General features: G+C 45.8%; 1 long non-coding RNA gene across 3 annotated transcripts; it reads left to right on the forward strand.

The window, feature by feature from the left end:
- The first annotated feature begins 8,190 nt into the window (after positions 1-8,190).
- LOC101936326 (uncharacterized) lies at positions 8,191-52,516 on the forward strand. Of its 3 annotated transcripts, none has more exons than XR_010593428.1 (10): positions 8,191-8,362; positions 21,142-21,251; positions 22,652-22,672; positions 25,203-25,223; positions 25,875-25,988; positions 28,799-28,825; positions 30,827-30,850; positions 42,380-42,442; positions 49,693-49,721; positions 51,869-52,516. It is a non-coding gene; the product is annotated as an uncharacterized LOC101936326 (long non-coding RNA). The 3 variants fall into 3 exon arrangements; XR_010593427.1 differs by having other exon boundaries at positions 42,380-42,434; XR_010593426.1 differs by lacking the exons at positions 49,693-49,721; positions 51,869-52,516 and having other exon boundaries at positions 42,380-42,506.
- The last annotated feature ends 19,573 nt before the right edge of the window (positions 52,517-72,089 follow it).

Here is a 72,089-nt window from a genome sequence, read left to right on the forward strand (position 1 = left end):
CTAGGTCCTGTATATACACAGATCTGTAAAGCTTCTAGTTCCTTGCTATTTATGGATGAACATATTTTAAGGCCCAAAGGCCATTATCATCTAATCTGAGCTCCTGCATTATACAAAGGCCCCTGGATTTCACCCACTGACCCTGCACTGAGCCCAGGAACGTGTAGATGAACTACAGAACTCCAATCCTGCTTTAAAGACTCCAGATGATCGGGAATTTACCATATCCTCAGGGAAGTTGTTCCAATGGTTAATTACTCTTTTTTTTTTTTTTAAATTAGGCACTTTATTTTCAGTTTGAGTTTTCTAACTTGAATTTCTAGGCACCGGATCTCATTCTGCCTTTATCTACTAGGTGAAAGGTCCCCCAATACAAATGTCTTCTCCATGTGTAGGTATTTACAGACAATGATGAAGATGAAACTATTTTTTTTTCTTGTTTGCTTTGAGCAGCAGTGAAATATTTAACAATGCTCATATCTAAATGATTGTCACTAAGTTTCAGAGATAACAAAACATTGAGGTGAATAGGGACAGTTTGCCCACATCAAATCTCATTTCAGGCTGTCCACATACATCACTAGCATTCCTGCATCTGTTACACTCAGTTAACAATTTGAATCATGTTGTCAGTTGGCATGTGTGTGTATTCTCTCCATATGCTGTCCCAACCCTGTGCAGACCTTGACTGTTGGTTCAGCAAATCCAAAAAGACCGGCTCGGTTTGGTGGCAAAAAAGCTCAGCCAGCTTTATTATCTACAAAACACTTTATCAACATTTTACACGCTGCACAGGCACAATACATGTATGCTTAGGACTATGTACCAACACATTCAATGTAAAGATGAACTTAACTAAACTAGTACAAAGAATCCAGTGTTGGTACCTCAATATTTATGGGATGAAATAAACAACTTACATCTGTCTGCTACCTCCCCTTCTACCTTGTTCCAGATGCCTTGGACAAAACATCCCTTTTCATTATTCTCTCAAGCCATCTTGTCTTGTGCTAGGTGGGGGTGTACCTGTGCTAGCCTCCTGAAATGTATTTAAGTCAATATCTACTGCCTAATACTTCTTAGGAAAGCCTGTGTTTTAGCAATGCTAGCAGTATCTTTTCCAAGTTCATATACTGGATTGTGAACTTGTAGGCCTGACTTTTGTTCCTAGCATGGCTTGGTGTTGCTGATTGTGGATCAAGCCTCAGTTCTTAGAATATCAGAATTAGAAGGGACCACAGGAGGCCATCTAGTCCAACCCCCTGCTCAAAGCAGGACCAATCCCCAACTAAACCCCCAAATAGCCCCCTTAAAGATTGAACTCACAACCCTGGGTTTAGTCGGCCAATGCTCAAACCACTGAGCTATCCCTCCCCACCCTTGCACCAGGCTCTCTCTCACTCTCATTCCCCTGCTCTTTGTCTTTTTATGGGGCGGATGCTTTACCCACCGTCCCAGAATGGAGTGAAAATGGTCCAATGGGCTAAAAATTGTTATATGGCCACCTTATGTTACCATCCACACATTTGTGGCCCATCACTCCTTTGGTCTGCACATTCCCACGTATGACCTGTGGACAATTTCCTTGTGTCAGTTGTTTTAGTCCCATATAGTGGACCTAGAAATGTTAGGTCTGGGACTTTAACTAAGAGGTGTAGTCTTAGAGTTGTTCTGAAGTACTGGGATAGGCACTATTACATTGTATCCCATAGTGCTGTGTATATGAGGAGTAAAACAAGAAATTTAGTGTAGTGACATCACAAATGAGGCCTTCATATATAAATTTCTTGTAATTAGTTACCACTAGATTACATAACTGCACTCAAAAACAAAACTATGTCAAATTTCAGAACTTACAAGTCCACTCAGTCCTACTTTTTGTTCAGCCAATCACTCAAACAAGTTTGTGTACATTTACGGGAGATAATGCTGCCTGCTTTTTATTTACAATGCCAGCTGAAAGTGAGAACAGGTGTTCGCATGGCACTTTTGTAGGTGATGTTGCAAGCTTTTTATGTGCCGGATATGCTAAATATTCGTATGCCCCCTCATGCTTCGGCCATCATACCAGAGGACATGCTTCCATGCGGATGATGCAAATTAAAACAAATAATGTGTTAATTAAATTTGTGACTGAACTCCGGCTTTGTGTTTTACCCGCATTCTGACATATATATCATGTTATAGCAGTCTTGGATGATGACTCAGCACATATTGTTTGTTTTAAGAACACTTTCACTGCAGATTTGACAAAACACAAAGAAGGTACCAATGTGAGATTTCTAAAGCTAGCCACAGTACTCAACCCAAGATTTAAGAATCTGAATCATAGAATCATAGAATATTAGGGTTGGAAGAGACCTCAGGAGGTCATCTAGTCCAATCCCTTGCTCAAAGCAGGATCAACACCAACTAAACAATCCCAGCCACGGCTTTGTCAAGCTGGGCCTTAAAAACCTCTAAGGATGGAGATTCCACCACCTCCCTAGGTAACCCATTCCAGTGCTTCACCACCCTCCTAGTGAAATAGTGTTTCCTAATATCCAACCTAGACCTCCCCCACTGAAACCTGAGACCATTGCTTCTTGTTCTGTCTGAAGTGTTTTTCAAAATCTGAGAGGGATGAGGTGTGAAGCATGCTTTCAGAACTCTTAAAAAAGCAACACTCCGATGTGGAAACTACAGAAACTGAGCCACCAAAAAAGAAAATGTTGGTTGCACCTGGTGGCAATCTTACTCAGATGATGAAAATGAACATGTTTCAGTGACTGCTTTGGATTGTTATCGACCAGAACCTGTCATCAGCATGGAAGCATGTCTTTTGGAATGTTTGTCGAAGCAGGGACATATGAATCTTTAGCGCATCTAGCACATAAATATCTCGTGACGCCGGCTACAACGGTGCCATGCAAATGCCTGCTCTCACTTTCAGTGATGTTGTAAACAAGAAGCAGGCAGCAGTATCTCCAGTAAATGTAAACAAATTTGTTTGTCTGAGCGATTGGCTGAACAAGAAATACGACTGAGTGGACTTGTTGGCTCTAAAGTTTTACATTGTTATATTTTTGAGAGTGGGTTTTTTTCATATATAATTCTACATTGATTAGTTCAACTTTCATGATAAAGAGATTTCACTACAGCACTTGTATTAGGTGAATTGAAAAATACTATTTCTTTTGTTTTTACAGTTCAAATATTTGTAATAAAAATAAATATAAAGTGAGCACTGCACACTTTGTATTCTAAGGTGCCACAAGTACTCCTGTTCTTCTTTTTGTGTTGTAATTGAAATCAATATATTTGAAAATGTAGAAAACATCCAAAATATTTAAGTAAATAGTATTCTGTTATTGTTTAACAGTGCAATTAATTGAGCGATTAATCACAATTAATTTTTGTAATCACTTGACATTATTAGGGCTGTCAAGTGATTACAAAAATTAATTGTGATTAATCCAACACTCATGGGGAATGGGAGTTGCCGGTTAATCAAATGTGCTGGTTACTCAAGTGCAGCCCTGCGTCTAGTGGCGGGACAAGGAGTGCAGCCCTGTGGCTGGCAGTGGAGCCCCAGGGCTAGTCCCAGCCACCAGCTCCGGGGCTCCGCTGCCAGCCAAGGGGCTGCCCTCCTCATCCTGCCGCTAGCTTCAGGGCTGTGCTCCCAGCCCCCGCAGCTCCACAGCAGCCCTGCCTCTTTCCCAGTCACCAGCCCTGGGACTCCACTGCCAGCCACAGGGCTGCACTCCTCATCCCGCCACTAGCTGCAGGGCTGTGCTCCTGGGCGTGGAGTTCCACAGCCGCACTGCCTCTTCTCCCAAGCTCCCCTGCCCCAGCTCCTCCCCTGCCATCCCTGAGCTTCAATGCCGCAAATGAGTTATCTGCAGAGCTCCAGAAGCTCCGGGAGGGCGGTTGAGGAGTTACGAGTGTGGGGCCCCCGGCTTTTCCCGAGGGTGCTCTAGCCACAGATGCTGGTTAACAGAGTTTTCTGGTTATTAAAGTACCAGATAACATAGCCTTTACTGAGAGAGAGAGAGAGAGAGAGAGAGAGATTTCTTCTCTTGATTCCTCCAGGGGTTTCTTCATTGCACATTGATATTGTCTGGTGTCTTCAGTCTGTGGGATGCACACCCTATGCAGCTTAAGATGGTTAATATAATAAAATGGTTTGTTTGTTTTATGTTTCTCTTGGTTTCAAGTAACCTAAATTGAATACACAGGTTAAAATCTTCTATAACACAAACTATGCTTTTGTTCTGATTTTCCCAGTCCTTTAGCACATATAGACCTGCTTCAGACGCTTTTGCAGTTTCTGCATAGACATTCATTTTTACTCCCTTAATGTGTGCATTACTTATGTTTTTTTATACTAAATTTAGTGCTAAACTGCTAAAATCCACACAAGGAAATAAGGAAACAAATCAACAGAGCCAGACATGTACCCAGAAGCCTCCTGCTACAAGACAAGCCTAAGAAAGAAACCAACAGAACTCCACTGGCCATCACCTACAGTCCTCAGCTTAAACCTCTCCAATGCATGATCAATGATCTACAACCCATCCTGGACAATGATCCCTCGCTTTCACAGACCTTGGGAGCCAGGCCAGTCCTCACCCACAGACAACCCACCAACCTTAAGCATATTCTCACCAGCAACCACACATCGCACCATAACAACTCTATCTCAGGAACCAATCCATGCAACACACCTCAATGCCAACTCTGCCCACATATCTAAACCAGCAACACCATCACAGGATCTAACCAGAACAGCTACAACATCACTGGTTCATTCACCTGCACGTCCACCAATGTTATATATGCCATCATGTGCCAGCAATGCCCTTCTGCTATGTACATTGGCCAAACTAGACAGTCACTATGTAAAAGGATAAATGGACACAAGTCAGATATCAGGAAGGGCAATATACAAAAATCTGTAGGAGAACACTTCAACCTCCCTGGCCACACAATAGCAGATGTAAAAGTAGCCATCTTACAGCAAAAAAAAACTTCAGGACCAGACTCCAAAGAGATACTGCTGAGCTTCAGTTCATTTGCAAATTTGACACCATCAGATCAGGATTAAACAAAGACTGTGAATGGCTAGCCAATTACAAAAGCAGTCTATCCTCCCTTGGTGTTCACACCTCAACTGCCAGCAGAGGACCTCACCCTCCTTGATTGAACTAAATTCGTTATCTCCAGACTGATTCTTGCCTGCATATTTATACCTGCCTCTGGAAATTTCCATTACATGTGTCTGACGAAGTGGGTATTCACCTATGAAAGCTTATACTCCAATACATCTATTAGTCTTAAAGGTGCCACAGGACTCTCTGTTGCTTTTTACAGATCCAGACTAACACGGCTACCCCTCTGATGCTAAAATCTTCTGTGACAAGGTGTATTGCTTTCCTTTGCTGAGCACTCAGTTTTAGCATTAATTATTTTGTGATAGCAATTCCATTTTTGTTAACAGTTTGGAAGGACAAACTTTAACAATACTACTTCCCTTTAACCTAACATAATGGAAAATAGTACAAAAATTAAACCATGATGAATTTTAAATACAGGTCTATGCAAACACTTTGAGGGCATTAAAATTTCATGACACTTGATTGTGTTTGGGAGACAAAGGTGGAAACCTGTTGAAATTGTTTGATTAGCATTAATATTTTGCAATATATCCAGACAAAGTATATATTTTTATATTTTTGACATTTTTGCTATAACATACTTATTACTATATTTTATAAAGGTTCAAACAAGTGTATAAAAACCCAAACAATAAATTGACATTTTGTTAATATTGCTTTTTCATTAATGTGTAGGATCCCCTTATGTTTTTCCTTTGAATAAAAAACCTCTGATTAATGAAAGAGAATTATTTTTTATTTTCAATTGCATTATTTGTCGAGGCAAAAATATATGTACATATATTTATAACTGAGGCCTTTCTGAGCTTTGCAAAATACATTGGTTATTAATATTATGATATTATACACCAACCATAATGTTAAAATAGTGCGGTACCACTTATATTTTAAAAAAGGATAAAATTGACTTTTGTTGCCACAAAATTAAAGCAAAATACTAGTCACATCACACACAACAAAACATACATGACATACAGGACAAACTTACAATTAAACACAAATTGAACCAGAATTGTGTTTATAACTACACAATATAAGGCATTAAGAACTTAGTTATTAAAGTAATGAATTTTATAAAACAGACAGGTAAACAAAATAGTTAAACATTTAAATAAGCAAGTTATTACCTTTTTATTTAAAACTTTTAATAAAAATTGATAAAAAATCATATTATCTGTCCACTTTGTTGTATTAATGTATTTAACTTAAGGCAGTTTCCATTACTTTATATTACTTTTATTTAAAAAATACTACTATATGGAAATAAGAAAACCTGTGTTTCATATATTAATTAATGGCTAGGATTAGAAGAAGAGTTAACATCTGTGTTGCTGGGCAACCATATGGTCAAAAAGTTAGGAGTATTTCTAGCTGTTGCATTCCTGAAGGGTTAACATAATTAATTTACTGGTCTTATTTAAAGTAAAGTTTTTACCTTGTTTTCTGTTTATTATTGCTTTGGCTTTTTCTGTGATGAAGATTTGTGTAAATAAACTTGTAACTTTTAAAGCAAAGCGAGGGCAGAAATGAAGAGAGTTGTGTGTGAGGGAGAGCAACTTAGAAAGGGAAGTAAACCTGAGTCAAGAGATTAATTAATTCAGTTAGGTCATCTTCAGGTATAGGCAGCAGCAGCCAGTTTAGCATACTGAGAGAGGATATAAAGGAAAACTTAAGCAGTATGTAAAAATATTTGGAAAAGTTATATTGTTAGCTCTGAGTGAAGAGTGGGGATTGGTGCGTTAAAGCAGTGGATTTGGAACCTGCACCCTTGGTGTTTATCCTGGCTCTGAGAGGAGAGTGGGGGTTGTTACCTGCTCTTACAAAACCTGGATTTGTTCCCTCAGTGTGTGTTGCTTTTGTCTCCATGGCAAATAGATTATGGGAGTGCCCTTCCCTGCTGCAGTTAACCATTTCTGAGCAACTCCATGAGTTAATGCATCAATTCTGGGTGTTAACCTGCTCACTCATGGATTTTCACATTGAAATTCTTTTTTATCCACTCCCTGCAGTCAAGTCACAGCTCTTGTCTCCTAATACGCTCTGTTAACTGCTCCATTTTCTCCTTCATCTGATTTACCAATCTAGTGAAAGTATTGTTTGCTATTTCTCACTCCTGTGCACTTACTTCTCCCATTCTGACAGGCACCAGCCTAGGTCTCAGTTTAGGTTTTACCAGAACCTGGCTCCCATCATACAGTGATGGTTGCAGTATGGCGCCCCCTGCCCATTGATTGCTTGGTGGCTCTTGGTCTGGGTCATTCCCAATGTCCCCATTCCAACAACCATTTCAATCATTTCATGTTCCACCTTTGCTCAGGCCACCTTTTTTCCATTTCGGTCCCATTCTTCAGGCACTGCACAATTACCCGAAGTCTGCTGTTGCCAAACAAGATTTATAATGGGGGATGGCACTTCTCTTTTATGCAGATTGTCTACAGCAGTTCCTCATTTTCTATTCTGTTCCTGTGCTTTGCAGTGCTCTGTTATTTCTTCTAATTGTTTTCAGTCTATGATTTTCTCTGCCAATTTCAAGGCATATTGTCTAAGCCAACTCACTGCCATATCCATTAATTTCAATATTCTACCCTTATTATTACTTTTTAAAATCTCAGCCTCTGCCATCGCTTTACATATTCCAGTCCATGTTTCCCCACTATCCTTTTTGAACTCATATGGACCTCATTTGCTGGTTATCCAGAGTGTCCATACCTCATCAAACACTGTTGAGATATTTAGAGAGGAGAGGAAAGGATTACCTCCCTCTAATTTATTAATCTGTTTTTGATAGAGATGGGGTGAATTTCAATTCCCTTCAATATTGCTCAGCCTGGCATTCCCATGTCTGTATATAACCTCCAATATCGAGGTTGTTTTAACATGGTTTGTTAAATGTGTTTGTTACAGACATAAAATGCCTTCCCATCTAAGCACTGAAATAGCGTTAGGGTTCTGGGCGACCTTTCCTGGAAAAGTCACATAGACTCCAGAACAACAGAAGGTTTAAAATTTAATATACACCTTTTGCTTTCACTTTCCTTGGTCAGAGTTCAGTCCCTTTGTATTCGAAGTGTGCAATCCATTCCCCACAGGCACACTCTCAAATCCCATTTTAATCCCTTGGTTTTATTAACACTGGAGCCCCCGCATCTGGCACTGAGGGATGGAGAACCTTCCGGACTGGGGTCCAGTTTAATTCTCTGAAAAAGGTAAGAAGAGCCTCTGTTTTAATTCCAAAACCTCTGCTTGTGTTGGGGTGTGGCTGCATTCACTTCAGGGTAGTTCTAACTAGTTACACTCATTGGCTCGGGGGACACAGTAAGGAAAACGGTGCCTGGAATCTATAGCTGAGTTCATAGTGGGAAGAATGCTTGACAGAGGACTGGACTTGATGACCTCTCAAGATTCCTTCCAGTCCTATGATTCTATGATTGTGATTCTTTGAACAAATGTGTCACCTCTTCTTGATATTTTCCTCTTTTATTTGGTTGGTTGATCTGTCTGAGGGTTAACTAGCAGGTAGAACAGAATGCAGAATCAGTTGTAGATTATCACATGGGCCCATGCCCAGGGGCCCTGGACAATTTTGGGGCCCCGCAGGAGTGCTGGAACCCTGACCCCACCCCCTGTTCCTCCTCTCCTGCCCCCCATCCCTATGTCCTGTTCCTTGTCTCCCCCTGAGGGCCTGTCCCCTGGCTCGGTCAGAAGATGGAGCCTGTGGTAGGGTGTGCCTTTTTCCCCTGTCCCCACGCAGAGCTGGCTTTCCCATCCCCGCACGATGCAGAGCTGGCTCAAGCCTCCCCCCACCCATCCCGGGCACTGTGCAGAGCTGGTCTGAGGGCCCCCTGCTCCATGTGGTGTGGAGCTGGCTAGGGTTTTCAATTTTGGTTGGATGTATTCCTGGAGATTTTATCACATGACCTAATCTTTAATTAAACATTAATCTTTAATTCCTGGAGACTCCCGGCCAATCCTGGAAAGTTGGCCACCCTAGAGCTGGCCTGAGTCCCTCCTCCTGTCTGGAGCTGGCCTGAACTTCCCCTGCCCCATGCTGGCCCCAGCCGCACCTCCAAACCTTCCTCTGTCTCCCCATAGGGGGGCGTGCCCCACAGTTTGGGGACCATTGCCCTTGGCTGTGGTAAGAGCCACCCAGGGAGCCCTGGTATGTAGTGAGCCCCTGACCCTCCACCTGCCCTGGGCGGGGGGTTAGAGGCCCAAGAGAAGCTTCTGACCCATGTCCCTGCCCCCTGGGGCACACTGCCCAGAGCAGGTAGAGGGTCCAGGGCTCTCCACAGTGGCCCAGGCTCCTTGGGAAGCTCTTACCACAGCCTGGCTTCTAGTTCTGGCTAGGCCAGGGGGCGAGGCCTTGTGGGGGAAGGTGAGGAGCAGGGGGTGGGGCCCATGGCAGGGGCAGGATGTGGGGGTCCTAATGTTCTTTGTGCTCAGGGCCCCATATATCTTAATCTACCTCTGTGCAAAGGTTATAGTCCATCTCTTCTGATGATTCATCTTTTGATTTCAGGCAAGTCACGTGTTAACAACTTCAGCCTTTAGTGCCACCAGATTCAAAATAAGAATGACAAAATATATCCACCATTTTAAAGTTCTTGAAATCTTCAGCTGTTGGTGTTCTATGAAATCATTTTTTGTTATAAATAATAATATTAATACTACTAATAATAATATGGTCTCTGTCTGATTGGCTCTATAAAATTGTGTTATAATAACATGTACCGGTCAAATATATTTTTAAAAAACTTCCTAAATATTTCTGTGGATAAAAGCACTGTGCTCAGTTTGCTGTTACTCATGGGATTATGTTATTTGTTATGGCAGCTGCCAAATATTCCAGAGAATGTTCACAGATCTCAAAAGTTAGATACATTTGTTATTCTTCTGTTTAAAATCTTTCTGGCATCCAACCAGAAACCAGAAACAATTTCAACTGCTGACCAATCATGCACCATGAATAATGAGTAGTCACAGACAGGTCATAGGCTAAAACAGGTTCATCTTATTTATTTGGTAAATACTTAAAAAAATAATAATGTTTGTTTGTTTTATCTGCCTATGAAAGAAAGTGTATATTGTTACAGTGAAAGGTGCAAATGGCTAGCACATTACAGTCATTGATGGATAATCCCCCAGCAGAAAATGCCCCTTAGAAAAGGTTGAAGATACCACACAATAAGGTCCCCTAGAGTGCTATTATGGGCTCTGTGTGGTCAAATCAGTCTTATTTGGCTTTTACATACACCAACACTCACTGAAATTATTTTGAATTTAATAAAGGGGTGAATTTAAAGTCAATTAGTTAAACTGTATTAAACTCCTGTGTGGATGCTTCATTCAGAATGAAAGTAGACTAAATTAAACCAAAATAAAGTCAAGTTAAAGCCATTTGAATTCTAAATAAGAGCACCCACATCAGGAATTAATCCACTTTAAAAATTCAGTTAGATTATTTTTTCCCAAGTGTCCCTAAGTAGACAAGGCCTTGTGTCTCTGGCTTAGTCTACAGTTAAAATTTAGTTTGACATAGCAACTATGCTCAGGTATGGGAAAATCCAGAGAGAAAGATACAATCTTTTGATATTACACAGAAATCTTGTTCAGGTCTAAGAAATTTACTCAGTGTGTCACTGCTAAATGCACACCCCTAAGCAAGGGCACCAGAGCAAAGGAGGCCAAGAGGCAACGATGTGCTCACTTTTGAAAGTGGATGGGTGTGTTGTGTCCTCTTTTCACCAGAGGCCCGGCCCTCTGCCTCTCATCTTCCCCTTGAGACCAGGCCCTCCAGCCAGGCTGGAGGCTCGAGCCCAGCTTGATAAAAGCGACCCATGAAGCCTGGGCAGCTGGGGGGAGCCTCAGACCCTCCACCTGCCCAAGCTATGGGGGAGGACTGAGAGCATCTCCTGACCCATGTCCACCATCCCCCCATACCCACAGCAGGTGGAGAGACTGCAGCTCTCCATAGGTGCCCAGGCAGCTCTTACCATAGCCCGGTGGCTGTGGCTTTTCAGTTGTGGGGATCTGTGGACCCTCCACCTGCCCTGGTTGTAAGGTCCAGGGGTGGAGACATGGGCTGGGGCCACTCTCAGACCCCTGTCTGGCTTTTGGCTTGGCTAGGGGGCGGCACCTAGGGGGAAGAGGAGAGGCAGGGCTGGGGCTCTCATTCTTAGGAAGAATCTGCTGCCCCTGCCCCAGCCTAGCTGCCTGTTGTACACTCAGCAAGGTCAATGGAAGATTGCTTCTGTTGACCTGGGTACCATCACTCAGAGATATGGAGCTCCTACATCAACAGACGTACCCCTTCTGTCAATGTAGGCTGCCATAGCCACCGTGCCATAGCTATGCCACTTTAGTTCCTGTAGAGTAGACATGGCCTCAGGACAGTAGCACGAAAGGACGGTAGATGCTCAGACTCACTTTCCCAGGTGAGCAGTCCTGGACTAGGGCTTTCCCACAGCCCTGGGTGGCACGTGACCCACTGGCTTGGAGACGCTACCCCTCAATCCCACCAATTCTGCCCAAAGCCCCGCCCCTTCAGTGCCCCCTACCAGACCCCAGAGCCCTCCACCACAGTTGCTGGCCCCTGCCTCAGGCTAGTGACCCAGAGCTCCTGGAGGACAGACATCACGGCTCCAGCCCCAGCCCCTCTCCCGCAGCCCCAGCGCGACAGGAGGGCAGGCAGCATGCCCCCCATCCCCAGACGTGGAGTGTTGGGAGAGCGAGCAGCCTGACTCCAGGATCATAGGCACGGGAACTAGGGTTGCAGGGGATGCTGCAGCATCTCCAGGCTCCCAGCTGCCAGCACTGCACCCGGGGTCTCAGTTGCTGGCCCATTGCCTGGGGTCCCGGCTACTGACCTTACACACCCAGGGCTCTAGCTGCTGCCCTGCACACTCAACACTCTTCTACCGCCCCGCATGCCCGGGGTCCCGGCTGTCGGCCTCAGCTATGGAGGGGGGGTGGTAGAAAGGGGGAAGGGGGCTGGCTTTCAGCACCCCCACTATTAAAAATTTTGCAGTATCACTGCTCAGGACAAGCCTGCCAGCCCCAGCCTGAGCTGGGGCCACAGCACATGGTAAGAGCTGATTCATAGCAGAGTGAGAAGCAGGAGAGGGACTGGGGGTGCAGCAGGGGCAGGGCCACACCTGGCTGTTTGGGGAGGCACAGCCTTAGGGTGACAAGATGTCCTGAATTTATAGGGTCAGTTCTGATATTTGGGGCTTTTTCTTATATAGGCTCCTATTACCCCCCATCCCCTGTCCCGATTTTTCACACTTGCTGTCTGGTGACCCTATACAGCCTCCCCCACCTATGATACCTGCCGCCCATGTCCACAGCTAAAAACTCAGGGACTGGGTCACAAAGAGGAGTCTATGAAGCAGTGTGTCTGTAGACAGAGAAATAGAGGCCCAAGACAGCTGCTAGTCAGGACAGGTTGGCAGTGCCTGGCCAGAGATTTCTGCAGAAGGGAGTGGTTTATGTTTGTTTGTTATTCCCATTCCAGGGAACAGGACTCGTGTACATTTAATAAATAAACAGTATCACTGATTTGTCTTGTAAATGTGAAACTGTCCTGCTGGGCCCTGAATTCGGCAACTTTTTAGTTTAGTTTAGTTTACTTTACTTTACTTTTTTTTAATTTAGCTTTAAAAAAAAAATGAAATAAAATAAATAAAATAAAACATGTGCCTATCCAAGGATCTGGGTTTCCCTGCCATAAATTACAAATAAACAAATAAAATTAGAAAGCCAAGGTGTGTTAGGCAGCATCTTTTATTGGAGTAACTTCTGTTGGTGAGAGAAACAAGCTTTCAAACTTACTGAGAGCTCTTCTTCAGCTCTGGAAAACTTACTAACAGTGTCACAGATAAATACAAGATGGAACAGATTGTTTATCATAAATAATTAACACACATTTCAAGGGACCAAAATAAAATAAAACAAGTGCTTATCCAAGGATCTGGGCATCCCTGCCATAAATTACAACTAAACTAATATAACAATTACACAGCCAGCCGAACATAAAACTCCCATCCAAGAACTCTGATTCCCCTCAAAAGCCTTTCTCTGCAGCACCTGGCAGTGAAATGGACTGCAAGTTTCCACATATTATTTCAAATGAAAACTCCTTGACTTGCAGAACTGTCCAGTTCGCATCATATATACAGAGGAGTTAGATAAAAAAAAACATAAAAACTTTTGCTGGCAGGTTGCAACATAACACAACTTTATTGCTTAGGACAATACACATGAACCAAGGACAACACACATGAACCAAAAACAGAGAGAGACAAAGCAGGCTGCTCTCTAAAAACAGAGACGTACAACTCACCCAACCTTAGCCAAGGCTGACTGGTTGCACACTGACTCTGATCCCATGCTTCTTTATTGAGCCCTCTGCCTTCAAGCAGGACCAGGAAAACCCCTGAGAATGTAAAGCCAGTGATCATAATGTTGACACAGTTTTCAATACATACATCATAAGAACCTCATCATGTTTTGCTTTCCGCCTTTCTCCCCTGACTAGTGCAATGGTGTGGAGCAACATGTGCCTTTACAATGACTCCAATTCAGCAAACCATCACTTTTCAGTAAAACACATGCTGAACTTAAAAGGGATTTATGTGGACAGTTTGCTGAACTTGGGCTTATAACAGGCACTCTCTCGCCTTTTCAGTATCTCACTATTTTGACTCTAATAAATCAGTCTGCTTATGAGGAAGGGCAATGGGTACACTGATATCTCTGCTATGAGGGGCTAACTTCTCTCCCAGCTTTCTCCATTCAGATCTCCCCATGGTATGTTTCAAACCCTACCCTAAGGGCCAAATAAGCCTGTATCAAAACAATTTATTGTGAATAATATTGTGAATGTCTAGTGCTTTTCCAATGGATTTTTTTCATATGTGACACAGAATTACATGTTATTTTCAGTGAGATACAAGAGAAAGAAGTAGGTTGTGGCCACACCTGGCAATTCTGACAGCACAATCTTTAGCACCACTAGATACGCCTGAGGAGTTTCTTGGTTGTCTGCTCTAGGAGAACATTCACACACCTCAGCATCAGGTGACAGAGGAATGTGAGATGGTCTCAGTATGTACCACATCTTCTGCACTGTGTACTTAATGCAACAAATGGGCATGTCAGAGCTGATAGTAAAATAACTAAGACACATTGAGACTGGTGCTGAGGAGATTGCTGGAGGTGCACAAATAAACATGGTGTGGATATCAAAGTCCATGAACGGCTGAGAGAGAGAACAGACAGGAGGGGGATGAGGGTGGCCAATAATGTAATGAGTCAAAATCTTCCCTGGAGTAAAACCATTGAATATCTGTGTTGCATTTGGTCCAGTCGGTCTGTTATGTGCACTCCATTTGAGAAGAAACAGAAAGTCCTAAAAAATATTCAGAGCCTTAATGTCCACCCAAAGGGAACACACACGAATGGTGAGTTTAGAATGAAAGTTTTGTTGGTGAAAAATACCACCAGGAGTCTGCAGAGACAATCTGCAGGAACTAATTACACCTCACTCTGCTGCCCTCACTCCCATGGAATACACCTCACTCTGCCAGTGGTGGCCCTGGCCAAGGGCTTCAAAATGGACTGGGCATCTTGGGTGTGCAATTCGAGAGACCTTGAAGGGGCCTGAATTTCACAAACTGCTGAGGAGCCCCACTCTGAATGTCAGGTCTTAAGGTCTCTCAAGCTGGACAACCAAAATCAACAGTCAGTTTAGAAACACTTAGGGTATGTCTACACTACGAAATTAGGTCAAATTTATAGAAGTCGGTTGTTTAGAAATTGTTTTTATAAGGTCGATTGTGTGTGTCCCCACACAAAATGCTCTAAGTGCATTAATTCGGCGGACTGCGTCCACAGTACCGAGGCTAGCGTCGACTTCTGGAGTGTTGCACTGTGGGTAGCTGTGGGTAGCTATCCCACAATTCCCACAGTCTCCGCCACCCATTGGAATTCTGGGTTGAGATCCCAATGCCTGATGGGGCAAAAACAGTGTCGCGGGTGATTCTGGGTACATGTCGTCAGGCCCCCACTCCCGCACTCCCTGCCCTGAAAGCAACAGCAGACAATCGTTTCGCGCCTTATTTTCAGCCCAGACGCCATAGCACTGGGATCATGGAGCCTGCTCAGATCACCGCGGCAATTATGAGCACTTTAAACACTATGCACATAATCCTGGAGTATATGCAGAGCCAGAACCTGCCAAAGCAAAACCAGGCAAGGAGGCGACGGCAGGGCGGTGACAAGAGTGATGAAGAAATAGACATGGAGATAGACCTCTCACAAAGTATGGGCCCCAGCAATGTGCAAATCATGGTGTTAATGGGGCAGGTTCATGCCGTGGAATGCCGATTCTGGGCCCGGGAAACAAGCACAGACTGGTAGGACCACATAGTGTTGCAGGTGTGGGACGATTCCCAGTGGCTGCGAAACTTTCGCATGCGTAAGGGCACTTTCATGGAACTTTGTGACTTGCTTTCCCCTGCCCTGAAGCACCAGAATACCAAGATGAGAGCAGCCCTCACAGTTGAGAAGTGAGCGGCGATAGCCCTGTGGAAGCTTGCAACACCAGACAGCTACCGGTCAGTTGGGAATCAATTTGGAGTGGGCAAATCTACTGTGGGGGCTGCTGTGATCCAAGTAGCCAACGCAATCAAAGAGCTGCTGATATCAAGGGTAGTGACTCTGGGAAATGTGAAGGTCATAGTGGATGGCTTTGCTGTAATGGGATTCCCTAACTGTGGTTGGGCGATATACAGAACCCATATCCCTATCTTGGCACTGGAGCACCAAGCCAGCAAGTACATAAACCCCAAGGGGTACTTTTCAATGCTGCTTCAAGCACTGGTGGATCACAAGGGACGTTTCACTAAGAACAAAGTGGGATGGTTGGGAAAGGTACATGATGCTCACGTCTTCAGGAACTCTGGTCTGTTTCAAAAGCTGCAGGAAGAGACTTTCTTCCCAGACCAGAAAATAACCGTTGGGGATGTTGAAATGCCTATAGTTATCCTTGGGGACGCAGCCTAACCCTTAATGCCATGGCTCATGAATCCATTCACAGGCAGCCTGGACAGTAGTCAGGACCTTGCCAACTATAGGCTGAGCAAGTGCAGAATGATGGTAGAATGTGCATTTGGACGTTTAAAAGCACGCTGGTGCAGTTTACTGACTCGGATAGACCTCAGCAAAACCAATATTCCCGTTGTTATTACTGCTTGCTGTGCGCTCCACAATATCTGTGAGAGTAAGGGGGAGACATTTATGGCGGGGTGGGAGGTTGAGGCAAATCGCCTGGCCACTGATTACGTGCAGCCAGACACACCAGGGAGGTTAGAAAAGCACAGCAGGGCATGGTGCGCATCAGAGAAGCTTTGAAAACCAGTTTCATGACTGGCCAGGCTATGGTGTGAAAGTTCTGTGTTTTTCTCCTTGATGAACCCCGCCCACCTCGGTTCACTCTACTTCCCTGTAAACTAGCCACCCTCCCCTCCCCCCTTTGATCACTGCTTGCAGAGGCAATAATGTCATTCTTACTTCACATTCATGCATTCTTTATTAATTCATCACACAAATAGGGGGATAACTGCCAAGGTAACCCGGGAGGGGTGGGGGGAGGAGGGAAGTGCCGGGTGGGGTGGGGGAGGAGGCAAGGACAAGGACACACTGCACTTTAAAACTTATTGATGGCCAGCCTTCTGTTGCTTGGGCAATCCTCTGGGGTGGAGTGGCTGGGTGGCCGGAGGCCCCCCCACCGCACTCTTGGGCGTCTGGGTGAGGAAGCTATGGAACTTGGGGAGGAGGGGGCTGTTGGTTACACAGGGGCTGTAGTGGCGATCTGTGCTCCTGCTCCCTTTCCTGCAGTTCAACCATACGCTGGAGCATATCAGTTTGATGCTCCAGCAGTCGGAGCATCGACTCTTGCCTTCTGTCAGTAATCTGACGCCACCTATCCTTTTCAGCCCGCCACTTACTCTCTTCAGCCCGCAATTCAGCCCACCACCTCTCCTCGTGTTCATATTGTGCTTTCCTGCACTCTGACATTGTTTGCCTCCACGCATTCTGCTGTGCTTTGTCAGCATGGGAGGACATCTGGAGCTCCGAGAGCATGTCATCCCGAGTGCACTTTTTTTGCCTTCTAATCTTCACTAGCCTCTGCGAAGGAGAAACATTTGCAGCTGGTGGAGGAAAAGGGAGAGGTGGTAGTTAAAAAGACACATTTTAGAGAACAATGGGTACACTCTTTCATGTTAAACTTTGCTGTTCACATTACACAGCACATGTGCTTTCATTACAAGGTTGCATTTTTCCTCTTATATTGAGGGCCTGCCGGTTTGGTGTGAGAGATCACTCACGCAGTGCCAGGCAACAGAATTCGGCTTGCAGGCAGCCATGGTAAGCCACAGTCTTTTGGCTTCTGTAACCTTCATAACATGTGAGAAGGGATTCAAACAGCAGCACCCTCATTTCCCATACCAAGTGGCTGTTGGGTTGGTCATTTAAAATGGGTTGGCAATTTAAAAGGAGGGGCTGCAGTTTCTGGGTTAACGTGCAGCACAAACCCAACTAAGCCCCCTCCCCCCATCCTCAGTTCTCTGGGATGATCACTTCACCCCTCCCCCCACAACCTGGCTAACAGCAGAGAACATTTCTGTTCAGCCGAGCAGGAACAGGCACCTCTGAATGTCCCCTTAATAAAATCACCCTATTTCAACCAGGTGACCGTGAATGATATCACTCTCCTGAGGATAGCAAAGAGAGATAAGGAATGGATGTTGTCTGTATGCCACCAAACACCGGGACCATACGCTGCCATGCTTTGTTATGCAATAATTCCAGACTACGTGCTACTGGCCTGGCATGGTAAAGTGTCCTACCATGGCAGATGGAATAAGGCAGCCCTCCCCAGAAACCTTTTGCAAAGGCTTTGGGAGTATATTCAGGAGAGCTTTCTGGAGATGTCCCTGGAGGATTTCTGCTCCATCCCCATACACGTTAACAGACTTTTCCAGTAGCTGTACTGGACGTGAATGCCAGGGCAAATTAATCATTAAACACACTTTCTTTTAAACCATGTGTAATATTTACAAAGGTACACTCACCAGAGGTGCCTTGTCTGCCCTCAGGGTCTGGGAGCATGCCTTAGGTGGGTTCGGGGGTTACTGGCTCCAGGTCCAGGGTGAAAAACATATCCTGGCTGTTGCAGAAACCGGTTTCTCCACTTCCTTGCTGTGAGCTATCTTCAATGTCTTCATCATCATCTTCCTCGTCGTCCCCAAAACCCGCTTCCGTGTTGCGTGATTCTCCATTGACAGAGTCAAAGCACAGGGTTGGGGTAGTGGTGGCTGCACCCCCTAGCATGGCATGCAGCTCAGCGTAGAAGCGGCATGTCTGCGGCTCTGCCCCGGACCTTCCGTTTGCCTTTCTGGTTTTGTGGTAGGCTTGCCTTAGCTCCTTAATTTTCACTCGGCACTGCTGTGCGTCCCTGTTATGGCCTCTGTGCTTCATGCCCTTTGAGACTTTTTCTAATGTTTTGGCATTTCGTTTACTGCAATGGAATTCCGCTAGCACTGATTCGTCTCCCCATAGGGCGAGCAGATCCCGTACCTCCCGTTTGGTCCATGCTGGAGCTCTTTTGCGATCCTGGGACTCCATCATGGTTACCTGTGCTGATGAGCTCTGCGTGTTCACCTGTGCTCTCCACGCTGGGCGAACAGGAAATGAAATTCAAAATTTTGCGGGCCTTTTCCTGTCTACATGGTCAGTGCATCTGAGTGGAGAGTGCTGTCCAAGGCGGTCACAATGGAGCACTCTGGGATAGCTCCCGGAGGCCAATACTTTCAAATTGCGTCCACACTACCCCAGCAAGGCCAATTTCAGCGCTAATCCCCTCGTCGGAGGTAGAGTAAAGAAATCGATTTAAAGAGCCTTTTAAGTCGAAAAAAAGGGCTTTGTCATGTAGACGGGTCCAGGCTTAAATTGAGGCACATATGGCCGTTCGGCAGCAATTCGCAGCGGGGCTGTCACTCCTTCTCGGAGCGAAGGACCTGCCACTGATCGCGATCGCGGCTTTTTTTTTTTTTTTTTTTTTTTTGTGCTTGGGGAGGCAAAAATGCTAGAGTCGGCCCTGCCAATCCGCATGAGTCAAGCCCACAGTGTCCATGTTTAATGACGGCTGAGCTCAGCAGTACAATCATCCTCAGACAGCAGAACTCACAGCCCCGTCTGACTTCAGTGCCAGACATTTCCCTCTCACGTCTTTAGATTTTCACAGTCAAATGACATCTGCTTCCGATGTGGCTGCAACAGGGAAAAGGTTGATATAATTTGGACCTCAGATTTAAAAATATTAAGTATCAGCTTGTTTCTTCAGATATTTATCTAATTTTTCAGCAAACTGGAGATTGGTTTGTGCAGTGTCACACATTATATAGTTTTTAGAAATATGTTTGGACTCAGAAAGCAATTCAAACATGACAATAGTAATTTAAATTTAAAGAAAGACACATTTGACAATGTAGGGCTTGTCTACATGGGGATTCTGAGGAAAATGAATCCAAATTAACAGTTTAATTAATCCATTTTAAATTCACACATTTTTCTACTCTGGAATAATTTTTCGAGTACCTCCATGTACACAAATCCTTTTGTGCTGATAGCTTATGTAGATTTTTTTTAGTGACCTATGTCTTTAAGGCTATGTCTACATTACAATAAAAAAACCCTGCAGCACCAAGTCTCTGAGCCCAGGTCAAATAACTTGGGATTGCTGGGCTCTGACTGCATGGCTAAAAATTGCAGTGTAGACATTCAGGCTCAGGTTGAAGCCTGGGGTCTGAGACCCACCCCCTTCGTGGAGTTTCAGAGCCTGGGCTCCAGCCTGATCCCACATGTCTATTCTGAAATCTACAGCCCCACAACCCAACCTCAGCCATCGCCATGCTGAGAGGCTTTTATTGTAGTATAGACATACCCTAAGGCACAGCGCATGGTAACAGAAATCCTAGAGACACTGATGAGTACAAAGGGGCAGGAAAAGTGCTGGATATCCCTAGCGGAAAATTTCTGCTCTGTAGGGAAGTAAATCCTCTAGCTTTGAGCTTGTGTTGCTGGCTTGCATGCTACCCCAGCTCCTGCAGTGTATGGCATAGGGGCATGAACTGGCATGTCTTGAGCATTACAGATGGCCCTTTGGGGTGATAGCTAGGAAAAGCCCCAGAGCTGGCATAGAACTGGTCTCAGAATTAGGGAGTTGCAACCATTTCCTTTGTTCACCCCACTGCCACATCACCAAAGTTTGTCCAGCTGGAACTGGGTGCAGCTAAGCGTATGGTTATGCCACAATCACTGGGTGTGAATACAGCTCAAGGGGACATGCCTGAGCTAGCTTTAATCTCACTAGCTCAGTTCCTGGAGTGGAGCGGTGAAGCTGCAGCACCACCGGCTAGCCCTGGGATTAATTATCCTGGGTTCTGGGCTGGTTCATGCAGCCTGGATTGAAGCTGCTGCAGGACTAGAGCTAGCGAGATTGAAGTGCTCACAGGCAATGACTGCAGTCTGGACATTCCCTGCATCTCTGGCCCATTGTGCCTCAGGGAGAGTCAGTGCCTCCAGCAGCCCTGGAGAAGGGTGGGTGCTGTGCCACGCTTGAGCAGCAGTGGTGCTGCAATCACATGGCCGTGCCCTTCCTGAGCATTAGGACTGTGATAGTGAATTGCCCTTTCACCACAACAAAGGTTCTCACATGATCTCACCACACACATATTCACCCCCATGCTGGCGGGACACAGTGGCACCTTCTCATACTGTTCAGTTTTCCCTGCATCATACAGTGACACCGGAGAAGGAAGGGAAGGAACAGCCTGGTGTTTTTCAAGAGGGAATGACGAGAAATCAGGTGTCTTGTGTTTCTGAGCGTCTGTGTCTATTTTGATTGCTGCTCTCATTTCAGATCAGACCCTGTGAGTCTTCCCACAAGAGCTACCAGAGGCTTGGAGCTACTGGAACAGCTCTCCAGCTGCTTCTTCTGTACTATACTCCTAGCAACAATTCCCTTTTCAGGTAAAAGCATAATCCATAAAACACATCTCTGAAGCACAGAATCCCTGGGGGGAGATGCTGAAATCTGCACAAAACTCCTGCTGGTATCTGTGTTTCAGCAGAGAAAATGATTTTGTTTGTGTTACTGAGATATGAACAGGTGATTCAAGAGGAATTTGGGGATCTGGTCCTGGCTGGTTTAATGGTTTTGCACCCACTCAGCACCCAGCCTCCAATAGAAGGGCAGATTGGGATGTGTTAGGCACCTGGGCAGAGCACAATGCACCATGGATATCCTCTGCTTACCAGGGCCCATGGGGACCAGCTGCTCTAACTTACACCAGGGGGCTGAGCAGCCCTTACCTGGCCCCAGAATACAGAGAGAGTGAAGCTGGCTTAAAGCCCTTTCTCTCTTCCATCCTTGCCCCAAGTGCAGGGATTAGGGAGCAGAGAAACAGACCAAGCCCACTGAGGTCCCTGTCTAAGGGCTTATCTGCGCTTCAGTGTAGACACACACACTACAGCGACAGGAGGGGTTCTCCCATCACTAGTGAATCCATCTCCCCGAGAGGCGAAAACAGAAGAATTCCTGCATCAACCTAGTGCTGTCTACACTGGGGTTAGGTCAGCTTAACTGCACCTCTCAAGGGTGTGGATTTTTCACTCCCCTGAGCAATATAGCTGGGTCAACCTAACTTGAGGGTGGGAAGGTGGGGATGGGGAGGCATGTGAAGAGAAGGGTAAGGGGGCTGCATGCAGGACCCGTGGCATGGAGGGGGCATGGGGCACTTGGCCTGGGGACAGAGTGGATGGAGGGACACACAGATTCCCTGGCATGGGGAAAGGTTGGGTGGCTGCAGGGAGTCCCTTCAATAGAGGGGAATGGGATGGTGTCCCACAGGGAGTTGTGCGGGGATGGAGAGATGCAAGGAGCCCCTGGTGCGTGCAATGAGCTCAGCCTGCATAAACTATGAACTGTGTGACCCACAAACTCCAGTTTACAGGGGCCTGAGGCATGTGAGGTGCTAAGAACCCACAACTCCCTGTGACATCAGTGTAACCTCCGGGAAGCTGGTTAGCATGTGTGTTGGGTCTTTTATTATTTTCTTGAAACAATGCTTTCTTAAACACAATTCACTTACCTATCATACCATTTGCCCAAACACACAAAGAAAAGATGTGATTAGCTAAAGAACACAAAAATCGTCACCCTTTCTGCATAGGAAACAGACACAAATGATTCTTACAAGGGAGAGGAAATATTCATTTTGTCACAATGGAAAGTATTTGATTAGTTAAATGTGGGCACACTCTCTCCTTCATTGGGGCATCTGATCTATTTCCCATCCCAGTGCACACATATGAATGCACAGTTTTGAGGAAACAAGGTGTAAAACATTTTCTTTTTTTATTCCCCCCAGAAACCTCTGAGGAGAAAGCTGGTAAGTCTGTATTTTTTGTTCTCTACTTTCAATAACACCAACATGTTTATGATGATAGATTATGAGTAATATCATAATTATAAAAGGTAAAAACCATTGGTGAACTTCCTTATAGACACACACTACAGCAACAGAAGGGGTTCTCCCATCACTGTAGTGAATCCATCTCCCCGAGAGGCGAAAGCTGGGTTGACAGAAGAATTCTTGCATCAGTCTAGTGCTGTCTACACTGGGGTTAGGTCGGCTTAACTGCACCACTCTAGGGTTTGGATTTTTCACCCCCCGAGCAATGTAGCTGGGTTGACCTAAATTTTGAGAGTAGACCTGGCCTGAGTATTGGCATTGGCATGTGGCATTTTGGAGACCGGGCAGCTGTACACCTTGCCATTTACTGTGGAGACTTGTCATGATCTGGAATTCCCTGGAGAAGCAGGTGAAGAATTTCTTTGAACTCCAGTAGGAAAAACACAGAAATTGGGAGAGTGCCCTGAGTTAAAAATAAAGCCATAACAAAGGGACAATGCTGTTTCCCTGAAGACAGTCCCCTCTGAATCTCTTTCTTGTTGCTTTAGCTGTTGCTTCTGTGTCCATTGATCTGCTGGGTCCCTAGGGCCAGGGGTTTGATCTGCAGGTCAAATGGGTGGTTCCCCAAACCTGAACTCCACTGGGTTACAAAGAATGGGCAGGATCTGCAGCCTGTGACCAAAACAGAGCAGGATCATGAACTTCTGTTCAGTGCTCTAGGCCACATTACAACCCTGGGAGAGGAAACTGGAGAAATCAGCTGCGTTATACAGAACAGCCTGTAATAGATGACTGGCAGATAGCCACTGTAGCAACACTTTTATTTAAAAAAAGGCTTTGGAGGTGATCCTGGCAATTACAGGCTGGTAAGTCTAACTTCAGTACCAGGCAAATTCGTTGAAACTATAGAAAAGCACAGAATTATCAGACACTTGGATGAACAAAATATCTTGGGGAAGAGTCAATGCAGCTTTTGTAAAGGGAACTCATGCCTCACCGATTCTTTGAGGGAGTCAACATGTGGACAAAGGTGATGCAGTGGATAAAGTGTAGTTGGATTTTCAGAAAGCTTTAGACAAGGTCCCTCACCAAAGGCTCTTAAGCAAAGTAACCTGTCATGGGATAAGAGGGAAGGTCCTCTCATAGATGAGTAAGTGGTTTAAAGACAGGAAAGAAAGGGAAGAAATAGGTGGTCTGTTTTCACAAGGAAGAGCAGTAAATAGTGAGGTCATCCAAGGATCTGTACTGGGACCTGTGCTGTTCAACATATTCATAAATGATCTGGGAAAGGAGGTGAATAGTGGGATGGCAAAATTTGCAGATGTTAATGTTAATTCTGTTAGCTAACATTTTTATTATCTCTCTTAGCCTAACTTTGCAAAGCTACAGGGCAGTCTTGGTTAACTATTCTTTAACATACCTTAGATTTTCAGGCCCATGCGTTAATAGATGTAATATGACTATTCTGGAACGCTGCATCCAATCAATTCCAGAATTTCAGGGAATGTTCTAGATATCAATGGGTAGAACCCTGTCACTTTTGATGAAATCTGAAAATTGGAAAGGAGAAATTGAGGACACATGGATTGTCTGGCACTTGGATAGCAGAGCTAACACTTTCAACCACCTCCATAATTGTCTGTAGGTCAAAGACCCAGTTGATGGCATACATAACACCTTTCAGCATAACAACTCCCCCATCTCATTTTTGCCCCATGTCTGAATAGAATTTAAAAATAGTGAAACACTGAAAGAGAAAGAAAAGAAGAGAGAAAGGAGAATAAGATTGTGGGGGTGGGAAGGTGGGGATGGGGATGCATGTGGAGAGAAGGGTAAGGGGGCTGCACACGGAACCCCTGGCCTGGAAGGTCAATGGGGCACTTGGCATATGGACAGAGTGGAAGGAGGGACACATAGAGCCACTGGCATGGGGGAAAGGTTGGGTGGCTGCAGGGAGTCCCTGCAATAGAGGGGAATGGGATGGCGTCCTACAGGGAGTTGTGCAGGGATGGAAAGATGAAAGGAGTCCCTAGTGCATGCAATGAACTCAGCCTGCATAAGCTATGAACTGTGTGACACCCCCCCTCCCCAACCCCAGTTTATAGGGGCCTGAGGGATGTGAGGTGCTAAGAACCCACAACTCCCAGGGACTTCAGGGTAACCTCTGGGAAGCTGGTTAGCATGTGTGTAGGGGCTTTTATTGTTTACTTAAAAACAGTGCACTTATCTTTCACATCATTTGCCCAAATACATACAAGAAAAGAAGTGATTAGCTAAAGAACACCAAAAATCTCACCCTTTCCGTATAGGCAACAGACACAAATGATTCTTACAAGGTAGAGGAAATACTCATTTTGTTACAATCCAAATTATTGGATTAGTTAAATGTGGGCACACTCTCTCCTTCACTGGGGCATCTGATCTATTTCCCACCCCAGGGCACACATACGAATGCACAGTTTAGAGGAAACAAGGTGTAAAACATTTTCTTTCTTTTTTCCCCCAGAAAGCCTTGAGAAGAGCACTGGTAAATCTGCATTTTTTCTTCTCTACTTTCAATCACACCAAAATGTTTATTATTATTCATTAAGAGTAATATCATAATAATCAAAGTTAAGAACCATTGGTGAGCTGAAGACAACAGCCCTTTTAGGCACTGTGACAATTTTAAGGAAAGTCAAAGGAGAACAGGTGTATTTTTAGATCCTAAAATGAGTGAATTCTGCTGTGGGTTTAATGAAATTCCTGACCATTCAAGCCTACAAAGTCAATTTGTGGTCAGGATGTATTGGTGTCTCAGTGGGATAAATTTAAGACAGGAGCTTTCCCCTTTTTATGCTTAAAGATTTTGTATGTTGTGAAAGCTATTTGTTTAAAGAAAAAAACCCTCACTGATGTAATATTGAGGAACAAAAATAATAAATGAGAAATTACGATGCTGTGCTTTTTTGTTTGTTTTAGTTTATTTGAAATCCTGACATGTCTGTAACCATTTCATCCATTTCATTTGTCAAATAATTTTAATTATGGTTCCAGAAAATACACACAACAAAAGACCCCACACAATCTAGAACCGTTCTCTATCTTTAAAATGGAAAGACACTATTGGATCAGGACAAATCTATGTGTTGGATATTTTCAGTAACTAATGACCTTTTTTATTTGTCTTGTTCTACAGAAAAAATGGTTGAGGCCTACTTAGTCCTACAAAACAAGATTCTCATAGGCACGGTTGTTGTCCTCATTGTTATCATCGTTATCATCGTTATCATCTTAAGTTGTCATTGTTCAAGTAGGAAAATCTTCCTTTTACATTTTTAAACTTTATTCATATTTACAATATAAGGCCAAATTCTGTGTAAATAATGTGTGTGACATATAGGCTACTTCTGACCTAAATTAAATAATATATTCCTTTTTCTTTGTTTTGTTTTTTTAACTTAGTTTTGTGTATTGTTTTAGGGGTGGTGATTTTAAAGATGTAACCGATTTTAAGGAAGTGCTAATCTTATGTTTTTAAAATTTGTATCTGTTTTCTTGACCATTGTTTTAAATTAATGTTTCTATTTCTTGCATTGTGTGCAATGGCCTATGGCTACGATGCTATATCAAATCGCTTACTCAGTCTTTACTGAAATTGGCATCAAGGGAAATATTTGGTGAGGAGTGGCTGCAGTTTTTGGTCCACTACTTGCAAATGGCATAAATTATTAATAGAAACAGGCTCCAAATTGGAACCAATTTTTGACTCACACTATCATATATTTGTGGGTCTTTGGCTCCATTATTTTGGTTCAGTGCATTATAGATGGACAAACCATGAAATTTGTCTCTGAATCCAGATTTAAATTCCATCCCATCACCATGCTGAGCAAAGGAGGAGGGAGACCTGGCTTTAGAAACCAAGCCCAGGAATAATCACTGTGAGGGAAGTGATTATTCCCCTCTATTTGGCAATGGTGAGGCCACATCTGGAGTATTATGTCCTGTTTGGGGCCCCCCACTACAGAAAGGATGTGGACAAATTGGAGCGAATCCAGCGGAGGGCAACAAAAATGATTAGGGGGCTGGGGCATATAACTTATGAGGAGAGGCTGAGGGAACTGGGATTGTTTAGTCTGCAGAAGAGAAGATTGAGGGTGCATTTGATAACAGCCTTCAACTACCTGAAGGGGGGTTCCAAAGAGGATGGAGCTAGGATGTTCTCAGTGGTGGCAGATGACAGAACAAGAAGCAATGGTCTCAAGTTGCAGTAGTGGAGGTCTAGGTTGGATATTAGGAAACACTATTTCACTAGGATGGTGGTGAAGCACTGGAATGGGTTACCTAGGGAGGTGGTGGAATCTCCATCCCTAGAGGTTTTTAAGGTCAAGCTTGACAAAGCCCTGGCTGGGATGATTTAGTTGGTGGTGGTCCTGCTTTGAGCAGGGGTTTGGACTACATGACCTCCTGAGGTCTCTTCCAACCCTAATCTTCTATGATTCTATGCTTCTATGAAAACATCCCCCTACACCCAATAAATAGGGTGTTCCAAGACTAGGAGGAATTTTGGCAGATATTTGGTGGTATTTCCCCTGGTAAGCCCTATGCTTTGGGGAAGGACCAGGCCAAGGTTTCTTCTGACTCTGACAATAATGTAAGGTCCAAAGCCATCTCCATCTTAGCCCTAATCTACACTATACAGTTAGGTTGATGTAAAGCAGCTTATGTTGAGCTAACTATGTCAGTGTACACACTACAGCCTTGCTCTGCTGGTGTAAGTGCCGTATTACACAGACATAATAAGTCCACCTGCAAGAGAGGCGTAGGGCTTATGTCAATTTAGTTAGGGTGATGCAATGTCCATGTAGACACTGAGTTACTTACATTGGCTTTTGGCTGCCAATTTTGCAATTTCACAGTTCCATAACATTGACAAGAAAATCCTCCTGCTCCCAGCTGGGCTACTGCCTGATGCCCAGGCTCCCCTCTCCCTGCTCCAATTTGGCTGCCCCCTATGCTCACCATTCCATGCTCCCAGCCAGGCTGCTGCCCAGGCTCTTCACTTCCCACTCAGAGCTGGGCTGCTCCAGGGGTCCCATCTCCCCACTCCATGCTGGGGAGCCCAGCTGCACCGAGACTTCCGGCTCCCCACTCCCCACTGGTTCTCTCATTCACAGTGGGGATTGGGGAGGCGAGAGTCCAGGCAACTGCCCCAATCCCGCTGGGGACCATGGAGCCGAGAGCAGGGGGTCTGCCATGTTCCCGGCGGGGAGTGCAGCAGGGATGGGGGGCAGCCAAGCTCCCAGTTGGGAGCATGGAACTGAGAGCGGGGCGGGGGAGGGGGAGGGCAGCTGGTGGGAAGCCAGGAAGCAGGTATTCTCCTGGTGGGGAGTATGCAGCCAAGTGCCCAGGCAGCGGCTGTGCTTCCAGCAGGGTTTGTGAAACCAAGAGTGTGTGTGGGGGGGAGGGGAAGCTGCAGGGCTCACAACAGGATGGAGAGCTGGGAGGGGGCAGCTGGCAGGAACCCTAGGGTAGCTGGGCTCCCAGCAGAGAGCTGCAAACTGAGCTAAGAACCCTGGCTCTCAGCTCCCGACACAGTTCCTCTGAGATCAGTGGAAGAGCTCATGGTGAGGACGTGCACCATTGACCAAGGAGGGTAGTGTGGACATGAACCACTGCAGTAATTGCTGTGGTGGCTGTAAGTTGACCTAATATAGTTTTCAGTGTAGACATGCCCACAGTGTCTGAGACCTAACGCTGCCTCGTTGGGGCAATATCCTTTTGCTCAAATACTTTGTTGAGTGGTGGTAGCATGCTGAGTGACAGCCCTTCTGGACATTCTCTGGGAGGAAGATGGAAGGGAAGAGTTGATGCTAGAGGTTGGGTGTTCCAGGAATCCCAAACACATTGGTGCAACCATAGGCTTTGATCATGGCATTTGTTCCACACAGCACCAGGGTCGACCTAGAAGGATGTGGGATTGGGGCCATAGTCTGTGAGTATCCTTAAGTGTTTTCATCAGGACTGACACACTGAACTCTGTAGGGTTTTAGGTAATGAGTAATTGCTATTTGCATCTCCATCGGTATTTTCATATATTATCTCTGACTTTTATTTTAGGAAAAAGAAGGCGAGATCCTGAAGAAGGTAACAAAATTTTGCCAAGTATTTATATATATATATATATACATATACATATACACAAACACACACACACAAACACAAAAGGTAATCAGAAAAAATACTATTTGTGGTGAGTATTAATTTCCCAGACATATATGTAACCAGTGAATTAGCCAATCGGTTCCATACATTTTTGGAAATTTTAGGAAAAATCCCCTCAGCTTTTTTTGAGACATTAAAATTACATTTTCCCTCAATATGTTAAGAACATTGTTCCTCCTAAAGGGTTAGATTTTGACTTTACAATGAGCCTTAGTATGGGCTCCAGCAAAGCAGGAAGGGACTGGATTCAGAAAGGTACTTCACTCTGAGTTTCAATGAGACAGTTACACTCTCCCTCCCACGAACAGTCCCAGCAGAGAGAGGGAGGGAGAAAGACAGACACAAGAGACAATGGCCTCTGAACATGCCTGGGATCCCGGGAGGGGTAAAGAAGTACAGAGTAAAACAAGTATCAGAGGGGTAGCCGTGTTAGTCTGAATCTGTAAAAAGCAACAGAGGGTCCTGTGGCACCTTTGAGACTAACAGAAGTACTGGGAGCATAAGCTTTCGTGGGTAAGAACCTCACTTCTTCAGATGCAAGCCACAGGACCCTCTGTTGCTTTTTACAGAGTAAAACAAGGTAAACAATAGACAGTGCAGGCAGAAAATGAGCAAGGCTGAAGACATCTGGGATTAAATGCACTCTCAGTATGCAAATGAGGACACTTGATTCTGGCCCCCATGCACTACTAAGGCAACATACAATGGCTGCAGTTGAGTTACAATAGGCCAAGGAAGGAATCCCCTGGCATAAGCACAGCATAGCCCCATGCATCTCTATACTGCTGTCTCTAAGCTGTGATGTCAGGGGAATGCCCAAGGATGGACTTGTAGTACATAGTCTACAGGGGATTCTGGGCTACAATACATCCCATTGCACAGCCAATACAGCTTACTTAGGTGTACTTGAGCTACTTAGTACATACCTAGGGTCCCAGGTTTGATTGTACTCAGATGGCTAGCCCATGCAGCCCACCATGGCAACATTGCTATTTTTAGCAAGCTGGTTACATCAAAGCTAGCTCGGATATGTCTACACATGCTGCCCTTGCACCTCCTGACTGCAGTGTAGACGTACCCTTAGATATCATGCTTGATCCTAGACAGGAGTAACTTGGGTGCAGATTTTCAAAAGTTGTGTTGGGTGCTGAAATCTTTTGAAAACCTGGCCACAGGAGGTGACACAGTAGGTCTCTCATTAATTCAGGGACAGATTCTGCTGCATTTCTGTCACCTTAACCTCATACATGCAACACTACACCAGCCACAGGTGAGGACCAGATCCAACCATGGGACATTTCTGGGATAAAGAACTTTTGGAAAACTTAGAACAAGCGTTTATTACTTTGAATGCTTTGGGCCAGACCCAGAGTTAGAGAAAAGAAGACTGAGGGGGGATCTGGTAACAGTCTTCAAATATGTTAAGGGCTACTAAAAAGAGGAGGTGATCAATTGTTCTTCAGTGATCAGTGAAGGTAGAACAAGAAGTAATGGGCTTAATCTGCAGCAAGGGAGATTTAGGTTAGATATTAGGAAAATCTTTCTAATTCTAAAACTAGTTAAGCTCTGGAATAGGCTTCCAAAGGAGGTTGTGAAGTTCCCATCACTGGAGGTTTTTAAGAACAAGTTGGACAAACAGCTGTCAGTGATGGTCTAGGTTTACTTAGCCCTTCCTTAGTGCAGGAGATTGGACTTGCTGACCTCTCAAGGTCCATTCCAGACCCACATTTTGATGTCATTGGACCAATTTATACCAGCTGAAGATCTGGCCCATATGTCCATAACATATAATAGCAGAGGGATATTTCTGGGGACAACATGAAAGTGCTGCAATAAATATCTGATGTAGATTGTCAGTGCTCATATGTGATATTGCTGTTAAACATTCTAATCTTCTCTGTGTTGCTTTGCTTTCTTTTGAAGGGCGACTCATCGGTCCAGAAGAAGGTAGATAAGCTATTTCATCACTTCATTATTTAAAATCAATATGTAAAAAGATAATAATATGTAGAGTCCATTACGCTTTCCATAGATTTCTTGAAAGCAAATTCAAAATGTTTTGCTTTTCATCAGTATAAATTGGGGTTGTCAATGCAAATCATTATATGGGACACATCTTCATAGATACATTGTGTGATGGACACCCAGCGTCTCTTCAGAAAGGAGTGCCCCATGTTCCTTTAATCTCTTTAGCCCAAATGTGAAAGACACTTAAGCAGATGCTTTACCTTACTCACAGGCATAGTCCATTGAAGAAGTCAAACAGATTTTCCATGTGCTCTAAACTAAAGAGGTGCTTTAAATTCTTTGATGACCTGCGTCTGTAGCTGGTGAGAAATAGAGCTGATTGTTTTGGACTCAGTTTAGTATGGGCAGTGTCTGAGCCGATCTCTGCCACATTCAGGGTTTGTTTTCTGAAGGGAAACATAGATTTTATATTTTCCCTCATTGATTTTTAGCATCAGAGAGAGTTGAAAACAAAAGGTTGAAAAGATCCGTGCTATAGCCCTATTCCTGCTCTCATTGGGTGAAAAATCTCCCCTGTAGAATGGGTTATTCATCACTTAAATCCCAACTAGCCCTTCAAATAGGGCATAGGTGTGTACCTTGTGCTGCACATATCTAGTCCTTCTCTCTCTCCAGGGATGAATTTCACCTTAAATCAGTCATAACATGTCTGCGCATATAGGAGGAGTGAGGCCTGGATATTGTGTAATCCATTATAAGATTTGCAATTTGTCATTGTCTTTAATAATATAAGGAATAACACGCCCTTTGAGATCATGTGGGTGGGTGTCCTGCTGTCAAAATATACACCAGTACTCTTTCTCGATTTTTCCCCTATATCTTTTAGTAATCTTCCCTCCACCCCCCTTTGAGGTCGGGGGAGTTAAAGACACACACTTCTGTCAGACTTCTGGAGCGTTGGAGCCCCTCCAAGCCCTGTCACCCTGGACAGGGTGTTCCCCTGAGGGACGCAGGGAGGAATTTCTTATTTTCTCCCCCATGTTTTTGGGCTGGTAGTGAGAAGTCTTTCCATTGCAATTCCTTGTCTATGGGGCTTGATGGAGCAAGAGAAGGGAGTCAAGTGGCAGATCCAACATGGATTGGCTCCTTCCTATCATAGCACTGAAATGAAAGGGCTGAAGGCTTCAGTGCATTCCTTATGTGCATCATCAGACGAGGTAAAACCAGACACTCCTGCTCTTAGCAAAAGATGAAAAGGTGATGGGCTGTGTTAGAAGGTGGGGACACATTCTTTACCTTTTCACGGGATGCCCTCCAGCCTCACCTTACAAGAGCTAGGACAAATGGAAAACTTCTCATTACAAAAAATGTTTAAATGCGATGTTTTTAAAAACTCAAACCTTCTTTCATGAAAAGCTTTTTGATTCATTGTTTCAGTGAACAGAACACTATTTTTCAAACAGTTTCAGTTTTGAAGAATCAGCATTTTTCAACTAAGACCATTTCTTTGAAAACATTCCTAATCAGCTCTAATTTCCAGTCTGACATTGTGTAATTTCAGCTTCCATTGGATTACATTATGCCTGACTACCAAAGCAGAAAAAAGTAACTTTGAATTGGTTCTTCTTCAATACAGTTCTATTAATCTAACAATACTAGTAAAATATTTATAAAGACCTGTGCAGGGCTCACTGTTAGAAGTGTGGGAGAAAAAATATTTTTTCCTAATAATCCTTTAATTAATCTAATTTCTTATGTTTGCACTTCAGAAAGATGCAGTGTGTAGCATCTCTAAAGCAGTGACAATATTCAGAATTTCCTTTATTGCAGTGACAGAATTTATTGAGGTGTTTTACAGTAGGGAGATGAGTCTGGTTTGGACACTTGCAACATCATTGGTGTGAGGTATCAGATTGGAAGCTTTTTGGGAGAGGCGGAATATCTGTTAGCTAACCCAACTGAAATTCACAAGGTGTGTGCAGTAAAAAAATATTTTTTTCTTTGCAGATGAGCGTGAAATAGAACTGAGTAAGTGTGTGTTGATTCTTTGAATGTAAAAGTTATTTCAATTCCGTGGTGGAAAAGTGATGCAAATAGAAATGAAGTTCTTACAATTAGAAATAAGGAAACTGAAGGATCTTTGTTGTTAGAATATTATTTTGATAAAATTTGCTAGGATGGACAGATGAATGCTACAGATCAATTTCTGCTTCCATTTGTGTGAAAGTCTCTCCTATGCAAATAGGCTATCTGTCACTTACAGCTAGGGTGACCAGATGAGAGGAAGAAAATATCAGGACAAATGGGGGGGGAGGGTGTCCGCAGGCGGAGCAAAAAAAAATAAGTGCTGGCGGAGCGAAATATCGGGACGTTTGGTCACCCTACTTACAGCCCACACATGCCTTCAAAATAGGGCATATGTGAGAATCTTGTGCTGAAGAGTCCAGTATTTGCTCATTTCCAGGGATGAATTTTACCCCAAATAAATCCTTACATGTCTGTGAATATAGAGGGAGTTAGGCCCTGACAATGTAGTCAAATGCTTTTCTTTTTGAGGAAGACCCCAGAAAGAAAAGGGTTTTTTTTGCCAATTTATTTTTTTGGTGTGTGCCAAAAATGAATTCTTTGAAGTCTGAAACTATTTGCCAAAACTGTGTTGCATTCTACCAATAGTTTCAGTTGGGGAGAAAATTTTCAAAAGATTTGAAATGTTTTGTTTTGAGTGTTTTTTTGTCAAAATATTTCATTTCTAAAAACTCAAAATATTTCAGTTCAACTTTCTGATTTGAAATGCTATCTTGTTTCCAAGTTTGGCCAATAAAAAAAAAATGGAGAAAAAACATCAAAAATGGCTGAAGCAAAAAGAAAAACTCAAGAAAAAAATCAGTTTGTGTCAACTGAAGCAGTTTGATTAATTCAAATTAACATTTTTTCATTTTTTTTTTGTTTCACAAAAAATTGTTTTTGTTTTGAATTGAAACAGATTGATTTCCTGGATATTTTCCAATCTGAAAAATCCATTATTCACCCAGCTCTACTCAGAAAGCTTTTTATGCAGTCCTCCCACCACTAGAGGGGGATTGAGTGCCCAACTGAGTAGGTGCATGTTACACATCTCTCCGTATAGCTACCACCATGGTCTTGGAGCCACAGGTAGGGGTGTGGGGGGAACTTTGTCCCACTTTAGTGGCTGGTCCACTGCTGCAGTGTCCTGATTGTTTTACTGCTATAGCTCATGCTGAAAGTCCAGGCCTCAAATGTCATTCTTGGCCCATGTGAGAGTGTTATTATGGGCTATTTTTTATTTACGTTTTATTTTCAGTCTAATTATGAGCACACACTACCAATAATAGAGACCTGGTCTTTTTAATTACCTGAAAAGTGCCATACACACATCCCTGTGGTAATATACAACGTTATTTTTAAATACTAATTTTTTTCAAAATAAACCTCATAGAATATAGTTTTATTTAACACGTTAATAAAATATCCTGGTCATTGTAATTATTAATTAGTATTAATTATAATTATTTATTATTATTTTATTTAGTGCCAGGATGCGGAGTTTGTTGCTGGCAGAATCTGGGTAAGTTCAAGTGTCTTTTATACACAGGTTATAGTATATCTTCGTTTGCAGACACACAGGGCAGGACTCTGGTCTCCATAGTGTATGTACCTCATTGACAGCACATTCTGGGATAGATCTTATTCAGCTAATCAGCAGAGTAAAGGGGTCATAGGAGATTACACTTTCTGCCCCCCTTGCATACGGCATGGACCTGGGGCAGGCCAGCGTGCAGCTGCTCACGGCAAATGAAAGTTGAATGAATAAATAAGAGTATTCACATTGGAAACTACAGCTGGCTAAAAATTACTGCATCCAAACATTTTTCAAATAAACATGGCATTTTGGATTTCTTGATGAAACATGCAAAGCCAAATTCAGTTTTCAGATGTTTTTAGGTTTATTTAATTTTCTTCTACTTTTCTCCCCACCCCCTCTTTCCCCATCCCCTTTCTGAGGGAGATAAAGTGGAGGGAAACAAACATTTTTCATCTCTTTTCAATCTTTTTTTGTTTGAAAATTCCACTAAAAAGTCAAACAAAACAATGACTTATTTTCATGTTTTTAAAAATTTTTTACAGAAAAGAATTACCATTGTTTGATTAGCTCTGCTGAAAACCTGATTATAAGGAGAACTAGGAAACAAACAAACAAAGTACTCCAGCACTGGATTTCTTCTTCTTTTAGGATGAAGTGCGCCCTATGAATAGTGTCTGGATAAAACCTTCCATGAGGGGGTCAGTGCTGACAAAAAGTAGATGGTGCTAGCCAGAAGTGAAACCTCAGTGCAGCCTCCATCAGCCTGCCTTCTGGATAATGCATTGGAGAGGTTATTCATGGAAATGCCTTAGGGCAAATTTTCCAGTAGCAAAAAGGGTCCAGATCTTTGAATGGCTATGCCTAGGAATAGCAGGTTGCAATTGGCAGGTGATATACTGCTGTATACAGCATTGTTTAGACCATTACTCGGTAGTGTGTCCAGTTCTGGTGTCCAAAGGATGTTGAAAAAGAGAACAATTCCAAAACATTTTGTGTCCCATCAGGTTAAGATATGAAATCTGGCCTAGCCAAATTTGATGGGAGACTGCTGTGCCATGTGTGAGAATGGGACTCAGTATCTCTTTCCCTTAGGTGAATGGTACAAGGGGTGTGAAAGGGGCAGTGTCTCTTCAGAAGGGAGTGCCCCATGTTCCTTTAATGTCTATAGCCCAGATGTGAAAGACATTTAAGCAGATGCTTTCCCTTACTCACATGCATAATCCCATTGAAGAAGTCAAACAGATTACACATGTGCTTAGGTTACAAAGTAGCAGCCGTGTTAGTCTGTATCCACAAAAAGAATAGGAGTACTTGTGGCACCTTAGAGACTAACAAATTTATTTCAGCATAAGCTTTTGTGGGCTACAGCTCACTTCTTCAGATGCATATAGTGGAACCTATGCATCTGAAGAAATGAGCTGTAGCCCACGAAAGCTTATGCTGAAATAAATTTGTTAGTCTCTAAGGTGCCACAAGTACTACTGTTCTTTTTACGTGTGCTTAGGATGACCAGATGTCCTGATTTTATAGGGACAGTCACAAATGTTGGGTCTTTTTCTCATATAGGCTCCTATTACCCGTCCACCCCCGTCCCGATTTTTCACATTTGTTGTCTGGTTACCCTACATGTGCTCTAAGCTAAAGAGGTGCTTTAAATCCTTTCTGACCTGGGACTGTAGCTGGTGAGAAATAGAGCTGATTGTTTTGGACTCAGTTTTGTTATGGGCAGCGTCTGAGCCGATCTCTGCCACGTTCGGGGTTTGCTTTCTGAAGGGAAAAATAGATTTTATATTTTCCCTCATTGATTTTTAGCATCAGAGAGTTGAAAAGAAAAAGTTGAAAAGATCAGTGCTACAGCCTTATTCCTGCTCTCATTGGGTGAAAAATCTCCCCTGTAGAATGGGTTATTCAGCACTTAAATCCCATGTAGCTCTTCAAAATAGGGCAAAAGTGTGTACCTTGTGCTGCACATATCTAGTCCTTCTCTCTCTCCAGGGATGAATTTCACCTTAAATCAGTCATAACATGTCTGTGCATATAGGAGGAGTGAGGCCTGGATATTGTGTCATCAATTATATGATTTGCAATTTGTTATTGACTTTAATAATGAAAGTAACAACATGCCCTTTGAGATCATGTGGGTGGGTGTCCTGCTGTCAAAATATACACCATTACTCTTTCTCAATTTCCCCCCCTATACCTTTTAGTAATCTCCCCTCCACCCCCTCTTTGAGGTCGGGAGAGTTAAAGACACGCACTTCTGTCAGGCTTCTGGGGTGTTGGAGCCCCTCCAAGCCCTGTCACCCTGGCCAGGGTGTTCCCCTGAAGGGCCCAGGCAGGAATTTCTTCTTCTCTCCCCCATGTTTTTGGGCTGGTAGTGAGAAGTCTTTCTATTGCAAATCCTAGTCTATGGGGCTTGGTGGAGCAAGAGAGGGGAGTCGAGTAGCATAGCCAACATGGATTGGCTCCTTCCTAGCATAGCACTGAAGTGAAAGGGATGAAGTCTTCAGCATATTCCTTATGTGCATCATCAGAAGAGGTAAAACCAGACACTCCTGCGCTTAGCAAAAGAGGAAAAGGTGGTGGGCTGTTTTAGAAGGTGGGGACCCATTCTTTACCTTTTCATGGGATGCCCTCCAGCCTCACCTTACAAGAGCTAGGACAAATGTTTTCAAACTTTATCATATGCCAAACAGCTCTTTATCAAAGTATCCTCTTTTAAAAAATTCTATTAGTAGTAGTAGGTCTGGGTTGGTTTTCCTGTTCCATTAGGACAAATGGAAAACTTCTTTTTACAAAAAATGTTTAAATGGGATATTTTTAAAAACTCAAACCTTCTTTCATGAAAAGCTTTTTTGATTCATTGTGTCAGTGAACAGAACACTATTTTTCAAAGTTTCAGTTTTGAAGAATCAGCATTTTTCAACTAAGACCATTTCTTTGAAAACATTCCTAATCAGCTCTAATTTCCAGTCTGACATTGTCTAATTTCAACTACCATTGGATCATGTTATGCCTTTCTCTGCTAATGGACTCTTCAATCTGGCAGAGGAAGGTATAAATGGATCTAGGGCTACAAGCTGAAGCTAGACACATTCAGACTGGAAATAAGAAGTACATTTTTAATGGTGAGGGTAATTAACCATTGGAAAAAATTACCAAGGGTCTCCAGGAATTACTTTGGGGAAGTTCTGTGCCCTGTCTTGTCCCAGGATTCAGGATATATAATCACAATGGTTTCTTCTGGCATTGGAATCTAGGAATCTGCCGTGGTATACAAGTACCATTGACTTTGATTTGTGCATTTTACTATTTCTCTACTTACAATATTTTTTTATAAATTACCAAACTTTGTTTTGGTTTTGGTTATTACATTATTTCTCTATGCTATGGAGACAAAATTGGAAGTACATGGTTAAACACATGGTTTTCTTTTTAAGGAAGACTCCAGCAAGAAAAAGGTTTTTATATACAAGTTTATATATATATAACACGTTTATATACATATAATTCTTTTTCTTGATGGAGTCTTCCTTAAAAAGAAAACCATGTGTATATATATTGTTGTTGCCCCAAAATGAATTCTTTGGAGTCTGAAACTATTTGCCAAAATTGTATTGCATTTCATCAATAGTTTCAGTTGGGGAGAAAATTTTCAAAAGATTTGAAATGTTTTGTTGTGAGTGTTTTATTTCAAAATATTTCATTTTTAAAAAGTCAAAATGTTTCAGTTCAACTTTCTGATTTGAAATGCTATTTTGTTTCCAAGTTTGGCTAATAAAAAAAATGGTAAAAGAACTTTATAAATGGTTGAATGAAAAAGAAAAACTCAAGAAAAAAATCAGTTTGTGTCAACAGAAGCAGTTTGGTTCATTCAATCTGACATTTTTTCTAGTTTTTTTGACTTGACAAAAAAAATATATTTTTGTTTTGAATTGAAACAGATGGTTTTCCTGGATTTTTTCCAATCCAAAAAATCCATTATTCACCCAGCTCTACTCAGAAAGCTCTTTATGTAGCCCAGCCACCACTAGAGGGGGATATAGTGCCCCACTGAGTAGTTGTGTGTTACATTGTCTCTCTGTATAGCTACCACCATGGTCTTGGAGCCACAGGTAGGGGTGTGGGGGGAACTTTGTCCCACTTTAGTGGCTGGTCCACTACTGCAGTGTCATGATTGATTTACTGCTATAGCTCATGCTGACAGTCCTGGCCTCAAATCTCATTCTTGGCCCATGTGGGAGTGTTGTTATGGACTACTTTTTATTTACGTTTTATTTTCAGTCTAATTATGACCACACACTCCCAATAATAGACACTTCGTCTTTTTAATTAACTGAAAAATGCCATAAACACATCCCTGTGGTAATATACAACATTATTTTTAAATACTAATTTTTTTCAAAATAAACCTCATAGAAAATAGTTTTATTTAACACGTTAATAAAATATCCTGGTCATTGTAATTATTAATTAGTATTAATTATAATTATTTATTATTATTTTATTTAGTGCCAGGATGCGGAGTTTGTTGCTGGCAGCATCAGGGTAAGTTCAAGTGTCTTTTATACTCGGCTCTCTATGAGCTAAGATCAAGCGTAGTACCTGTTCTTATCAGTTTAATATCTTCGTTTGCAGACACACAGGGCAGGACTCTGGTCTCCATAGTGTATGTACCTCATTGACAGCACATTCTGGGATAGATCTTATTCAGCTAATCAGCAGAGTAAAGGGGTCATAGGAGATTCTCTTTTCTGCCCACCTTGCATACGGCATGGGCCTGGGGCAGGCCACAGTGCAGCTGCTCACAGCAAATGAAAGTTGAATTAATAAACAAGAGTATTCACATTGGAAACTACAGCTGGCCAAAAATACCTGCATCCAAACATTTTTCAACAAAAAATGGCATTTTGGATTTCTTGATGAAACATGCAAAGCCAAATTCAGTTTTCAGATGTTTTTAGGTTTATTTAATTTTCTTCTACTTTTCTCCCCATCCCCTTCTTCTCCCCCCCCCCCCGCTTTCTGAGGGAGATGAAATGGGGGGGAAACCAAATTTTTTCATCTCTTTTCAATCTTTTTTTGTTTGAAAATTCCACTAAAAAGTCAAACAAAACAATGACTTATTTGTGTGTTTTTAAAAATTTTTTACAGAAAAGAATTACCATTGTTTGACTAGCTCTGCTGAAAACCTGATTATAAGGAGAACTAGGAAACAAACAAACAAAGTACTCCAGCACTGGATTTCTTCTTCTTTTAGGATGAAGTGCACCCTATGAATAGTGTCTGGATAAAACCTTCCATGAGGGGTCAGTACTGACAAAAAGTAGATGGTGCTAGCCAGAAGTGAAACCTCAGTGCAGCCTCCATCAGCCTGCCTTCTGGATAATGCATTGGAGAGGTTATCCATGAAAACGCCTTAGGGTGAATTTTCCAGTAGCAAAAATGGTCCAGATCTTTGAATGGCTATGCCTAGGAATAGCAGGTTGCAATTGGTAGTGTGATAATACTGCTGTATACAGCATTGTTTAGACCATTACTGGGTACTGTGTCCATTTCTGGTGTCCAAAGGATGTTGAAAAAGAGAACAATTCCAAAACATTTTGTGTCCCATCAGGTTAAGGTATGAAATCCGGCCAAGCCAAATTTGATGGGAGACTGCTCTGCCACGTGTGAGATTGGGACTCAGTCCCTCTTTCCCTTAGGCACATGGTGCAAGGGGCGTGAAAGGGGCAGTGTCTCTTCAGAAGGGAGTGCCCCATGTTCCTTTAATCTCCATAGCCCAGATGTGAAAGACACTTAAGCAGATGCTTTACTTTACTCACAGGCATAGTCCCATTGAAGAAGTCAAACAGATTACCCATGTGCTCTAAACTAAAGGGGTGCTTTAAATTCTTTGCTGACCTGGGACTGTACCTGGTGAGAAATCGAGCTTATTGTTTTGGGCTCAGATTAGTTATGGGCAGCGTCTGAGCCGATCTCTGCCACATTCTGGGTTTGCTTTCTGAAGGCAAACATAGATTTTATATTTTCCCTCATTGATTTTTAGCACCAGAGAGAGTTGAAAAGAAAAAGTTGAAAAGATCGGTGCTACAGCCCCACTCCTGCTCTCATTGGGTGCAAAATTTTCCCTGTGGAATGGGTTATTAATCACTTAAATCCCAGCTAGCCCGTCAAAATAGGGCATAGATGTGTACCTTGTGCTGCACAGTTCTAGTCCTTCTCTCTGTCCAGGGATGAATTTCACCCTAAATCAGTCATAAGATGTCTGTGAATATAGGAAGAGTGAGGCCCTGACATTATGTCATCAAATATATGATTTGCAATTTGTCATTGACTTTAATAGTAAAAGTAACAACATGCCCTTTGTATGGGGGTGTCCTGCTGTCAAAATATACACCAGTACTCTTTCTGTTTCCCCCCCCTGTATATTTTAGTAATCTTCCCTCAATCCCCCTTTTAGGTCTGGGGAGTTAAAGACACACATTTCTGTCAGGCTTCTGGGGTGTTGGAGCCCCTCCAAGCCCTGTCACCCTGGCCATGGTGTTCCCCTGAGAGGTGCAGGAAGGAATTTCTTCTTCTCTCCCTCATGTGTTTGGGGGCTGGTAGTGAAATGTCTTTCCATTACAATTCCTGGTCTATGGGACTTGGTGGAGTTAGAGAGGGGAGTCGAGTAGCAGAGCCAATAAGCATCCTTCCTAGCATAGCACTGAGATGAAAGGGCTGAAGGCTTCAGCACATTCCTTATGTGCATCATCAGAACGTGTAAAACCAGACACTCCTGCGCTTAGCAAAAGGTAAAAAGGTGATGGGCTGTGTTAGAAGGTGGGGACCCATTCTTTACCTTTTCACGGGATGCCCTCCAGCCTCACCTTACAAGAGCTAGGACATATGTTTTCAAACTTTATCATATGCCAAACAGCTCTTTATCAAAGTATCCTCTTTTAAAAAATTCTATTAGTAGTAGTAGGTATGGGTTGGTTTTCCTGTTCCATTAGAATTTTCAACATTTCAAAACATTTTCCCATTCTGAAGCAGGATGCACAGTTGAAATCTTGAAATGTTTCACAAACCAAAGGCCTCCTATCCCAACCCAGTTCAGTTTAAGTCAATGAACACATATTAGTTTGAAATGTATTGTTTAGATTTTGAAATATTTTCTTTTTTAAACTTTGTTTTATATATACAATTACCTAAAATTCTAAACAAAAAAAATCTCTTGACGTTAAAATTCAAATTCAAAACTTCTAATTAAAAAATAATGAAATGGGATGTTTTAAAAAAAACTCAAACCTTTTATGAAAAGCTTTTTGATTCACTGTTTCTGTGAACAGAACACTATTTCTCAAACAGTTTCACTTTTGAAGAAATAGCATTTTTCAACTAAAGATCGTTTCTTTGAAAACATTCCCAACCAGCTGTAATTTCCAGTCTGTAATTTCAACTTCTATTGGATCATGTTATGCCTTTCTCTGCTAATGTGCTCTTCAATCTAGCAGAGAAAGGTGTAATATGATCTAGGGTTACAAGCTGAAGCTAGACACATTCAGACTGGAAATAAGAAGTACATTTTTAATGGTGAGGGTAATTAACCATTGGAAAAAATTACCAAGGGTCTCCAGGAATTTCTTTGGGGAAGTTCTGTGGCCTGTCTTGTCCCAGGATTAAGGATATATAATCACAATGGTTTCTTCTGGCATTGGAATCTAGGAATCTGCAGTGGTATACAAGTACCATTGGCTTAGATTCTTGCATTTTACGATTTCTGTACTTACAATATTTTTTTTTATAAATTACCAAACTTTGTCCTGGTTTTGCTTATTACATTATTTCTGTATGCTATGGAGACAAATTTGGAAGTACGGGGTTAAACACATGGTTTTCTTTTTGTTTTTGTTTTTCAGAAAGACTCCAGAGAGAAAACTGTTAAGTCCCATTGACTACTGTGTCTTGGAGGATGTCTGGTTGTGTAACATTTGGGAGATATGTTTTGGGAGACAAGAACAGTGATACAAGAGAGATTGATGATTGTGTTGATGAAAACAGACTAGCAGATGAGAGTGATGGATTGTGAGAGCAGTTTCCAAGGGAATACAAGGAGTTTGTAAAGTTTCCATGCTGAGAGAAGGTTTGGGATTTCCTCTTCATGAGTTGGGGTTTATTCAGAGGCCTGTCATGGCTGGCAGATCAGTCTGATTGGATGCTGAGCATGGGGATAACAGTTGGGAATGTGTGACAGTGGAGTATGTGGGGCGTTTCATATTGAAGGCTTCGGAAGTGGTTACAATGTAATATTTGTGAGTATTTGTTAACCCATTACACACACAAACACACACACACAAATGACTACCAAAGCAGAAAAAAGTAACTTTGAATTGGTTCTTCTGCAGTACGTTCTATTAAACTGACTATACCAGTAAAACATAAAATAAAAAGCTGTGAAGGGCTCATTGTTATTTTTTTCCTAATAATCTTTGCATTAATCTCATTTCTTGTGTTTGAACTCCAGAAAGAGGCAGTGTGTAGCATCTCTAAAGCAGTGACAATATTCAGAATTTCCTTTATTGAGCAGTTTTACAGTAGGAGGATAAGTCTGGTTTGAACTCTTGCAACATAACTGGTGCGAGGTATCAGATTAGAAGCTTTTTGGGAGTGGCGTAATATCTGCTAATTAACCCAACTGAAATTCACAAGGTGTGTGCATTATTTTTTTTTCTTTGCAGATGAACTCCAAACAAAACTGAGTAAGTGTGTGTTGATTCTTTGAATGTAAAAGTTAATTCAATTCCATGGCGGAAAAGTGATGCAAATAGAAATGAAGTTCTCACAGTTAGAAATAAGGGAACTGAAGTATCTTTGTTTTTGTTAGAATATTATTTTGATAAAATTTGCTAGGACAGACAGATGAATGCTACAGATCAATTCCTGCTCCCACTGGGTGAAAGTCTCTCCTATGCAATGGGATATGTGTCACTGATATCCCACACATCCCTTCAAAATAGGGCATATGTGAGTATCTTGTGCTGCAGAGTCCTAGCGCTTGTGTAAGCGGGGGAATGGTCCCGCTATTGTGGGGAACTTTCCTGGCTTCTGCACTACCCCGGTGAAATGGGCTAGTGAAAGGATCTGAGTCCTCACTCCCACTTCCTTTACCCAGAGGCCTCCCTACCCTCAAGGACTCCCCTTCCACTCTCCTGTCTGGCAGAGTCCTCGTAACCCCAACAAGGCTGGGCCCAGGATTCCTGGGGGGCTCGACCCCCAACCCTGCTGTGGTCACCCAGGACAGGGGTTAGGGTGTCCCCACTCCGGGGTACTCTCTTTGCATTGGACACTTCCCTGACCCACTGATCATTTCATACAATATTAAGCAAATACAATTTATTTAATCAGCAATTAATTTAAAAAGGAATAATGAAGAATGGGAAAGGTTAAAGGAAAACACATCACCCCGCTCTGTCGCAGGGAACATTACAAACTGTGTCTCTGGAATGTCAGGGCAGTTCACAGTCTGTTCCTTGTAGGTCCCAGGCCTCCTTCTCAGGCCCTGGCTGTGCTGCAGGGATGCTATGGGTTGGACACTTGCTCTGGCGGTGGCCACACACCTCCGGGCTTTGGGTGGTGGGACCCTTCTTCCCAGCGTCAGCCCCCTGTCAGGTTAAGATCCCCCTCCCAGTCTGGCCTGCAAGGACCCTTGGCTGGGGGTGTCTTTCTGCACTGGGCCCTTTGCCCAGGGTCCCCCCTTGGCTGGCCCCAGTTGCTCATCACATCTGGCTCCAGACTGCTCCAGCTCCAGCTCCATCCCCAGCTCCACTGTTCTAGCTCTGGCTCCACTCTGCCTCAGCACTGATACTGCTGCTCTGCCTCCAGCCCCCTGGGCTGCTTCTCTGGCCTCTCTGGCTCCGTGGCTCCAGCTCTGCTCCCAGCACAGGATCTGCTCTCCCTGGGCTGCTTTTCTAGCCCTCTGGCTGGCACAGCTCTGCTCCCCAGCTCAGCTTGGGACCCTGGTTTCACACGGAGGACGGGATCCACCCCGGCCTCCTGACTCCTGATTAGTCTGCCCACCCTGTCAATCAGGCTGACCTCGGACGTTGCCCTCTCGCCATTGTTCCTGGGGACTATCAGTCTCAAGGTCCTCATTTCCCAACGACCCTTCCCCTTTCTTTTAGTACTGGGAGCTAGCCAGCCAACAGAGCTTACACTTGCTCGCTGTCCAGAGATGAGTTTCACCCCAAATAAATCACATTGGCCAGGCCTCCGGGGTGCCCCTCCATGTCTTTGGGGGCTGGTAGAGAGGGAATGTCTTCACTTCCACTCCTGACCTTTTGGGGCTTGGTTGAGCTAGAGAGGGGAGAGGAGTAGCAGAGACAACATGGACTGGTGCCTTGAAATTTAATTGTAAATATGTTTACTAAAAAAGAAAATAAAAAAATAAAAAAAAGTTTTAAATTAAAATTTTAAAAAATCTGATTTAAATTAAAGAAGTCTGATTTTTTTAATTAAATCAATTATTTTTATGCACCCTGGGACATTTGTTATTGATGTAATTTCTGCTCCCATCTGTTTCTTTCTTATGGGAAGATTTTTTTTTAAAGTATCAAAGAAATTGTTCAAAATATTTTTGTTTCAGAGTGTAGGAAACATTTAACATATACCTGACATTCAAAAAGAGAGAGAAAAAAAAAGAAACAAACCAAAACCATGCATTGATAAATCAAAAATTAGCTTGTTTTTACAATATCAAACTCCTCATACAGACTTTGAAATGTATTAAAAGCCCATTGCCGTGGGTGGCGGGTGAACACCCTACCTCCCCCCCCCCTTCAGGATGTTTTTAAAAACTCAAACCTTCTTTTATGAAAAGATTCATTCTTTCAGTGAACAGAACACTATTTCTCAAACAGTTTCAGTTTTGAAGAATCAGCATTTTCCAACTAAAGACAAATTCTTAGAGAACATTCCCAATCAGCTCCAATTTCCAGTCTGACATTGTCAAATTTCAACTTCCATTGGATCATGTTATGCCTTTCTCTGTTAATGGGCCCTTCAATCTGGCAGAGGAAGGTATAACGTGATCTAGGGTTACAAACTGATGCTAGACAAATTCAGACTGGAAATAAGAAGTAAAATTTTAATGGTAAGGGTAATTAACCACTGGAAAAAATTACCAAAGGTCACTAGGAATTATTTGGGGAAGTTCTTGTCACCAATCTCATCCCAAGATTCAGGATATATAATCACAAAGGTTTCTTCTGGCATTGGAATCTAGGAACTGCAGTGGTATACAAATACCATTGGCTTTGATTCTTGCATTTTACTACTTCTGTACTGACAATAATTTATAAATTACCAAACATTGTCTTGGTTTTGGTTATTACATTATTTCTCAGAGGGGTAGCCGTGTTAGTCTGGATCTGTAAAAAGCAACAGAGGGTCCTGTGGCACCTTTGAGACTAACAGAAGTACTGGGAGCATAAGCTTTCGTGGGTAAGAAGTGAGGTTCTTACCCACGAAAGCTTATGCTCCCAGTACTTCTGTTAGTCTCAAAGGTGCCACAGGACCCTCTTTTGCTTTTTACATTATTTCTGTATGCTATGGAGACAAAATTGGAAGTACGTGGTTTTCTTTTTGTTTTTGTTTTTCAGGAAGAATCGAGACAGAAAAAGGTTAATTTCCATTGACTTCTATTGCTTGGAGGATGTCTGGTTGTGTAATATGTGGGGTAGACGTTTTGAGGGACAAGAACTGTGAATACAAGAGAGATTGATGATTGTCACTGTGTTAATGAAAAGAGACTAGCAGATGGGAGTGATGGGTTATGAGAGAAGTTTCCATGGAAGAGAAGGAGTCTTTAAAGTTTCCATACTGAGAGAAGGTTTGGGATTTCCTCTTCATGGGGTGGGGTTTATTCAGAGGCCTGTCATGGCTGGCAGATGAGTCTGATTGGATACTGAGCATGGGGATAACAGTTGGGAGTGTGTGAAGGTGGAATATGTGGGGTATTTCATAGTGAAGGCTTTGGAAGTGGTTACAATGTAATATTTGTGAATATTTGTTAACCCATTACATACACAAATACCACAGAGTGTAAGAAAAGATGACTACCAAAGCAGAAAAAAGTAGCTTTGAATTGGTTCTCCTTCAATATAGTTCTATTAAACTGACTATACTAGTAAAACCTCTGTAAAGAGCTGTGCAGGGCTCCCTGTTAGATGTTTGGGAGTAAAAATATTCTTTTCCTAATAATCTTTTAATTAATCTCATGTCTTGTGTTTGGACTCCAGAAAGAGGCAGTGTGTAGCATCTCTAAAGCAGTGACAATATTCAGAATTTCCTTTATTGCAGAGACAGGATTTATTGAGGAGTTTTACAGTAGGGGGCTGAGTCTGGTTTGGACTCTTCCAACATCATTGATGTGAGGTATCAGATTAGAAGCTTTTAGGGAGAGGCTCAATATCTGCTAGTTAACCCAACTGAAATTCACAAGGTGTGTGCATTATTTTTTTTTCTTTGCAGATGAACTCCAAGGAGAACTGAGTAAGTGTGTGTTGATTCTTTGAATATAAAAGTTAATTCAATTCCATGGTGGAAAAGTGATGCAAATAGAAATGAAGTTCTCACAATTAGAAATAAGGGAACTGAAGTATCTTTGTTTTTGTTAGAATATTATTTTGATAAAATTTTCTAGGACAGACAGACGAATGCTACAGATCAATTCCTGCTCCCATTGGGTGAAAATCTCTCCTATACAAATATGCTATCAGTCACTTATATCCCACACATCCCTTCAAAATAGGGCATATGTGAGTATCTTCTGCTGCAGAGTCCTAGCGCTTGTTCGCTGTCGAGGGATGAATTTAACCCCAAATAAATCCTTATGTGTCTGTGAATATAGAGAGAGTTAGGCCCTGAAAACGTGTCTCTAATTATGTGATTTGGAATTTGCCATTGATGTCAATAATGGCAGTAGGATCTGTGAGATGTGACTGTGCGTGGGTGTCCCACACTCAAAATATGAAATATTCTATTACCCTTGCTGATTTTTTGGTATATCAATTGTGTCTTCTCCACCACCACCACAACCACCCTCCTGCTTCCCTGAGATCTGGGGAGGACAAGACACACATTCCTGCAAAGCTTGAAGAGTGTAGGAGCCCCTCCAATGACTCTCACAGTGGCCAGGCCTGAGGGGTGCACGTGCATCTCTTTGGGGGCTGGTAGAGAGGGAATCTCTTCACTTCCACTCCTGACCTAAAGGGCTTGGTGGAGCTAGAGAGGGGAGAGAAGTAGCAGAGACCACATGGATTGGTGCATTGAAATTTAATTTTTAATATGTTTACTAAAAAAGAAAGTTTTAAATTTTAAAAAATCTTATTTAAATTAAGAATTCTGATTTTTATAATAAAATCATTGATTTTTATCCACTTGGGGCATTTGTTGTTCATGTAATTTCTGCTCCCATCTGTTTCTTTCTTATGAGAAGATTTTTTTTGAAGTATATAAGAAATTATTCAAAATATTTTTGTTTTACTGTGTGAAAAACATGAACATATACCTGATAGTAAAAAAGAGAAAAAATAATCAATAACCCCAAACCATGCATTTATAAATCAAAAAAAAGTTTGTTTTGGGGATATCAAACTCCTCATACAGATTTTGAAATGTATTAAAAGCCCATTGCCATGGGTGGGGGATGAACATCCCCCCCCCGCCCCGCCACCCTCACCCTCCAGGATGTTTAAAAACTCAAACCTTCATTTATGAAAAGCTTTTTGATTCATTGTTTCAGTGAACAGAACACTATTTCTCAACCTGTTTCAGTTTTGAAAAATCAGCATTTTCCAACTAAAGACAAATTCTTAGAGAACATTCCCAATCAGCTCCAATTTCCAGTCTGACATTGTCAAATTTCAACTTCCATTGGATCATGTTATGCCTTTCTCTGTTAATGGGCCCTTCAATCTGGCAGAGGAAGATATAACGTGATCTAGGGTTACAAGCTGAAGCTAGACAAATTCAGACTGGAAATAAGAAGTAAGATTTTAATGGTAAGGGTAATTAACGATTGGAAAAATTTATCAAAGGTCACTAGGAATTACTTTGGGGAAGTCTTGTCGCCTATCTCATCCCAGGATTAAGGATATATAATCACAATGGTTTCTTCTAGCATTGGAATCTAGGAATCTGCAGTGGTATACAAATACCATTGGCTTTGATTCCTGCATTTTACTATTCTGTACTGACAATATTTTATAAATTACCAAACATTGTCTTGGTTTTGGTTATTACAGTATTTCTGTATGCTATGGAGACAAAATTGGAAGTACATGGTTTTCTTTTTGTTTTTCAGGAAGAATCGAGACAGAAAAAGGTTAATTTCCATTGACTTCTATTGCTTGGAGGATGTCGGGTTGTGTAACATTTGGGAAATATGTTTTGGGAGACAAGAACAGTGATACAAGAGAGATGGATGATTGTCAGTGTGTTGATGAAAAGAGACTAGCAAACGGGAGTGATGGGTTGTGAGAACAGTCTCCATGAAAGAGAAGGAGTCTGTAGAGTTTCCTTGCTGAGAGAAGGTTTGGGATTTCCTCTTCATGGGGTGGGGTTTATTCAGAGGCCTGTCATGGCTGGCAGATGAGTCTGGTTGGATACTGACCATGAGAATAATAGTTGGGAGTGTGTGAAGGTGGAATATGTGGGGTATTTCATAGTGAAGGCTTCAGAAGTGGTTACAATGTAATATTTGTGAGTATTTGTTAACCCATTACACACACAAACACCACTGAGTGCAAGAAAAGATGACTACCAAAGCAGAAAAAAGTAGCTTTGAATTGGTTCTTCTTCAATATAGTTCTATTAAACTGACAATACTAGTAACACCTCTATAAAGAGCTGTGCAGGGCTCACTGTTAGAAGTAATGGGAGCACAAATATTCTTTTCCTAATACTCTTTTAATTAATCTCATGTCTTGTGTTTGGACTCCAGAAAGAGTTAGTGTGTAGCATCTCTAAAGCAGTGACAATATTCAGAATTTCCTTTATTGCAGAGACAGGATTTATTGAGGAGTTTTACAGTAGGGAGCTGAGTCTGGTTTGGACACTTGGAACATCATTGGTGTGAGGTATCAGATTAGAAGCTTTTAGGGAGAGGCGGAATATCTGTAGTTAACCCAACTGAAATTCACAAGGTGTGTGCATTATTTTTTTTTCTTTGCAGATGAACTCCAAGGAGAACTGAGTAAGTGTGTGTTGATTCTCTGATTGTAAAAGTTAATCCAATTCCATGGTAGAAAAGTGATGCAAATAGAAATGAAGTTCTCACAATTAGAAATAAGGACCTCTGTTTTTGTTAGAATACTATTTTGATAAAATTTGCTAGGATGGAGAGATGAATGCTACAGATCAATTCCTGCTCCCATTGCGTGAAAGTTTCTCCTATGCGAATGGGATATCTGTCACTTATATCCCACACATCCCTTCAAAATAGGGCATACGTGAGTATCTTCTGCTGTAGAGTCCTAGCACTTGCTCGCTGTCCAGGGATGAATTTCACCCCAAATAAATCCTTACATGTCTGTGAATATAGAGGGAGTTAGGCCCTGACAATGTGTCTCTAATTAAGTGATTCGCAATTTGCCATTGATGTCAATAATGGCAGTAGGATCATGTCCTCTGAGATAGTGACTGTGTGTGGGTGTCCCACACTCAAAATACTAAATATTCTTTTACCCTTGCTGATTTTTTGGTATATCAATTGTTTTCTCCACCACCACCCTCCTGCCCCCCCTTGAGGTCTGGGGAGGACAAGACACACACTCCTGCAAACTTGAAGATTGTGGGAGCCCCTCCAATGCCTCTCACAGTGGCCAGGCCTGAGGGGTGCACCTGCATGTCTTTGGGGGCTGATAGAGAGGGAATCTCTTCACTTCCACGCCTGACCTAAAGGGCTTGGTGGAGCTAGAGAGGGGAGAGGAGTAGCAGAGATGACATGGATTGGTGCCTTCCTTGCAGGCACAGTGATGAAAGAATCGAGGGCTTCAGGAGTGCTCCCACCTTTTTGGTACAGGGAGATGGGAAGGGAGAAGCCTTCTTCATTTGCTGAGAAAAGAGGTGGTCTCTCAATATGTGCAGCAGCTCTGATTGGCTGTAAGCCAAGGGAGTTGGGCAGGTAGCCAATCAGAGTGGGGTTACCATATAGAAACATCTGAAAACCTGTGGATTATGGGAAAATCCCATAGACTTGTCATATTAGAGGTCATCTGAAATCCCACAAAGCTGGCAGGTCTGAATTAATTTGACTTTGAAAGGTGTTGCCCAGTTGACATATCAGTAAATACAGGTACAACATTATCACACAAACATTTGATTAACTTCATTATCTTTGTGCAATTATATTTTTCTGTCTCATCCACTCTCCTCCCTCACCACTCTTAAACACACTCCCCTCTACATTATTTGTCTCTTGTATTCCTCTCCTATCTCCCTTGGTGCTGTAGCCCATTTTCATCTCTCTCATAGCAGGGAAGAGAGCAGCTCCAGGCAGAAATAATGCAGCTAGCCACATTCCCAGCATCACCACACATATTTTCTTGTGGTCTGCTGTCTCTGCTTGAGACTGAGGTATGAGTGAAGGATGCAACGGACCTGGTGACTCCATGAGAGCCAAATTCAGGGCCCAAAAGTGTACAATAACCACAGTGTGTTTATACCATTAATGTCTTTACTTTCTCTTTTCTGCACCAGTACATCATTCTGTATTTTGTCTGATGATCTCAGTATCTGCAGCGTAGTTGTAGCCATGTCGGCCCCAGGATATTAGCGAGACAAAGTGCGTGAAATTGGTCCAGTAAAAGATATTACCTCACCCACTTCGATCATCAGTTATCCTCAACCTGGGAGATTTCTGCTGCTAAAAGGAGGAAAATTGGCAGTAGATGCCTCTTTGAATTCAATGTCTGTTGTTTCTCACTTTCATTTCAGATTGGAGAAGGGCTCGAACTTATGCAGGTAACAGAATTCAGATCTCTCCTGGTAATCAGAAATAATCTTCATAGTTTATAAAGACTAGAAACAGAACATATTGCTATCACGGAGATAACAACTGGGGCTTTTCTCCATTTCCTCTCAGGCCTTACTCGTTCTGTTCTTTCAATCATTTAACTTATATCAGAATCTGGCACAATATATTTCAGTTTCAATAAGATAAACATTACAGGATCCCTCCCATTTCTGTGTAAAGTTCAATCAAATATCACATCTCTGAAATATTTCAGTGTAACCAAATTGCCAGAATAGAAGAAAACCCGTTATCCGTAGGCATTTTGCCTGAGTAAGGACAGCAGGAATTGGCCCATAAGCCATATCTCCCATGTTTCAGTTTATAAGACAATTAGACAAGGGTTTCTTAAATTTTCTCTTTGCAGATGACATCACTCTTAATCCAGGCACAGCCCACCCCAACCTCTCCATTGCTGAGGATAAGAAGAAATTTATTCATGAAGCTCAACCTCAAAAAGTTCCACCAACTCCAGAGAGGTTCGATTCGACTGTCTGTGTGCTGGGCTCTGAAGGATTCTCCTCTGGAAAGCACTATTGGGAGGTGGATGTCAGAAGCAGCAATGACTGGGACCTGGGAGTGGCCAGAAAATCCATACAGAGAAAAGGAAAACTTTCCCTGTCCCCTATAGAGGGATTCTGGGCTCTGGGTTTCAGTGGGAGAGATTACTGGGCAAAAACAGATCCATGGACTCGGGTCATGGTGCAGAAAAAGCCCAAGAAAATTGGAGTTTACCTTAGTTACCAAGAAATGCAGGTGACCTTTTTGAATGTAACTGACATGTCTGTGTTGTTCACATTTAATGATTGTTCATTCTCAGGAGATGTTTATCCATTCTTTAAAAACTCCCACAAAGAAACATCAATGAGAATTTGTTCTATAAGAGAAGATGAATGCACTTAAAGTGGCACTGCCACTCCTTTATCCCTATGTATCATAGAAATCAAGTTTCTCAGCAATGAATTTGAATTACATTTTACCTCTATATTATTGTGATGCCATCTCTAGAGCGGCACTGTAACTCATTTTATGGCTATGAACCTATGACATGAAGTTTCTCTCCAATATAATGTGAACTGTAGTTTTTACTCTGTACTTTGTGATCTGCCATCTTAATTACTTGCTTTCAACAACAAATGATTTTGTTTGTTACTTCTGACAAACACTGTTATTTGCCTAGGCTGTTAAGGAAAGGATATTTGTGTTGCAGAGAAATCAGCGCCCAAACGTAGGTTTTCAAGATTTCAAGATTTCCAAGAGCTCAGCTGCCAGTTACTCAGCATGAAGAGCCCCTTAGAAAATCTGACAATAACTGTCACAGTGGGAGCTGTTGGGTAGATATTAATGTGAAAACACCATCCTGTCTCACACATTCATTTTTATCTCAGAGACACAACATCACCAAACTTATAACATAACAAATTAAGGGCTTGTGACTGGCCTCTGTAGCTACATAGTGGGGAAAGGGAATATAAAATACCCCCCGTCCCTGTACACAGCCATGCAAGATTTACTGTCAGAGTTATAAGGCAGCTGCACTTCTGACCCATTTCCAGTCCCTCTGAGAGCTCCCACCCTTAGGTCTCTTGACCTTACCTGTCTCAGGGTGGAATCTCATGAGTCTTCAACTCTTAGACAGGGATGTGACTACAGTAACCTGGTCATACCATCCACTTACCACCCTTCAGTCCCATCTCAGACTGGGCACCTGCTTGATCCTCCTTTCAGGAAACTGTGACCAATGATACTGACCAAAAGCCTTTTAAAAACTAAGTATTTTTAGTTAGCAGTTGTGTAATTTATAGAAATAGAGTCATGTCCCTTTAAATCATCTATGAGCCCTCTGCTCACGTTCACCATTGGCTATGAATTGGAAGCTGCCATAAACCAGTCGGCGCCGCAATATGTGTGCACCCAGGCCATGCATGCTTGTGTATATTTAGAAAACTCATTTGTTTGGAATAAACTTGTTTATTTGGAATATTTGGAGCCTGTGTTGTTTCTTCATATCATTTTGGCTTTGTAAGGAGCAGAGGACACAATGATTGGTAACAAGGAGGGAAGCCCAATCCCAGAGTACAGTGGAACAGAGAATAACTGCAGAGTCCTAGACTAAAGGAAAACTGCAGACACTGAGATTGTGACAAAACTGATCATTCCAGAAAAAAAAAAAAAAAAAGGTTTGTAAAAGTCTGGCTGTTTGGAGAAAACTGACTTGTTTGATAAAGTGGGTCAGTCCTCCACTAAGCTGTGGGGAGAGAGTAGAACACAGTATAATAGCTAATAGTATCAGTGTTGAGCAAAAGGTGTCAGTTTTACTGAGTCTAATGGGGACTAAAAACCTATATCCCGCTACATAGCCTGACAGCTCCTGTTGAACCAGCAGCTTCATTTTCTGAGATTGTGGAAATTCTCCAAAATCACCTCTCGCCAAACCAACAGGCGATTGCAGAGTATTTCTGATTTTATAAATTAAATCAAAAAGAAAATGAAACAATTCCTAAATATGTGGTTGATTTAAGGATATTAACAGAGTATGACCAGTTTGGAGAGAGTTCAAATCATAGAATCATAGAATATCAGGGTTGGAAGAGACCTCAGGAGGTCATCTAGTCCAACCCCCTGCTCAAAGCAGAACCAACACCAACTAAATCAAGCTGGGCCTTAAAAACCTCTAAGGATGGAGATTCCTCCACCTCCCTAGGTAACACATTCCAGTGCTTCACCACCCTCCTAGTGAAATACTGTTTCCCTAATAGCCAACCTAGACCTCCCCCACTGCAACTTGAGGCTATTGCTCCTTGTTCCATCATCTGCCATCACTGAGAACAGCCGAGCCCCATCCTGTTTGGAACCCCCCTTCAGGTAGTTGAAGGCTGATATCAAATCCTCCCTCACTCCTCTCTTCTGCAGACTAAACAAGCCCAGTTCCCTCAGCCTCTCCTCATAAGTCATGTGCCCCAGCTCCCTGACCAGTTTTGTTGCTCTCTGCTGGACTCTCTCTAATTTGTCCACATCCTTTCTGTAGTTGGGGGGCCCAAAACTGGATGCAACACTCCAGATGTGGCCTCACCAGCGCCGAATAGATGGGAATAATCACTTCCCTTGATCAGCTGACAATGCTCCTACTAATGCAGCCCAATATGCCTTTAGCCTTCTTGCAACAAGGGCACCCTGCTGACTCACATCCAGCTTCTCATCAACTGTAAGCCCAGTGCACTCCCTCCCTTTGCTGCAGAACTGCTTTTTAGCCAGTCGGTCCACAGCCTGTAGCAGTGCATGGGATTCTTCCTTCCTAAGTGCACTTGTCCATGTTGAGATGATGACATTATAGTGACATTAATGACATTATAATATTATAAGCAAAATGAAGGAATCCAAAACCAGTTATTGACTGAGGCTGATTGGACCTGTAACATGCACTAGAACTTGCTGTGTCAGTGGAAACCATTACTGAAGATTCCATGGAGCTGCAATCACATCACATGATCTGACCAATAAACAAACTGGCAGCCAAGCGGAAAGCACAACATGGTCAGTACTAACACAAAAACTGGGTGCTTTCATTTGTAAATCAGTCTCTCAGTGCAACTGACTCTTGATTTAAGGACAAAACCTGTAGAAACTGCAACAAAATGAGGCTCACAGAGTAAATATCAAGGTCTGTGAACAATGCACAATAACTACAGCAAGAAGGGCAATACCAGAGGATTTCAGATGCATTAGCATGCAGATGACAACATGGTGTCTCCTGAGAATGTTATAACATCTCTACAAAATTTAGTTTACAAGATAATAAATGACTAGATATTAAAGGGTATTCCTGGCACTCAGTGTTAGTTGGATGATATACTGGTTATGGGAACTGGTGATAAAGAACACCATCGACACCTCCCAGTGTACCTGTGAGGTTGTCTGAGCATGGGCTTAGAGCAGGGGTGGGCAAACTACGGCCCACGGGCTGGATCTGGCAAGTCAGGCCCTTGGATCTGGCCCACTGGATTGCCCCCTGTGGTACCGCAGGCCCCGCGCCGCTCTCAGAAGCAGCTGGCACCATGTCCCTGGGGCCCCGGGGAAGGTGGGGCAGAGGGCTCCGTGTGCTGCCCTCGCCTCCAAGCACCACCCCCTGCAGCTCCCATTGGCCGGGAATGGGGAAGCACGGCCAATAGGCGCTTCGGGAGAGGTACCTGGAGGAGTGGCAAGGGCAGCGTATGTGGAGCTATGTGCTCCCTCCCCAGGGGCCGTGCAGAGACATGGTAAGTGGCGCCGGGCTGGAGCCTGAACCCCTCCTGCACCCCGCCCCCCAACTCCCTACTCTAAGTCCCCTGCCTGCACCTCGCACCCCTCCTGCAGCCCAACCCCCTGTCCTGAGCTCCCTGCTGCTCCCCGCAGCCCTGTGCACCGCTGCCCTGAGTCCCCCGCTGCACCCTGCACCCCCATGCACCCCAACCAACTGCCCTGAGCCCCCTGCTGCACGCTGCACCCCTCCTGCACCCCAACACTCTGCCCTGAGCCTCCTGCTGCAACCTGCAACCGAACTACCTGCCCTGAGCCCCCTGTTGCACCTCTCACCCCTCCTGCACCCCAACCCTCTGCCCTGAGCTCCCTCCCTCAGTCCGCACCACTCTGCACCCCTGCCCTGAGACCCTCCTGCACTCCGCACCCCTCCTGCACCCCAACCCCCTTCCCTGAGCCCCCTCATACATCCCACAGCCCTCTTCTGCCCCAATCCCCTGCCCTGAGCCCATTCTTGCACCCCGCACCCCCTCCCATGCCCCGCACTCCCTCCCGCACCCCAACTCCCTGCCCCAGCCCTCCATACAATTTCCCCTCCCAGATGTGGCCCTCAAACGAAAAAGTTTGCCAACCCCTGGCTTAGAGCAAACAAGGAGAAATATGATATTTATAGAATCAGGTGCGTACTGCAGGCCCGCCATTGATATAGATGGCTTGTGTTAATCACAGTACACAGTTGAAGCTGTCCTTATGGCACCTCAACCACAAAATGTGTCATAATTATGTCCCTTTGTGGGGGATGATCAGTTATGACTGTCACAGTTCAGGACAACTGCACCTATATTCCCCCTCGGTGATCCAGCAAGGACACGCAATCTCAGACTTCCGGCTCCCCAGTCATCACTACACTTGGAAAGAATCCCACATGTCTCTGTCTTTTCTCACCAGGTTATTCCCAGGCTGCACAGTTCTCTGCCTTCACTGTGTATTTCCCAGCACAGACAGATTGGCCAAGGACACCTGCTTGCTTTCTCTTCTGAGACAGTTATCAGGTGTAATTGCTACAGTTATAAGGTATCACACCATTGTATGAAAGCCTACTTTATTTTAAGATAAAAAGCATATTTAAACAATAAAATAACTTACACATGTGCTAATGAGCTTATCAGCGATCACCCCCAACTCCAACATGGAATCTGGCAGAAGCTGTCCTTCAAGCCCCCATCTAAGGAAATTCCTTTTTTGTCATACATGGATTACAGCTTCAGCCCCGAATAAGTGTTCAGTCTTATGTGGCCGCATTAGGCCAAGTCCTTCCAATCCTTCCTTAAGGACTGGGGCCCTCAGTGGACCAGAGGTCCTGTCCATGTGCAGGAACAGGAAGAAAGCCCTGAGTCAGTCTAAACAGGTTATTTATCCAAAAATCCTTCCTTTGTCTCTAGGTACCTGCAGAATCCAGTTTGAACTAGTCTATGCATACCTCCCCAGAGGGGTGGCTTCAAAGGCTGGCATCAGAACGGAAAATTTGTATTTCCAGAACCCCAAGGGATTTCCTAAGAAATCCACTTCACATGCTCTGTTCCAAAAAGTCCTTTGAAGTTCCAAGGAATCCCAGAATAGTGCACAAATATTTTCATAGTTACTGCAATGAACTGCAGAGATATAAATCTTAATTCAGTAACATTGACAATAGTTCAATAAAGTTCATTCCGGGTGTTACAGGAAATTGTCAGCCTGTCACAATTACCGTAGGTTCTTGACTAACACAGTGTCACAGCCTCCATGTGAACTGTTGGACAGGAATGGTGTTGGCCCACACACTGCATGGGATGGGACCAAGAAGTTTGTATCATCTGAAAGGGTCCTTACACCCAAAAATGCATCTTTGCCTATAAAGTCAGTTTATGACACTTCCCCTTATGGAGTGGAGCAGTGATTTCACATGTGCTGGAAGACTAGAATGAAAGGCCCATTGCCTTTTCTTCTAGATCTCTCACCTCTGTAGAAGGTAAATATTCTCAAACTGATAGAGAAGCTGTGAATTTACTCAGGGTAGGCCTTTGTGAGCCAGGGCAGTAGGGGATAGGCTGGATTACCCAAAATAACAGTGACACAGCCACCCCTTTAAGCTTTCATGGGCTACAGCCCACTTCATCAGATGCATAGAATGGAACATATAGTAAGAAGATATATATACAGAGAACATGAAAAGGTGGGAGTTGCCATACCAACTCTAAGAGGCTAATTAATTAAGATGAGCTATTATCGGCAGAAGGGGAAAAAAACTTTTGTAGTGATAATCAAGATAGCCCATTTCGGACAGTTGACAAGAAGGTGTGAGGATACTTAACATGGGGAAATAACTCATCTTAATTAATTAGCCTCTTAGAGTTGGTATGGCAACTTCCACCTTTTCATGTTCTCTGTATATCTATCTTCTGACTATATGTTCCATTCTATACATCTGATAAAGTGGGCTGTAGCCCACGAAAGCTTATGCTCAAATAAATTTGTTAGTTTCTAAGATGCCACAAGTACTCCTGTTGTTTTTGCGGATACAGACTAACATGGCTGCTACTCTGAAACCAGCCACCCCTTTGACATCCATATCATTGGGTGGGAATAAAATCCCATTTTATCCAAACTGGAAAACACTGCATCTCCAGAGTATCCTGACACTATGTACTCTGCCAGTGCATCCCACATTGGTGCCCAGGGCCATCCTTACCCATACGCAAAGTATGCAGCTGTGGCAGGCACCAGGAAATTTGGGGCACCAAATTTCCTGGTGCCCTGTGCAGCTTTGTGCTGTGCCAGCCCCTGCTCTGCCTCTTCCCCAGGGCCACCGCCCCTGCTCCGCCCCACCCCACCTCTTCCTGCCCCCGCCCTAACCCCTTCCCCACCCCAGCCCCCGCTGGTGAGTGCTGGGGGCTGGTTCCCCCCATCGCCCAAGCCAGCCCCCCCCACAGAGGCCTGGGGCCCCACACACACCCCATGGGGGGGCTGCGTAGGGCCCCAGAATAACTAGGGATGACCCTGTTGTTGCCCATGAACCTCTCTCTGTGGTCAGCCAATCCCTGCAAACTGAGCTAATAGTGACCTTTCTGGTTTACATATTCATGTGCACCTTGGGCTGGTGGGGGTGGGGAGACGGGCAGGGGAGACAATGTTTGATAAGCCCAATATAATAATTCAGGAAGACTATTTGCTCAAATCCAACTATTATTTGGGGGGACATTAACAAACTTCACCACCAATGGGTGAACCACACCAATAAGTGCCTTGCAAATGTCCATCATCACAGTACCAACAGCTGACTTGGTAACACCAAACTGATCAGCCACGGATCTGTAGCAGTTTGTAACAGCCATTTTCCAGATGGCAACAGCAACTGCTTCTGCACAGGAATGACCTCCCTCACCTGCGTGTCCGAATGCTGGAAGGTTGGAGGAGCTTCTCACACAGCTGAATGGGAGTGTCCTTCCTCATGGAGAAGTCTTGGACTCACTGCTGAGCAATTTGGGTCTGCATGACGATGTGGTCCCACCACTCTCAGCTAGTGACCCTGCTCCAGAGCCACTGGTTAGCACAGACAGAATCCACAGCTATTAAACTATTCCATGTCCATATTCAATCTGCACCATCTCCTTAGCAGGGCATGCAGTCACCTTCTTTGGGCAACAAGACGCTGCCACAATGCACTTTGTAGTATCTCATGCCCATAACTGCTGGTTATTGCCAAATGCCATGAATGCAAACAACTGGAACAGGTCATCCAGAGTAGGACCCCTGTCTTTTCACCAGTTGCAATGGATACCACATCCAGGAATCATTTTTTTCCCCCTCAGTCAGTGGGCTCAGAGCATATCCCTACAAGGGCCTGAGAAGAACAGACAAGTTCTCCCACAATATGCTGTGAACAAATTCATGGAGTGGCACAACTTGGGGCAGCACTAAGAGCCCTGGGATGTGCCCCCACAAGTCCTAATGACTCACAAGGGTGAGTACAGCACTGCTGTGGATGCAGCAATGCAGCAGTACATCAAGTGCATTACAGAGCGACGGGATGGATCACTTGATTATTACCTGTTCTGTTTATTCCCTCCGGGGGACCTGGCATTGGCCACTGTCAGAGGACAGGATACTGGGCTAGATGGACCTTTGGTCAGACCCAGTATGGCTGTTCTTAGCTATTTTGGTGCATTTAGTGGGGGACCACAAGGCCAGTAAATGTGCAGCAGGCTAACACACTGTAGACTTACATGCCAGTTTGCTGTGCATTAACTCCAATAGTAAAGCTCTAAGAGACCAGAGCAGGAATCAATTACATCAGTTAAAGCCGGGCAGGAGGCCCGATGGCAGAGATTCATCACCCTGGAAGCATGGCAGACTGCACAGTGAGACAAAAACGAAATTAGCTGAAACCTGAAGGAAAATACTGTTATAACTATCAGCCCCCTTTAGCTTTGGGCAGCTGCTTGTTTTGTGTGTAAACAGGCAGAAAAAAATATTTACAAAGGGGCACACTCCATAGCCTGCAAAGTTCTGAATGGGTTTGTCTAGAATGGAGGGATAGCGTCATGTCCAAAAATGTAGCTGATTTTAGCTGGGATGGTATTAAACAATTTGTCCTAAATGTGCCCAAGGACAGTCACGTTTATCAGTGGGTCAAGGGAGATATCCACAACCAGCTCGCATTATTGTAAACATGACTCTTCTTGCTCCCAATACGTCTGTTAGTCTTAAAGGTGCCATAGGACCCTCTGTTGCTTTTTACAGATTCAGACTAACACGGCTACCCCTCTGATACATGACTCTTCTTGTCCACCCTAAAGGCAAAAATCCTGTTTAACATTATGTCAGTTAAAATGTGAGTTGACATATTTTGTAACGTGTTCGCATGTGAAAAAGACCCAAAATGAGGAATAAAAAATAATAATTCTGCCAGGGCACTGACGATGCTGTGGGGTTTGTCTCTTTAATGTGACTAGCTCTCTGTAATCTCAGTTTCACAATTCTTGATTCCCCATTTTACGGGGAGCTGGTAGGGAGTCCTATGTTTGGATTGCCTAATTTTATAAAAGATGCTTGCAAATTTTTTAGAAGCACTCACACCTCCACTATTTACAGCAGATATTAGAAATTCAGCATGGGGAGCCCTTGAGTTAGAGAAATGCCTTTTAAGTCTCCCAGGAAATTCTGCTCTCTCACCACCACACCCCACTCACAGTGGCTGTTCTTGGTCAGTGAGGACCCAGGAATCAGAGGTGCGTCTGTGTGAGTTCACCTCTGTGTGAGTTCACCGTCCACCCAGAGAAGAAGGCACCTGGCTTGCTCCATCATCTGAGCACTTGCTCTGGCTGGCCCCCCAGCCAGTTGCTGTTCCTCACCCCTGGGCTGTTCCCACCAGTCAACTTCTGCTGCCTCTCTGGATGTCAGTCTCTTAGTGATTTTCAGCACATACCAGGCTGGGCAGAAACCCTACCCCACTGCAAATGATTTCAGTTTTTATTGAGTACTTAAAATAACAAAACTTTCCTAATGTAGCCTATTTAGTTCTATCTTTGAACAGTACGAAGGAACAGGTGAAACCAGACCAGGGACCCTGAAGCATAGGGACAAGTATCTACACCTTCTGGCTAAGCTCAGGATCCCAATCTCCCCCACCACCTTTCTTGCTTTCAGAGGAGTTTGGCATTCTAACCCCTGGCTTAATTATGTCCTTTCATCTGAGGGTGACCCCCCTCATTCAGGACAGGTTAAGTACAGTTCTGCTGCCCTTTATTCATACAATAAAGACAACAACATTGGTAACAGCATTTCACTACCCCTGCATTCAGTACTAAAGTGATTTGTAACCCAACACCAGCCATAGTTGATCACTTTGAGTAACACCCCTCTATCTCTCCATACCTAGGCAGAGTAGGTGTGTTCATGTAAATACAGTTTGCTCAGGAAGTCTCTCCCCCTCCCAGCTAGCTGTCAGGGGAGAGTTCATTCAGACCCTGCTTACATTGAAATTATGGTCTTAAGAACATCTTCCCAAGCAGGCTGGCTAAACCTACTGAGGAGGGCTTCAAACTAGGTTCACCGGGGGAAGGAGACCAAAGCCCTGAGGAAAGTAGGGAAATGGGATACCGGGAGGAAGCACGAGCAGGAGAGTGCAGGAGGGGAGGACTCCTGTCTCAGACTGAGAAAGCTGGAAAATCAGCGAGTTATCTTAAGTGTCTATACACAAATGCAAGAAGCCTGTGAAACAAGCAGGGAGAACTAGAAGTCCTGGCACAGTCAAGGATCTATGATGTGATTGGAATAACAGAGACTTGGTGGGATAACTCACATGACTGGACTACTGTCATGGATGGATATAAACTGTTCAGGAAGGACAGGCAGGGCAGAAAAGGTGGGGGAGTTGCACTGTATGTAAGAGAGGAGTATGACTGCTCAGAGCTCCGGTATGAAACTGCAGAAAAACCTGAGAGTCTCTGGATTAAGTTTAGAAGTATGAGCAACAAGGGTGATGTCATGGTGGGAGTCTGCTATAGACCACCAGACCAGGGGGATGAGGTGGACGAGGCTTTCTTCCGGCAACTAGCAGAAGTTACTAGATCACAGGCCCTGGTTCTCATGGGAGACTTTAATCACCCTAACATCTGCTGGGAGAGCAATACAGAGGTGCACAGACAATCCAGGAAGCATTTGGAAAGAGCAGGGGACAATTTCCTGGTGCAAGTGCTGGAGGAACCAACTAGGGGCAGAGCTCTTCTAGACCTGCTACTCACAAACAGGGAAGAATTAGTAGGGGAAGCAAAAGTGGATGGGAACCTGGGAGGCAGTGACCATGAGATGGTCAAGTTCAGGATCCTGACATAAGGAAGAAAGGAGAGCAGCAGAATACGGACTCTGGACTTCAGAAAAGCAGACTTTGACTCCCTCGGGGAACTGATGGGCAGGATCCCCTGGAGAATAACATTAGGGGGAAAGGAGTCCAGGAGTGCTGGCTGTATTTTAAAGAATCCTTATTGAGGTTGCAGGAACAAACCATCCCGAAGTGGAAGATTGGACAAATGACCAGGGAGGAGTATAAAAATATTGCTCAGGCATGCAGCAGTGAAATCAGGAAGGCCAAATCACACTTGGAGTTGCAGCTAGCAAGAGATGTTAAGAGTAACAAGAAGGGATTCTTCAGGTATGTTAGCAACAAGAAGAAAGTCAAGGAAAGTGGGGGCCCCTTACTGAATGAAGGAGGCAACCTAGTGACAGAGGATGTGGAAAAAGCTAAATGTACTCAATGATTTTTTTGCCTCTGTCTTCACAAAGAAGGTCAGCTCCCAGACTGCTGCACTGGGCAGCACAGTATGAGGGGAAGGTGACCAGCCCTCTGTGGAGAAAGAAGTCGTTCGGGACTATTTAGAAAAACTGGACGAGCACAAGTCCATGGGGCCAGATGCGCTGCATCCGAGGGTGCTAAAGGAGTTGGCGGATATGATTGCAGAGCCATTGGCCATTATCTCTGAAAACTCATGGCGATCGGGGGAGGTCCCAGATGACTGGAAAAAGGCTAAGGTAGTGCCCATCTTTAAAAAAGGAAGCCCGCCCACTGCTAAAGGATCCCCCCCAGCCTAAGGGGGGGTCCACAGGACCTGGAGACCAAAAAATTATGGGGGACAACTAATAAAAGAACAGGGACAGGAGTGAGGGCAAAGGGTCAAACGAAGCGAACCAGATGGGGACACCGAGCAGAGAACCCCGGACAGGGCCCACTGCTCCTCGAAGGCGTCAAGGAAGCCAGTGGACGCCGCCCAGAGGAACTCTGCCCGGATACATGAAAGAACGGAGGACCTGAAATACGCCCCACAGTCACAGGAAACTCCATCGGCCAACCTCCTTACTCTGGTTTTATAGATGGCCAGTTTCGCTAGGGCCAGAAGGAGGTTGACCAGGGGGTCCCGCGACTTTGTGGGGTGACGGATAGGGAGTGCATAAATAAAAAGGTGAGGAGAAAACTGCAACCAAAATCTTAACAAAATATCCGTGAGGAGCCGGAATAGGGGCTGCAGCCTGGCGCACTCCAGGTAAACATGCGCCAGGGTCTCCCTCACGCCGCAAAAGGGGCAGGTGTCTGGGATAGGGGTAAACCCCACCAAGTACACGCACGTGCTCACGGCTCCATGAAGGAGCCACCAACTGATGTCCCCGGTGGGCTTCGGGATCAGAGCAGAATAAAGGCTGGCCCACTGGGGCTCCTCACCCTCCAGAGGTGGCAGAAGGTCCCGCCGCTTCGTATCGGGGCGGGACGCGAGGGGGAGGACATGAAGAACGTGGAGCACGAGCGTGTATAGATGTTTCCTTGGCGCGGTCCGGAACAGAACCGGCTGCAGATGGTGCAGCCGGCTCATGGCAAATGGACGGGGCCGGTTGGGTCCACGGGGCAGGGGCCCGATGAAAAAGTCTGGAGGGCTCGGAGTGGAGGGTGGGCGGGGCATGCCTTCTCGCAGGACCCGGTCGAGATAGTCCCGAGCAGCGGGCAGCAAAGCGGACCTCACCTCCTGAAGTACGCGCCGGGGAGTACGAGGTCTGGATAGCCCCATGCGCTGAGCGAGCGTCAGGGGATCCAGCCAGTCTCCCCGGTTGTAGTCCAGGAGGTCTCCGACTTTGGTGATTTCTGCTAGGACCAACCTCTGGCGCACCATGGGGGACTCTGCCACCTGCACACAAAGCTGGGGGTTGTGTAGCAGGGGCTCCGCGAGGAGATCTGCCCCCACGGTGGCCGCCACAGACCTGGTCACTGAAAACAGTTTCCAGATCCAGAGGAGGTCCTGGTAGAAGACCGGCAGCTCGGAGAGGCCTCGCGGAAGACCTCTCGGATGGAGTCAAAGGAGCTGCCGGTCATATCGGAGCCCTCGGAAGTGGCGCAGGAAGGCGTGCGCCAATACGCTCCATGCCGGACTACCTGCACCATAAAGGAGCCTCTGCAGGGCCTGGAGGCGGAAGACATGGACCTGAGCGTGCAGACACTTCAGGCCCTGCCCTCCCACCTCCAGGGGTAGATGGAGAACCCCTGCAGAGACCCAGTGCAGTCCTGACCAAAAGAACTCCAGAATCAACGTCCGGAGGGTGGTCTGGAAGCCCGGGGCCGGGACCAGGGTGTTGAGACGGTACCAGAGCATGGACAGGACTAGTTGATTGAGCACCAGTGCTCTCCCTCGAAGGGAGAGACACCGGAGCAGTCCTGTCCATTTCCGGAGCCGCTCCGACACTCTGCCCTCTAAACCTAGCCAGTTCTCCAGCGGAGACGGATGCGTGGCAGAAAGGTAAACGCCGAGATAGAGCAGCGGACCCGCGCTCCACCGGATGGCCTGAAGCACGGGTGGGAGGGAGCTTGCTTGTCACCCGTCCCCGACCACCAGGCCAGAGCTCTTGACCCAGTTGACCTGGGCGGAGGAGGCCGCTGAATAGATGGTCTGGCAAGCCTCCACCCGCACCAAGTCACCCGGGTCCTGGACAACGAGGAGCACGTCGTCGGCGTACGCCGAGAGGACCAGCCGCAGCTCCGGCTCCCGCAGCACCAACCCTGCCAACCTCCTACGGAGGAGACAGAGGAAGAGCTCGATCGCCAGAGCATACAGCTGGCCCGAGAGGGGGCACCCTTGACGTACTCCTTGCCCAAAGCTGACCGGTTTGGTCAGGGTCCAGTTGAGCCTGACCAAACACTCTGCGGAGGCATACAGCACCTGGAGAAAACCCACAAACTGGGGCCCGAAGCCAAACGCTCGCAGAGTGCCCAGGAGATACCCGTGGTCCACCCTGTCGAATGCCTTCTCCTGATCCAGGGACAGGAGGGCGAACGACAGACCATCCCTACACCCGAGTTCCAAGAGGTCCCGGACCAGATACAAGTTGTCGAAGATGTTGCGGCCTGGGACGGTGTAGGTCTGGTCTGGGTGGATCACGTCCACCAGCACGGACCCTAGCCGCAGCGAGATGGCCTTTGCTACGATTTTATAGTCCGTGCTGAGGAGCGAGATGGGACGCCAATTCCGTAAATCGCGGAGGTCCCCCTTCTTTGGCAATAAGATGAGCACAGCTCGCCTGCACAAAAGAGGGAGGACCCCGCCCTGCAAGGACTCGGCCCAGACGGTGACAAGATCCGGGCCGAGGACGTCCCAAAACACGTGGTAGAACTCCACGGTCAGCCTGTCCATGCCCGGAGATTTATTGGTGGGCATGCGGCGGAGGGCTTCCGAGAACTCGGCCAGAGTGAGAGGCAGCTCCAGCCGGTCTCGGTTGTCCACGCTGACCATCGGGAGTTCATCCTAGAGCATTCTGCAAGTGTTAGGATCGGTCGGATCCGGGGAGAAAAGACCTGCGTAGAAGGCCCTGGTTCTCCCACACATTTCCGCCGGATCCGTGAGGGAGGTGCCATCCTCTGCTAGAAGGCAGGTGATGTGCTTCTTGGCCCCCTCTTTTTCTCCAGGGCATAGAAGAAGCGGGAGCCACAATCCATCTCCCGAAGGAGGCGGATGCAGGATCGAACAAAGGCACCTCGGGCCCAATGGTCCTCGAGGGTCCGCAGCTCTTCCCGCTTCTCCCGGCACGCTCCGCAGAGGGATGGATCACCGGGGCTGGCAGCCAGACGCCTCTCCAGCTCTAAGATCTCCCGTTCCAACTGCCCTATCACTGCATCCCTCCGTCGGCTGGCGCCCCGGGTGTAGTCACGGCAGAAGAGCCGGGCGCGCACCTTCCCCAGGTCCCACCACTGCCGCGCCGAGGGAAAGGCACGCCGCTGCCCTCACCAGGCCAGCCAGAACTCCCGGAAGGATGCCACGAAGCCCACATCCTCCAACAAGATATTATTAAAGTGCCAATAGGCCAGCCCTGGCCTCTCCACGCAGAGAGAGGCTGTCACGGTGACTAGATGGTGATCTGAAAAAGGGGCCGGCCGGACGCTGGAGGAGTGGGCCCGGGAAAGATGGAAGCGTGACATATAGATGCGGTCCAACCGGGAGTGGTACGACCGATGGACCTCCACCCGGACAAAAGTGAATGTCGAAACGTCATCCGGGTGGTGGTCGCGCCAGACGTCCACCAGGGAGTGATGTTCGACGATCTCCCAGAGGACATCCGTGGCGGCCTGGTGCTGCTCGGTCCCTGAGCGGTCCCGTTCCTCAAGGGTGGCATTAAAGTCCCCGCCCAGGACCAGGCACTCGCGAGGATCCAAGGTGCCGAGGAAGGCGGACGCCTGCTGATAAAAACACAACCTCTCCGGGCCCAATGTCGGGGCATAAACGTTGACGAGATTAACCACAAGCCCCTCCATGCGGACCCGGAGGTGCAGCAGGTGGCCCGGCACAGCCTCGGCGACCCCCAGCACCTTGGGCCGTAGGTCGGGGGAGAACAGGGTCGCCACTCCAGCCGTACAAACTGTGAGATGGCTAAAATAGACCCTGTCCCCCCACTCCAGCCGCCAGCTAGCTTCAGCGGCCGGATCCGTATGGGTCTCCTGCAGGAAAATCACAGAGTACCCCCACCCCCGAAGGAAGGAGAGCACCTGGCTCCTGCGGAGACCCATCCTACAGCCCCGGGTGTTTAATGTTGCGAAGATGATCGGTGCCATGAGGAGGGCTGGGGGGGATCCTCGCTAGCAGAGACACCCACGGCCTCCTTCGGGCCGCGCAACAATCCGTGACCTACCCCATAAGCGATTTAGGAGTCACGGAAGAGGCGGACCGGTTGGTAGGCCGCGGCAGCCTGCCTCCCGGTCCTCTTACCCTCCCCCATGAGGGCCCTCGCGGCCCGAAGGATCTGATGGAAATCCCCCCATTGCTGGAGTGCAAGCTGTATCTTGTTGCGGGAGCCACGGACGTCCTCAAGGAACTCCCGTAGCTCCTCTCTCAGCATATGGGGGGGTGGGGTCACTGATCTATGGCTTTCCCCCAGTGGGGCCCGTCACAGCCCCGTGGCCCACCGAGACGGGCAAGCAGGGGGCAGACCCTCGATGTGGCGTCCGATGGGCCGACGCCACATGGCCTGCCTCAGATCCTGGCTCAATGGGGGGCGGCGGAGGGAAAATAGCAGCCCCTGGTGGGTCGGGACAGGGAAAAACAAAGGCCGCTCCTCGGGGGTCATCCTCTGGGATATAGAAGGAGACAGCCCCAGGGGCGGCAAAAGCATCACGGGAAGTGGAGGGGACAGGGCCGGGGTCGGTGTCAGGGGTAGGGCTAGAATCAGGAATAGGGACAGGGGAAGGGGCAATATTGGGATCGGGGGTCCCAGCAGCCAGGCCACTGGGTGGGGAGGGGGTAACACCCCGCAAATGGGCTCAGGGATTTGTGGGGAGGGAGGTGGGCCCTCAGCGATGCCAGACTCGTGCTCCAAGGCAGATGGTAAGGCCACGGCATCCATAGGTGGAGAATCAACGATGGGGCCCCCACCCGGAAAGGAGGTCGGCTGTCCCTCAGCCATGAGGGAGTCCCCTGGCGACTCGGGTCCCGGTTGCATGGCACTGGCCGTCGCCTCAAGAGGTTCGGCGGACGCTAGCGAGGTGCCATCTGCAGCTGGGATGGTGGAAGAGTCCAGGGGCTCCTCGGAGGCGGGAGCGGAAGCAGTGGGTAAGGGGACAGAAGATGGGGAAAGGGGGGCCGAGGCGAGGTCGCTCAGATCGAGGCCCGCTGGCAGAGGGTCGTCCTCCCCCTGGGTAACTGGGGTCAGACCCAGGGCCTCGATCTCCTCATAAATGGAGGGGAGATCGCTGTCCATCACCCCAGGGCTCTCCCCGCCTGCACCCGAAGTGACGCTCGCCTTGGTGCATGCAGGGGCTTCAGATTGTAAGGGGGCGAGAGGGGCTCCATCAGGGGCTTCCATGGGAAGGTACTCCGGAGGAGGGGTAGTGCTATCCTCCGATGCTGCCACGTCTTCCCTAGCCGGTAATGGTGGACAAAACCCACCCGGGGGCAAAGCAGAAGGCTCAGCATCGGTGCCCCCCTTCCTGGTCTTCCGGGGGGCTACCGCATCAGATGGAAGGAGCGGAGCTCGAGCCTTCCGCTTGCCCCGCTTCCCCTGCGCTAAGGACCAGCCCTCCATGGCATCATCCGGGGGCTGGATAACAGGGGTCAGGTCAGGGAGCAAGGGCAAAGGCTTAGGGACTCAGGGAGGCAATGGTGGGCAGCATGTAGGAGGGAGGATTCTCTCTGGGGCATGCTCTCTTCTATGCCCGGCAATATCCCTACCTCACCCTTCTCCACAGGCCCCGCCAGATCGCAGGCGGCAGAGGCGGGGCCCACTCGCTCATCTAGGCGCACTGGGGGAGATACCCCTTGGGCCCGAGCGGGAGCGTTGGTGGGCCGGAAAGGAGGAGGGGCGGCTTCGGGCGCTGGGCAGCTAGGGGCACCGGCGATGACGGGGCCGGCGCCCTGCTGGGGTTCGGGGGTCTCTGATGTCCCTCCGTGCCGGGCCAAGGGGCAGTCCCTCCGGACGTGTCCCATCGCCCGGCAGAGGTAGCACCGGGCCTCCCCCGTTGAATAATGCACCCGGTAGCGGGGCCCCTGGTAGGGGACCAAGAAGGACCCCTCGAGCGCCTCACCGTCACGTGCCGCCGGCGGCAGTTGTAACTGTACCTGCCGGCGGAACAAGAGGACGTGACGGAGGGCGGGGTCTTTGCAGCCCAATGGGAGAGGGCTGACCACAGAGATCGGCCTCCCCAGGGTAGAGAGGGCGGGTAACAGGGCGGCATTTGGAAGGAAGGGAGGGACAGAAGTCAGGACCAATCGGGCGCCCAGGTCTTCTAGCGGTTCCAGGGGGACGTACACACCCCCCACCGCCAGGCCCTTCTCCACTGCCTCCTGGGCGGCGGCCTCCGATGCTAGGAAGAAGACGACCTTGCCGTACATCTTGGAGGCCGCCACAATGGCCGTGGGCTCCACCACTCTCACCAACGCCCGCACGTAGGTCTCCACGTGGGGCGAGGCGGGTACCAGGAGGCAACGGACGCCGTGCTTCCTGGACAAGGTGGGGAAGGGGCCCCGTCCGCTATAGATGGTAGCAGAGGTGGTGGATGGGGGAGATGACGTAGCGGCAGGCGGGGGGGCCGCCGCCACCTGGGCGTATGCCCTGGGAGCTGGGGGTGGGACACCTATAGAGCTGGTGGAGGGAACAATAGGGAGGGACGCTGCGGCCTGTTGCAGGGCCGCGGCAGTGGGGGCACCCCCTGCCATGGAGGGCCTGGCTTTTTTAGCGGGGCCTTTACCCTTCTTCGTGTCCTGGCCCTTCCTGCCGGCTGGGGGGACTCCCCCAGAGTCAGAGGGGGCGAGGGACGTGGCAGCAGCGGAGGTCACCTCGTTACCCACCGCTGCCGGCGCTCCAGCAGGGGTGGTAGTAGGTGGCTCAGCAGCGGCGGTTGAGGTAGAGGCTAGGGGGGATGATGGTGGGGAGGGTAGAGGAGGGTAGCAGGGTCTGCCCGAGGGGTCTCACTCTCCTCGTCCCCTACCATAATGAGGACGGGGGGAGAGCAAACACTGGAGAGGGGGTAGGGAAAGGGGAAGCAGGTTGACCACTCCTCCCCGCTAGGCTGTAGGCAGGGGAGGAGGGCGCCAAAAAAGGGGGGGGTGGATGGGGGGCTATCAAGGGCTAGGGGTCAGTCACTGACTCAGGGAAGATTTCCGGCTCCTCTTGTTGCACCAAGGAAGGGAGGAGATAACAGCATTGGGGGGGTGCAGTGAGATAGAATCAAACTAAAACGGGGAGGGGCACAAGCGCATAGGAGGGGACATGGGCGCACGAGGGGAGGGGCTAATCAGGGCGAGGGGACCGCAGGGGGAAGGGAGCAACCAGGCGGGAAATGGGGCAGAGGAACCACGGGGCTAGCTTCGGAGGCTGGGGTGGGTCAAACAAAGGCTGCAGAGGGAAAGGGCGGGGCAGGCAAACAAACTGGAGCTAGCGAGGGGCTGGGGCAAGGGGGAAGGGCAAAAGGCAGCAAGGGGCAAATGGGTAGGCAGCAGGGGCAAAGCTGGGGGCTTGTTGCAGGGGGGAAAGGGTCAGTCAAAAATGGGGGGGTACGTGCACCCACGTGCGCTTGCAACAAAAAGAGAATCCTTGGAAGCTGGCTGCTGTATCAGGCCCAATGGTGGCAACAGGGCGTAGCAAGCCTAGGTGAGCAGCTGAAATCCCAGAGGCAGGAGCTTGAGGTATGTGGTAAGTAGCCAGTGGGGGTGGTGGAGGGGGCAACGATGATGGTGGTGGTGGGGGTCGGGGGGGACACAGACAGACCAGGGGGCAGGCTCCACGCCACACCCCTGTGTCCCACAAACACAGTCTAGACCCCCACCACAAGAGCACAGTTCAAAAGTTACTCAGTCCATGAGAACCCCCTCCACGGTGGTCTGTTCCTACGTGCTTCCCAGCTGGCAAATGGTCTTCTCCTTCTCCTCGGGGCTCCAGCAGCTCCCAGCAGCAAACACAGCAGCTTTAGGCAGCAGTCTGGTGGCCAGCAGGAAGGACCCCTCTCAGATGGTGGTCAATGGTGTCCTCAGCAGCAGGAGCAATAGCTGGCTCCCTCCCTCCTCTCCTCCGGGGAGTGGGCCAGCAGCCCCCCCAAGGGGCTGTAACTGGAGCAGCAGTAACCAAGGAGGGCGGGGGGTCTAGCAGCCAGCCAGCAAGCAGGTAGCAGAGATGCCGGGGGCGGGGGGCGGTTAGCCCAGCCAGGAGAGTAGCTGGAGCAGCAGCAACAGACAGCAGTTGTAGGGAAAACCCAGGGCCTAGAAGCAGGAGGAGCAGCTCTCAACCTCCCTCCCTCCAGGCCAGTGAGGTACAGGAGTCTGTTCAAAGGCAAACACACTGGCCACTGGCTGAACAGGTGTCTGTTCCCTGAGTGACCAGAGAAGGGGCTGCACTAGAATAATCAGGAACCTGCTAGAACCAGTTAAGGCAGGCAGGCTAATTAGGACACCTGGAGCCAATTAAGAAGAAGCTGCAAGAATCAATTAAGGCAAGCTAATCAGGGCACCTGGGCTTTAAAAAGGAGCTCACTTCAGTTTGTGGTGTGAGTGTGAGGAGCTGGGAACAAGAGGTGCAAGGAGCTGAGAGTGAGAGGGTGTGCTGCTGGAGGACTGAGGAGTACAAGCGTTATCAGACACCAGGAGGAAGGTCCTGTGGTGAGACTAAGGAAGGTGTTTGGAGGAGGCCATGGGGAAGTAGCCCAGAGAGTTGTAACTGTCATGCAGCTGTTACAGGAGGCAGTATAGACAGCTGCAGTCCACAGAACCCTGGGCTGGAACCCGGAGTAGAGGGCGGGCCTGGGTTTCCCCCCCAAACCTCCCAATTGACCT

The sequence above is a fragment of the Chrysemys picta genome, chromosome 17 (assembly GCF_011386835.1).
Source record: "Chrysemys picta bellii isolate R12L10 chromosome 17, ASM1138683v2, whole genome shotgun sequence".
Classification (NCBI taxonomy): Eukaryota; Metazoa; Chordata; order Testudines; family Emydidae; genus Chrysemys; species Chrysemys picta.